This window comes from Gambusia affinis, linkage group LG22 (assembly GCF_019740435.1).
Source record: "Gambusia affinis linkage group LG22, SWU_Gaff_1.0, whole genome shotgun sequence".
In the NCBI taxonomy this organism is placed as follows: Eukaryota; Metazoa; Chordata; class Actinopteri; order Cyprinodontiformes; family Poeciliidae; genus Gambusia; species Gambusia affinis.
Window position 1 is genome coordinate 11,399,817 of NC_057889.1, and position 67,948 is coordinate 11,467,764.

Consider the following 67,948-nt stretch of genomic DNA (forward strand, 5'->3'; position numbering starts at 1 on the left):
AGCAAATTTCTAAAATCAAAGTTGTATTATTTTTTTTGGTTGAGAGATTATGCTAATTTAACTATAGTAGAATTTATTTAAAGACTTTTTCACACAGCTCTAGCTCTAAACCAGTGAGGCGGAGGCTGTTTAACTTCAGTAAACATAGAGCAGATTGGTTCTGATTAGCAGAAACAGATGGCTGAAGTCAGTGGGTAGTTTTGCATACTGATTGACTTAGTGCATTGTTTTTGGATTTTTTTCATAAACATAAAAGAAAGAATCAAACGGATATATTTCAAAATAAGTCTTGACCCTACATGCAAAATGAAAAAAAAAAACACATTTAAACATAGCAAAGACATCTGCACCAAAATATGCTTCCTTTGGGTCCTTTCTATCATTGCTCTCCATGTATTAACTTCCACCTCTAAATGTGTTGTGTGTAGTTTTTTTTTTTGAGTTTTTTTTTCAGGAAGGAAACATCTGCTGATGTGTCTTTTCCCACTAGAAGCTATGTTTACTTTCATGTGAAGTTTCTTCTCTCTAATATGGAAAAGTACTCTCAGCAGGCTCACAACATGCATTAAAGGGAGGGAACAGGACAACTCTTCCCTACAAATTTAAAACCTGCTGCCATGCTGGACAGCTGCTCACCTTCAGAGCCAAACAATCAGCTGCAGCTATTGTGAAAAATACGAGGTAAGCCCCCCTCGCAGGCTATTTTCCCTCCCTGATAACGTCAGGCCGTTTTCCTTCCTGCTAACAGCAACAACAATGTTTCCCTGAAGCGTTGCTCGTAACTAATCACACATCTGATCTGTAAATACTTTACCTGCCCTTTCTGGGTCGGGAAGGAGATTTGGTCACAACGTAAAAAAGGAAAACATGAGAAGAGTTTCACACTTCAGCGTCGACAGTGACAAAATGCAAACACACATGCTTTAAGAGCCAAAGTCATTTAGTTTATCATCAAGATGTGTTTTAACACTTCAATAAGAACATGAATGAATAAGTCAGCAATAGGTGATTATTTTATTTTATGTTTTTACAAACAGTAAACTTCCTCAACCTGTGAAGAGGCTTTTAAATTAATTTCCTCATCATTGATTTTGCCTCAGAAAAAGCTTGTTTCACCCCACAAGCTATCTCTGGGATTAAGGTTCCGGGACTGGGCTGGCAGCTTCATTATGTTAATCTTGTCGGTCTGAATCCAAGATGCTGCTCGCTCACTGGTGCGATGGTACTTCCTCTTCTGGATAAAGCAAAATTACCTCTTCAAGTATTGTGATATATTAAAAGGGAATCCTGATGGGAATTTAAAAAAATTCTGTGGTATTTCTATTAAAGCTAGTTAATTAGGTCCCTTTTGCACTGTGTAGTTTTTTTAACAACTGGACTTTGCCAAGGCTCCTTACTGATGATATTTGCTTTATTAAGTTGTTTTCTAATCGTTACAGTATTCACTTATTAAGAACTGACTTTCTTTGGTCCCCCTAAAGCAGATACTTCTGGTTATTCTTTAACTGAATTAGTTTTCTGTTTTCTTCCTCATCTTCCTTGTTTTAGTTTCTGTTTGAAGGCATTTTGAACATTTTTAACTGTGAATGGTTTTCTGCATTTCCCAATATTTTTAGCTCTCTCTGATCAACATCACAAGTACCCTGTTGTTCAGAACAATTTTACAAACAGGATTCACTCAGAATACACAATTACTAATATTTACTGTACAAAACTGGTTGCATTTATCCTTTAATAAAGGATCCAAGTTAAAACTGTTGGGTATATTGGTTCTTTTAATTGAAATTCTTCCTTACATCGGAAGCATTTGATCACCTGGTCAATATTCTTAATCGCTGCAAGGTGCCTCGTGAATTTAACACTTACTCATCAGCTACCAAATATCTTTGCGCTGAATATCAAAACACAGAGTCCTACCAATTTGTCTCTACACCTCCTCCTCGTCTGCAGAGGTACATTTGTGTGTGAGCTGAAGCTCGCTGCAACAGAGGAGCTTCCGCACATATTGTCACAGTGATTCCCTGGAGCTTCGGTGTAATTGGTGTGAAAATTTGGTAAGAAATGTGTGTTGTGTGATATGTCAGTACCCAGTAGCATTAATCTTCTTTTGGCCCCTTTAGAGGCTGAATAAACTAAGGTCAGTGTCTTTAATTAGGGTCCTTTTTGGGATGATAAGGACAAACCGCCCACCATTCGATTCTTCAACCTAAACGTGAGAATTAGAAGTCACGGTCCCACCCAGAAAACTCCTCTTCTGCCACCGAGTGGTCCAGAGGAAATTTATCAAAGTTGATGTAGCAGGGACCCTGAAAAAGAAGAAAGATTTTTTTTTTGAATTAACAATCACATATGAGTCTTGGCCAATTTGGAAAAAAAAATATTTTGTTTAACCTGCACAATCCTTATGAATGGCGAAACATTTGTTTTGAAATCCAGAATGTATTGAAAATAAATTAAAGGCTCACAATGACTCATTTTGTAATTAAAAAAATCTGAAAATCCAGTTCCAGGTAGGCTCAGCTTTCAGATCACATCACAACCGTCAAATAGTTTTAATACTTGAGACTCCCTTAAAAATCACTTATAACTTCATATTTTACTAGTTCAAACACCAAATGCATCTAAAGATGCATTAGTATAGACAGTGGAAACTGTCTTAGTACTACTGCAGAAGTCAACATCCAATCCAGTCAGCGCACCTGGATTGGCTGCAGATATTGTGTCAAGTAGCATTGTGCCTAAACATTTCAGCTTCCCACGCTGCATTTTCTATTGGCCAATTTAAATGTGGTCTATGGAAGAAATCAGCTAACAGGCAGATTTTCTGTGAACACTTTCCACAGATAAATCTGCAAATAGCTCATCCTTGAATGCTGAACATTGCTTAATCTCATGCAAAGCTATGCACTGATGAAGTCACCCTTTCAGGCAGAATGCTTGGAGTGGGCTCTCCAACATGAGAGCCTGGCCTCCTTTCTCATCAGGTCAGCTAATAATTATTTGACCACTGAGATGGGCAGGTGAACATTGTGGAGAAAGAGAAAACAACACTGTTACATCCCTGCTGTGTTCAATGTTTTTCTGAAACCAGGATTTTGATCAGGGAATGAGAGGTGAACCAGAAAACGAGTACGATGTAGTTTTGATTCAATTTTGGTCCAAACTACTGAATAGAAGCAGATATTAATGTATATATCTCTGTTTTATGTGTTGAAGTATTAAAGGAACTTTTTCAAAAATTTGCAGTATTGTGTGTACTTCTGGTTTAATTTTAATACAAGCGACTGGATGTTCCAATAAATAATAAATTGTTTATCTCTGCAACTTTCACTACGAGCAGCAGCTCACTGAATTTGAGGGTACTCTGCAATATCTTACCCTTCCCATTCAGAATAACAACTTCAGTGGAAATCTTTGTTTAATTTCCAGCTGAGAAACTAGAACTGGAATGTGTGAGTACAAAGAGAATCCACTCTTACTCTGTCCTGATGCAAAAGCAGACAGAGCCATTTTACACCTTTTATCACAACAGACATGCAATTTACAAAGCTGTGGTGCATCAGGAGCAAAAAAATAAGCTTCACAGGATTTGATATTTCACAACATAAGCCTCAGATCTTCAGAGCCATGTGAAAACATTTTCAGATATATCAGCAAATGTGGCAAGATAAGAAACAGTGTGACAGCAGCCTCAGGCTACTCTACACTGCGTACACTACGTTTTGCCTCAAATATATATATTTTTTTCTGACAAGGTATATTTTAAGCCTTTTCTTATTATCTTAATGTTGCCAGAGGTCCAACTTTTGTAAGCTGAAACCTTTACGGTACCAATTGGTGGATTACATTTCTTTGATATCTTTTCACCCTTCTCATTACATTTTACATGTAATAAAAGGTTTCAGTCCAACATTAAAGTTGCTTTGTCCAAAACTGCTGGAAACATAGTGAGGCTCCAAGTCACCATCACTAACACAATATAATTAAAAATGACAGCAAATAATTTCTAGTTAACTGAAATAAATCTACTATCTTATATATTTCAATTGTCTATGAAATACCTTCTGTTTCATATAAACATAAAAAAAGCCTTTTATGATGTTTTCGCTTGCCTTGCGGATGAGTCGTATGGTTGGAGCGTCCAGCTGACCCATACGCAGCTTGTGCCAGTTCATGCTGCTGTACCACCTTAAAAAAAGACAAATTAGAGAAATATTTGATTTGATTCATTGTGAGAATTAATTTAAATTGATGATACCCTGACTCTCATATGGTCATGGCATAAAGAAAGAAGCATGTTTGTCTGTGTTTGCTCATAAATTATGCAGTTATGCAAATTCGTATATCCTAATGCAATTTTGTAATATATGCCAACGTTTTTAACACATTATATGGGTTGACTAAGTGTAAATGCAGCCACTGCTCTATGAATAGTGATGCGAACCCAGACCTGGCATTTACAAGCACATTTTGTTTTCCAGAACAAAAGCTCCATAAAGCTCTACTCAGTGTCTAATGCACAGAGTAGGCTGTAGGGGATGACACATGAACACATGAAGGATTTTTAGACTCTGCCTCATGAGGACGACGTGTTGCCATGGTTACCTGTGATGCCGGACGTCTTTGATTCCATTCTTGGTATTTCCTAACCTCTGACCTGGCCGAGGCCTACGAAGAGCGTACAAAGAGACAGTCAATCAAAAAACTGCATGAGCTCATACAGCACCAAACAGAACACAACTAAATGCATCTTTACAATCGTTCTCTTGATTTTGTTCAATTCAGCTCCGTTATTGTGAAATAATAACTTTAAATTTTCCTAATTTAAAGAACCACCTTGCTTTGCCATTACGTAGTTATTTTTCTGCTTACCTGCACAGTTTGCTGATGATTGACTTTGCTGCCTCACTCAGGTAAAGTGGAAACTTGAGTTCTCCATCCAAAATTTTGGAATAAATCTTCTGAGGCTCCGAGCTTGAAAATGGAGGACTGGAGGTTTAAAGGCAGAACAGAGAGTTTAATGTTTAATTCAAACACTCAAATCAACGCACAAGATGGCATCAATCCTATGTTTCTGCTGCCATCTGCTGGTAAATATTTCTGTTTATGAAAGTGTCAGAAAATAATTTTGGTATGAAAACAAACTGGGCATTTTTTTCTTTCCACACCTTCTTCAAATAAACTCTCTGTAGCTATATATAATTCCCATTCAGGAGGATCAAACATGTAAAAGTCACATGAGACAAAAATTGACCTTCATGGTTTACAGCAATTATCTGCAATGGCTCTTAATAACTTGGTAAAAATGATAAAATACCTAATAGTTTTAAATATAGATAACACATGATGGTTTTAGCAATTTTTTCAGTTTTTTCCATGGAATAATTGCAATGAAGTTCCACAATGACACTAGAAGCACTTATCTGGCATGTTTTTTTAAATTACTGGTACTTTTTTTTAGAAACCATGTCATTGGATTTCATTGTTTCTTTTTTTGTTTTTTGACATAATTTTCCTCAAAAATCAACATCTCACAGAAGAAATATATCCATCATCTTTTTCCAAAAGTTTTCCTTTTTTTTATTTCAAAACTCAAAATTAGAAATAAAATGGGGGTTCTTTAAAAATGACTAAGCATATCCTATAGTTATCAAAAATCACAATGGTTATTTGGATTATAAAGGTTGCAGAATCCAGATCTATACATGTAATGAGCTTCTTCCCATAATGAAACATGGTAGAGGCAGTATCTTGCTCAGAGAATGTTTTTTTGGTCAGAGTTAAAAGGGAACAGCATTACTAGAAGAAAACTTGCTATAGATTGCAAAAGACTTGACGTCGAGACCGAGGTTCTCCTTCCAGCAAGACAATGAAAACGAATCTAAATATACAGTCAGAAGAACGATGGAATAGTTAGATTAAATGCATACCACATGTTTTAGTCTTTTTTGTACACAATTCTTAAAATCTTGTATCGTTTTCATTCAAATGTGCAATTATGCTCTAATCTTTCTTGCTAAGTTTCTTCATCAAAATACCCAGTGGCTGTAATGTTAAACAATGGAAAAAAAGTTGAAGAGGTATGAATACTTTTTCAATCTGAGAGAAGTAGTGGGACATAATTTGCTCTGAGGCATGGACCCCGTCAAATGTAGTTAGTTACCTTCCCACCAAAAGTTCAAAGATCAGAATGCCAAGTGACCAAAAGTCAACTGCAAAGTCATGACCCTGGTTCTTGATAATCTCTGGAGCCATGTACTCAGGCGTGCCCACAAAGGAGTAGGTTTTCTCACCACGCACCAGTTCCTTCGCAAAACCAAAGTCAACCTGAGAAACAAAATCCAGAGTCAGCAGAATCTCCTCTAAAGCAAACCGTGGAAGAAATTTAAAGAGTTTAATGAGCACTCAAGGTCCAAGGACCCACCAGTTTGATATAGCCTTTCATGTCCAGCATCAGGTTTTCAGGCTTAAGGTCTCTGTACATGATGCTCTTCTTGTGGAGGTAAGCGTAGGCCTCCACCACGCAGGCAGTGCAAAACACAGCAACGTGTTCATCAAATCGCCCCCTGTCATTACAGAAATGAAAAAGATTTTAAAAAGAACTGCACTTCAGTAACCTTGGTGGCAGTCGTAATATTCTTTCCTTCACAAGTTTTAACCTAAGTTGTTTACTGCTCTCTTTTATTGAAAAACCGTTGGCTACAAACAAGTAAACAAAATGGGTTTCATACTTTTAGTATGTTATTTTTGCGTGTCTGTTTTTGATTGATGTCATAAACATACAATTAATCCTAATTAAACTCAATTAAATTGTTAGAGATCCTGAAGAAAATCTTACATAAACATCGTTCTTTCAGTTCTGTCTTATCAGATTTATCAGATGTTATTCATTCATTCACTGTGCTGCTTTTTTATTTCACCAGGTTTTCATTTTGCTTACACTTCTTTGAGCTTGGTCCAGATCTCGCCACCACCACAGAACTCCATCACCATGTAGATGTACCTTGTATCTTTAAATGCGGCATGAAGTCTACAAACGGCAGAGAGAGAAATTATTTGTGTTCGGTTTTGTGGTTGTACAATGTCAACAAAAAAAAAATTGGAGACAGCATATTGGATGACACTTACTTCACAATGAAGTCACACTGGATCGCTTTCAGGATCTTCTTCTCAAACAACATGTGTTCCTCCTGTCTCTTGGAAACAATTTGCTTCTTGCTGACTCGCTTCATGGCGTAGTATTTCCCATGAGTCACTGTGGTCATCTGAGCTCAACAAAAAGACGACATAATTTTTTAGCAAACTTGAAGCCACTAGAACTCATCATTTCCATCATGATGCCACTTCTGTAAAAGTTGGTTCATGCACACATCCATAAGATGAATTGGCAACACCTACCAGCTGCACACGACCAAATCCTCCAACTCCAAGTGTGACAGGATCTCCTTGATAGCGTCCCTCCTGATATAAAACAGGAACCAGATCCTTAAACTTCAGACTGGAGCTCGGACTAAAACAGAAAGAAACATATTTTCCACTTTTTGTAAGTAATTTATAGCATTTATGTTTGCTTCCAACATAAATTTTGGAGAGTGAAGTCAAGCCAAGAGAGTGAAGTCTGTATTTGTTTTTTACAGATATAATCAGGAATTATGCAATCAAAGAATTAAACCTAATCAAATATTTCATGAACAACTCACGTGAAAGTAATTAAGGTGACCACCACCATATTATCGAGTACAACAGTCCGTTACCACAGAGACGAAGCATAGACTTAGTGGAATCACGTTATGGCTGACAAAGAGTCACACGAACGTCTTTGTCAACCTTTTCTCCTGCTTGTATATCGAGAGATTTGACCTCTCATATATAGTTTTAAAAATTAAATCTATATGACAGTGAAGAAAAAAACTTGTGTTGCATTAGAAAGAATAGAATAGAATATGGACAGAATATATATTTTTGAAGAACGAACAAAATTTTAAATGTATGAAAAGAATAGGTAAAACAAAAAAACATTCCTTTTGATCAAAAAAGAACTAATGAGTTACATTATGCCTCGTGTGATGTCATCACTCTTGTTTTGGAGTGTGGATTTTGTCTCAACTAAATATTTACAAAATAAATCTACAAAACAATAAATCTGACCATGATGTGTTATTCTAACTGTGATAAGCTATATTTGAAATTATCTTGAGTGAATTTACAGAAAGGCTTGCCAAAGAGCTTTAATTTAATGCAAAAAAAAATAGATTATTCTGAGTTTCTGAACTTTGGTTTTGACATCATTAAAGTCTCTTTAAAACATGGTAAAGATGTTAACAGAGCTGTTTATTTACTAGATGATACATATGGGCTTCTACGTGTTCTTCCAGCCTGCAGACACCAAAATCTTTGAGGCGTTAGTTTTCTTTCACTGTAACTCACCCTGGCTTTTCTGGACCTTGCGCCTCTTGCATCACTTTGGAGCTAAAAGCAAAAAATAAATAGATAAATAAAACAAGACGGAAAAGGAGCAATAAAGAAGCTGGGAAAATATTTCCACAGTACACTGTTGGGATCTCAGTGGAAAATAGTCACTTACTCGTCAAACAGCTCGAGGTGCTCTCCTGGGATTGTCTCCTCAAAAACCCTGGGAAAAAAACAGTATAGTCATGTCAACAAGTGGCAAATCACTCTCTAAAAATAAATGATGCCAAGGTAACAGAAACAAAGAGGAAATGCCCGTCCAAAGCGTGACTGACTCACTCCTTGTCAATAGAGAAGCATGTAACAGGGCCATCAGCAGTGCAGGTAGCAGTTCTCAAAATCTCTCTGTGAAAACAGAAACAAACAAGCATTTAAAAGTCTATCCATTATCAATATAATTTCTGAATAAGTTTTCAAAAAGTCAAACAACAAATACCAAAAAAACTATTTTGTCATCCAAACAAAATCCTTTTGGGGGCAAAATAAAAATCTGATGGCTCATTTTAGATAAGTGATGGCAGTAATATTCCTTCCATGTGGCTAAAACAATACAATTATTATTAATGGTGGATTATTTACGTCATGCAACATGCATTCAACATCAGAGTTAAATGCATTTTAACTGTGTGTCTCAGTCTCCAAAATGCAAAACAAACTCTGCAGATTTTGACAGAAAAATGGTAAATAGGGCAGCATTCAAGGCAGATACACATCTTCACATCTCTTTCCAAGGTAAAGTACATTTCCTCAGGCAGTTGCTGCATTTGTATGCTTACCGTATGAGGGCCTGCTCCCCGAAGTGCTCCCCTTTCCCCATCCTGCGAATCTGCTTCTGGAGTCCATTCACATTCTTGCTCACCAGGACCTGTGAAGGCAACACAACTAAGAGCAATGGAGAAACATTTATGTGTCGGTTTACACACATATCGTAACATTAAATTACCTCTCCTTTGAGAATTATGTAGAAAGTGTTTCCTTCTGTTCCTTCTTGAACTATAATCTCTTTGTCCTGAAACTTAACCTGTAAAAAAAAGAATAAAAGATTTATGTAACAATTATTGTATGATCAGTTGTTTTGACTAATAATATAAAGTAAATATCAAACATCAGATCACTGTGAGTTTAAGAAATGTTGTTCAATAAAGTTCATGTTTGTCGGAAGAGGTTAATCTCATAAAGTTACGCACCTCCTCCATGGAGTCGATAATTTTGGACAACTGCGCGTCATTCAGATCCTTGAGAGTACGAGACCTGTGGCATGTTTTTAAAATAGTAGAATCACTGCTAATTCTGTTTCTAAACTAAAAAAATAAAAAATAGGACCACCTCAGAACAATTCAACAGATCACACATCAGCTGCAGGACAATGAAACTCACGTCTTGAGGAAACCCATGAGCTGCTCCCGTTTCTTCTTGGACTTGTTAGTTATAATCGTTCTGTACGTCTGTCGCTCCATGCACCACAGATGCACATGTGTCTTAGCTGATTAATGATGTGTACACAAAACAAGGTCAAAACTTCTAAAAATGAATAATCAAAACACAGTTTTTTTTAGGTGTTTCTCTCAATACATAATTTTTTTTCTCTTCTCTCCTAGTTGGTCGGTAGAAGCTTCCAGCGCTGCATGGTTAAGGCAATTTCTTTGAAGGGTTTGTTGCTATGGGACATTTAATCTAAATTTGAGGAAAAACAAAGCGACACCTTCCAGTGAATAGCTGTTAACAAGCTGTTTGGTACAAAGAAATAATTCTGTTCATCAAACCGAATCAAGCAGTCGCATGTTGTTCTGGTTCTGAGGCTTGGAGTTCGTCCAAGATTACTTTCTCCTCTCAGATTACAATTAGAGATCAAGAACAAAATCAGGCCATTAAATCACTTTGTTGTTTTGGTTGTTTCTTTTGATGAATTAATCATTAATGAATTGATTTTAGTTTGACAAGTAATATATTTAGGGCTTGATTCTATTAAGAATGAGCTTGCAAAGGCTTCCTGTTCTTTAAATAAAATGTTTATTACATACGTTTTGCTCTCAATGAATTAAAAATGCTAAGATAAACTCCAAAGATATTTGATTGGAGATTTCAGGAGTTTATCATTATAAATTAATATATAAATTTTGAGATTGTGAGACTGTTTGGTTAATAACTTTAATATAAATTAAACATACATAAAGGTGCCAAAACCAGAGGCATGTAAACATTTCCTTCTTCTTCATATTTCATTCAATGTCATTTGATTTTGACCAAAATGTATGAAAAATTCTACAATCCAAACACATCCTTCAAAACTGTTTACATTTATTATCATATTATGATGGAGTTATTGAAGCCATTTGTCCATCGCATTAAAATCTACAAGAAAGATGCCAAACTGATTGATGTTCAGGGTAAACGTAAACCGCTACAATGCTGCATAAAATCACAAAATTAACAGTTTTTATGTGAGATTAGAGACAAATCATCACATACTAATGCATCAGTATATTGAAGAATCTGACCTTTGACTGTCGCTGTCCTTTTGCAGTTGTAGAGGATGGCTAACTCTCCGAAAATGTCTCCTTTTGTCAGAGTCCTCAGGTCCCGACCTGACTGAGTCACGATGAGTTCACCAGCTGAAAAGAGCAAATATCTCTGACATTGCTTTCTGGATAAGTTAAGAGGAATGTTCAGTTTTTAATTTCAAGTTTAACATTATCATGACACACAGAGAGAGGCTCACATCTGGACATTACCCCACCTGCCACTATGTACATGCTGTCTCCTTCTGATCCCTCCTTAATGACTTCTTCGCTAGGTTTGTAGTGCGATGACATTAAGAGATCCACCATCATGGTTATTTGCTCATCGTCCAGGCGGCTCAGGAAATCGTTCTTCTGGATGGCTTGAACAATAAGACTTGTCTCACTGCAGAAAACAAACAAAAAGTCACCTTGAATGTAAGATCACAGATCTCATTGAGCGATCCAGTCACCAAACATCCTGACACACTAGGCGTACTGGGGTCTGATAAATGCAAAAGAGGATTGGAATTTTTACCAAATCATTTACTTTCCCTTAGCATTACTTTATGCAGAAGTATTCATTATTTAAAAAAATGAAGAAGGGATAAAAAAAAAAAAAATGACCCAGTTTGACCCCAGGAGTCCTGGAGGGTTAGCGTTGTCGAAAGCACTGAGCAGGGTTATTCCTGACCTGGCAGTCTTCTTAACCATGTTGCGTGAAATTTCCAGTTTTTCTGGAATTGGTTCAGGGGCCATAACAGCGGCTCGACTCTTCCTGAATTCAGGCTCTGCTTCATTACCAGGCTGGGAGGGAAACTCTACGGAGGGGCAGACAGACAAAAACAAACAAAAGATCAGAGACCATCATCAAAAATCTCTTTAACCAACTGAGGAGGTGCATCAGGTGTGTCGGTGATACCCATGTGGGCCTCATACCAAGATCATGGTACTGGGTCTGCAGCTCCTGCAAAAGTTTTTCTTTGTCTTTCAGTCGTTGCTCTGTGAAATGGGAGTAAGGATGCTTGTTTACTGTACAACATAGTTATTTATTATTTTACTAGAGAGAGCACATCAATAGAAGAAAACAGTCAGACAAAAATACTTTCTATTTCAAGCAGCAGGAATAGCAGGAGTCATCCCTTAAGATCCCATTGGAGAAACCTTTCTACCTTCCTGTAGAAGGTGGCTGTGCTGCAGTGCTAATGCAAACTTCTACACAACTACCAACGTGTAAATGATATCTCAGCTTCGCTTTTTTACATTTTATTCTATACCAGTGTTAAATGTACAAGCAGCTCTAAAAATATACATTGCTTTTATGTACTGCTGCTTTCCATTAGTGCTGAAATGGGTCAGTAAGTTCATAGATCTGTGAGTTCAAATTATAACACATCAAAAATATGTAGGTACAATAATTAATCAAAGAATTTATAGGAATTTTTAATCCCACCCTACACAAAAACTCTACACAGTTTCTCAGTAAACATTATTTTAATATATATAAATATATATTATTATACATTGCAATATTCAACCACGTGCTCTGAAGCATGTTATAACAAAAGAAATACACTGTTTGCATGTACTGCTAGCAGTAGTTATATTATTCACTCAGCTTAGTGAAGATAACCAGAACAAAGCACTCATTCATAACAGGCCATTGTAATATTATACTATAATGCCAAATCCTGTTAATTACATTAGCAAAAAGGTATGAAGTTATTAACTTCGCAGCAGCAATTTTTCATATTGTACAAGTATGTGGAGACAGTGGGCAGGTTACTGCATCAACTCATTGACTTTACCACTTTGCATACGATTTAATTTAATTAAGTTCATACAGAATGCAGATTAACCAAGATGTGATATAGTGTTTGCTGTACTCACCCAGGTCCTTATTTTGCCTTTGCAGTTCCTGGTTGAGCCGACATTGTTTTTCCAGCTGCTGCTTCAGCTCTTCCAGCTGTTTCTCCATAGCTACAGAGAGAAGATAAGTCCTAATAATTAATGTAGCAAATTATCTGAAATAATGACAAAATACACATAAGTTGTCTTCTTATAGAAATACATAAGGTACAGTCCTATGAAAAAATAAAATTAGGATACCTCATTAAGTAACTAGTTCTTAATTGCTGTTGCTAATTACCATAAATCTGTGTCTAATTAAGGGCTTTTGGAAAGAGACTGATTTTCTCCCGTAAAGCACCAAAATTAACCTTGTTATGTCCATGTATCTGTGTATATGGTTTAATTTATTTTACTTGTGTGTAACCAAATCATTAGTTGTTGCAGATTTCTGCCCAGGCCCCTCTTGCAAATGAGATCCGGATCTCAAAGGAGTTTTACCCAGCAAAATAAAGGAAAGACAGAAAAAGAAAAAAATTAAATAAAAGTTGTAAAAAAATTAAGTTACACTTCAGCAGTCTCTTTCTGATTGAGAAAACTGCACATATACATGACCAGTGCCAAGAGCCTGCGATATATCCCACTTTCTGCCTTCTTTTAGCATCTTGCATGCTGCTTTCAGGGTTAACTCGCTTGGACACTAACACCTCAGCATTTTGGTAAGTTTTTTTGAATTTCTGTCTTGTGGACTATTTTCTTTCTGAAAGTCTTACGCACATCTTCCAAACGTGCCGTGGTGCTGACACTTACTTTAGGGAGCTCAACAAACTTAGTGTCTGAGATTTTAAACTTAAAATGCTGAGTAATAATGAGTACATATATAATATGTCCGATTGTAATTTCAGTCATTTTGGGAGGAGTAATTTATTCGCCATCAGAAAGAACCATTTTTCTTTTTTATTGTACTTTTATAGTGACTGAAATTTTCAGAAGTGAAAAATCTTAGATTAAATTGCAGACTGCCAAAGAGTGTCCTAAAAGTATATAAGGGGGGGAGAGGTGTTTGGACTGTCAATGTCCTGGATATTTTCAACAAATCACCAGCGCTGCCTGTGAAACAACATGAGGTCTGCTGAATAATGCAAGCTACTGCTGGACAGTCAACAGGGTGCATCCTGTTGGCTTTTACTGGAGATCCTTTGGAGTTCTTATCAGTGACCAGTGTTGGGTAGTAACGGATTACATGTAACGACGTTACGTAATTTAATTACAAAAAAAGAGTAACTGTAATTCGTTACAGTTACAATGAGAAAATATGTAATCCAGTTTAGGGTGACCAGACGTCCTCTTTTTCCCGGACATGTCCTACTTTTCAGACCTAAAAAAATGTCCGGGGGGAATTTAAAAATCGTCCGGGATTTTGGTCAACTGCCTCAAAACACATTACATAGCTTACAGTGCATTGTGATTACATTGCCACTCCGTTCCACTACTCCATTCCAGGTTTCTTTGTATGGCAAAGAAATCGGTAGCACATGTGTGTCCGCCGATACTCCCCCCCCCACCCCACCCCACCCCCACAGAAAAAAGGCATACCAACGCAATGTATATTTTACACCCGGCTAGCGGAGCTGCTGCTTACCTTACAGGCAGTAAACACACTGTAAGGAATACAGCAGCTCGCGCGCAAAAATCCCCTGCACTACGGTGTCCCGGCAGGACAAACATCTCGGAATTGTGGTAATACCAGCAATTACAGAAAACAATAGTACCCTCTTCTGTAACATTTATGCTCTGCTTTACATTTACATCTGTGAATATGAAAATGTTTTACGAATATTTGATGCATGACAAATGTTGGAATCTATTCTTTCCCATGAGACATTGTATGCAATGTAGGGTGACCAGACGTCCTCTTTTTCCCGGACATGTCCTAATTTTCAGACCTAAAAAAATGTCCGGGGGGAATTTAAAAATCGTCCGGGATTTGGTCAACTGCCTCAAAACACATTGCATAGCTTACAGTGCATTGTGATTACATTGCCACTCCGTTCCGCTACTCCATTCCAGGTTTCTTTGTATGGCAAAGAAATCGGTAGCATTTCTACCCCCCCTCCAGCACATGTGTGTCCGCCGATTCTACCCCCCCAGCACGTGTGTCCGCCGATTCTAGTGATCTTTTAAGGTTCCCACTCAGTTCTCAAAAATTAAATGTTGAACATGGGTCAATACTCATTGAAATCTCAAAGTAATCAAAAGTAATCAAAAGTAATTAGTTACATTACTTTTTAAAAGTAATCGAAAAAGTTACACTACGATTACATTTTAAACAAGGTAACTTGTAACTGTAACTGATTACATTTTTAAAGTAACTTACCCAACACTGACAGTGACAAACACTGCAAAGAAGTAGAGAGAAGTAGAGAACTTGCATTGTGGGTAACTATGAGTTTATCATTACTTTTTTAATTTCATGCTGGTGCAGAAATATGGCACTGTAAAGGGCTGCCTATAAAAGTTATTATTTATGTTTAAGTGAAACTAGCCATCTAGCTCCTCTGCTTTTTCTTTCCTCCAACAGAAATCAGCTGTTTACACAAGCTCTGGAAATGTGGTTCCTTCCCAGATATTAGAAGGATGATTATGTCACTATTAACAGGAACTCCATGGGATATTGTTTCAAACAATAGGTGATTGGTTCCCTGACCAATAAACTGAAGATGGGACTCTGTAAAAACCAACATGTTTGCTCTTGCTCACGGCGCACTTCACGTGACCCCGAAGATATTGCTGCCTCACCCTGAACATTGGACGGCTCTGAGATTAGACGAGGAGTCAAAGCAAATCATAAAGCTGTAGGGCAGCAGAGCAGCACACTTTGAGGGGAGGTCTCTCGGAAGATGGCGAGAAGTTAGATAACTCATAAAAATCACACGTTTTAAGCTTCGACTCAGTGACAGAGGAAGCACAGCTACATAAACCTGCTGGTGCAGAGCCAACAGACGTGTGTAAAAACAAAACTGTCCCTACTTCCTGCAAATTACAAGGATTTGCCTTTAAGCATACGGCACAAGCACACAAGAGAGCTGTGCACAAACACATTTTGTGAGCTTTCTAGGAACTTAATGCTATAAAGAAGTACAGCCAAGGGACAGATTGAGGCGATAACCTTCAGTTCACACATTAAATGAAAACCACCAGCCAGGTGTAATCGAGACAGACTCTATAAATTTTTGCAGTTTGTGCATTCACAGATTTATTTTTTATTTATTCTTGTTTTTGTTTTTGTTTTTTTTTAGACTCACCATATGATGGCAATATAAGCAATCTTAATGTAGGAAGTGATCTGTGCTGGAAATGATACTTGGAGGTGTTGGGATGGAAAATGCATTCTTTAGCTGTGCAGCAGGAAGATGATGCCAGCTATCATTATACTGATCCAACCATTGCACTGTACACTTCCTGCTGCTTTATCAATAATTCATGGGAATGTGTAACTACAGCTGGATTCTCAGAAGGCACACTGAAATAGTCGGTTATAATTAACATCCCTTCTATATAAGGTCTATATTAGACCTTATATAGAAGGTTTGATTGCAGTGAATAGAAACTGGAATAAAAATAATTAATTTTTAACATCTAAATATTCAGATGTTTCCAGATTGTACACAACTAAAAGAAGTCATGAAGAACTGCAGCATGGTCAAACAGACAGACTTACCTGCAGGAGGTGTAGATCAGTACTGAAGCTGAGCACCTGTCCAGCCTATTCAGGCCGCATGGATCAAAGGAGCCAAACGATCAACTTGGCCTGCGCCCAGAATAACCGCTTCAGCTGTGGAGAAGTTTCAGCTTCTGAACCTGCTTGACTCCTAGACGGTCTACAGTCTGCAGCCCCTCTGGCATTCCACCTATTCCTTCTTTTATTTTTTATTTTTCTACCCTTGCACACTTTTTCGAGCCCTCATTGCAAAGTCTGTGTTTCACTCCACTCCAGCTTTCTCTCATTCTTTCCCCCTTTCCTTCTCTTTCCATATCTGTCAATCTCAGCAGCTATAGTGTTGAATCATTAACCCGTAACCTGAGGCTCCGCCCATCACACCAGGCAGGTACAGCAGGGAGGAGAAAGATGGTCTGGAGAGAAAGTTGAAGATAAAAAGTAAATAAAAAATCATGCTGATGAGTGATTGAACTGAGGTTCAATCATTCAAAAAAATGAGGTCAAATCATATCTAAAGTATAAAAAAAACCTGATTTATATGACATTAATTGACAAAATGTTATTTTGTTAGTGCACTTTATAAAGAATTGAAACATGAGAACCATAGGGAATGACAAAAGAGGATGGGTAGGTGAATAGAAATCAATTTTATGTATTTTTATTATAGAAAAAGCTTTCTTTTACTTACTGTAACCATTGCTTTATATCGTTAAAATGAGAATATGAAAATGTTCTGCTATGAATATGAAAATGCATGACACATGCAACATATTTGCATAAATTTCTCTCGGTTCATCTAACCTAGGAAGAGATTAGAAAAACCTCTTACTATATTAGATGGGTTAGGAATAACCAAATTATTTGTATTTGCAAAATGGCAGAATGACAAGGGAGATTTTTTTTATTATTATCATTATTTAAAAGTTTATATATATATATATATATTTCATTAGTAGTTGGTAGAATTTCCTTGGGTCCATTTTTTTCCCCTTTCGCTTCAGACTTTACTGCTGAGCACAACCAACAACTTCCTGGATGGGTTTGCAATGCAACTGACTGAGCTATAACTGGAGTCTCTGTCTTATTGGCAATTTCAAGAAAACAATTGCTAGAAAGTCAGTCACTAATCCTGGGTAAAGGCAGACAGGTTGTATAGCTGGCGGAGCTACACATGTACAACTGAATGTCTTCTGCAAAGATATAGGACTTGTCTAAGAAGGGTTAAATAATTCAAATTAATGTAAGGATATTCAAAAATAAAACAATAGATTCAGAACTGAAACTTGTGGAGTCCCACAAAGATGTAGAGACAGTGTCAAAGAAGATATTTTTTATCCTTACTGAGACTGTCTTAATGGACAAAATATAATATTATGTTGCTACCCCATACTTACGTGGTCTCAGTTTCAGATGGCTTTTTTTCTCCATTTTGACCAAACAGTTCAATTTCAGTTTCCTAAAACAAAATTTGTCTTTAAAAGTTAATCTGTTTGTCCATGAGTGACTTTGCAAAGTTTCATTTGTTTTTATATGATGTTTCTGGGATCAGAAACAGACTTCTCTCAGTCTATGTCTGTACTCATTTCAGTATGTATTACTTAACCTATTAGAAGCTTACAAAGCCAGAACATAACCATCTGTATTTTACGAAATTGTTTAAAGACCTTCAGTGTATAAACCTATTAGACTTTAAGGTAAGAAAGAAAATGTCCTTTTTTTCTTCTAACATTTAGCAAGCAGAAATAATTTTGGTAATCCTAATCTAAAACAGGATGTTTTTATGCTAAACAGTGAAAAAATAACTCATGATGTCCTTTAATGTAGTCTATAGAAATATCAGTTTTTCACTTTGTTCATGGAAACTTTTGAAAACAACCACTCCTTTCTCAGTATTCTCATATTAAGTTATTTTTCCTCCTTACACCCACACAGTAGGAGCAGTGGATGGTATTTGGAGGTGAGGGCAATCAGTTCAACTCTCAGATTCCAATCTACAGGAGTTAGAAAGTGGTTGTTTGTTTCTATTTTTTCCACAAAGTAAATGCTACTGCAGACCTCATTTTGTTTCCAGACCACAACTGAATCTAAACGAGGGTTTGGAGTGGGTAGGATTGTGACAGAGGGCGTGGGGCTTTATTGTTCCTGGTTAATTATTGATGTGTTTCGGGTTAATCAGCTACTTTAATGACTCTACCGCACCGAGATTAAAGGCCTGGGATCTAATCGGTGAAACCGGAGGTGGCTCGCTGTCAGGATCGCCGTGTGTTGTGACATTTCTACATAAAGATGAACCTCGTGATATGTGTTAATTAAAACCATCTTAATTATTTGTTGATGCAGATCTTAGTCACTTAACTTTTAATGGAGAAAAATGTTTGATGCCATTTAGTGCCTTAAACCTTTTGCACATTTTGACAGGTTACAACCACAGATAGTCCATCTAAAACCTGATCATCATTTCTGTGTTTCTACATTTATTGAGATACTTATTTATTATTATTTTATTCGACTATTTGACTTGCATTTGAGAGTTGCTATTTATTTTATTTTGTTTTGCTTTCTTCGTGCTCAATGACAATAAAAGGAATTTTGATTCTGAAAGTGAATTGACTGTTATTGGGATTTGAAGAGTAGTACTTAATTATGAAGTGGACAAAAATGCTACATTGCTTTCGAATATCTTTGTACAAATAAGATGTGAAAATGTGAGCTGTGACTACATGAAAAATTGAAGAGGCATGAAGACTGTTGCAAGGCAACCAATGTAAATTAACCAGATAAAATGTAAATTCTTTAGATGCCATTCTTTATTTGTTTCCATAAGATTCAGTACATAACATAGAGCAAATTATTTACATATTTGTGCACTTACATGTATGTGTCTTATGAATAACAATAAAAGGTATGATTGTGTTTATAGCTCTGACAAGTGAAACAAGGGCAACAATGTCATTCAAAAACATAAAAACCTATTTTAAACATACAATGAAATGTCAAGGTCCACGACATTTCATTGTCGTGGACCTTGACAATTAACAATTTTAGCTGCAATAATTTATTCATGGCCATAAATGATGCATGAAATCACTTCTCACTAAGAGTCACCTAAAATATAAAATAATGGAGGCATCTGTGATGAATCTAACTTCATTTCCACCTGGATTTTTATCACATTAAAGTAGGGTCCATTCATCATAAGTGCTACAGTAGATACAATCGTGAAACATGTCTGTGCTGCCACAAGAAATAAATTCGAAACAAGATCTCTCAAAATGCCGTCAGGAACAAGCAGATTTACACAGACCAAAATCTTTCTCATTCATCTGTCGCTTTTTCATTGTTGACCGATGTGCAATCGGTCGACAAATGGCAAATCGTAGCAAAATAAAACTTTTTAATACTTCACATTCTTCCTGACAGAATATGCGAACATTTTAAGTGCACAGAAAGATCAAGTGTGTATCTTATATAATTTTTACTCATTTAAGTTTTTATGTGCTCTGAACTGCAAACAAGCAAACAGTACATAATTTAAGCTATTTAAAATACCTTGATGAGGAAGCAATGCATCAGTCTTAAAATTCTTTATATTAATGCCAGAAAGTAATGAAAGTAGAGCAGTTCCATCTTAAACATTCTTTTTTTCTATGCAATTTGTTTAAAAAGGCTTTTTTTTTTTTTTTTTTTTGGCACACATTACTTTGTTCTGCGTCCTGGGTGGATTTTGGTGAAAGGGAAACAGGAAGCAATTAACATTCCAAAAATCATTAAAAAGTCATTTAGAAATATTTCTTTCACTTGTGCAAAAGCTTTTCACATGCTTCAGGACTTCATACCTAAACACTTGAAAAGTGGCTTTCCCTGCAAAGAATTTTAAATTAGTTTGTTTTGCTCCCGTCTGAGGTAGATCAGCAGGGCTGCGATGATGTCGAAACGTTTGGGTGGACGGCCAAAAGCATGCAAGGAAAAAATAACCACACAAAAACAATACTTTTCAGTGACTTTTTTTCCCCTCTATTCAAGATCAAGCTTCACTGACTGACATCGCTGATTGGGTTTTCTCCAACGTCACCATGTTGTTATTTGGACTCATCTTTTGCCATGCCGCAGGCTCTCTTGATGTCCTTCGGGTGTTCAAAGACTGCCTGGACAAACTGACCGAACAGGCGCTCCATGTAGCTCTCCCCGAGAGGAAACAGACCCTCCAAGAAGGCAATATGTCCGCCGTGAGTCGTCAGTAGCAGGGCAACGTTTGGCAGCGTCTGGACTATGGAGACCGGGAACGCTGCAAAAGCCACAGAGACATTCAAATAGGTAAGAGACATTGGTATGTTGCAAAGTTAGTAGGTCTGTGAGGATCTGACCTTCCTGTCATCTACTTACTACTCTGTGGAGAGAAAGGGTCGTCAGCAGCATTGAGACACAGGATGGGCACGGCAGTTTGGGGGAGCTTCTTGGCTGGGCTGGCATCATGGTAGTAATCGACACACGACTTGTAGCCGAACACATGTGAAGTGAAACGCTCGTCGAACTCCCGGATCGTTCGTGCCTGGAACAGAGAAAAGAATTAGACGACAGAGGACAGGAAAATAAATGCTCAATTCATGCTTTTATTTGCATTCCTCTCTTATTTCCATTTCATACCTGTAAACACATCATTTCATAGCAATCTACTTAAATCATGGCAAATCAGTTTTTTTCTGTTATGGAGATAAAGTGTCATAAAGATGTTCAAATCTCAGGTATATCCTGAATCAGCTGCATAGCACTCTAGACCCTTTTACTTTGGTTCTGGTTCTTTGCACCAACAGACTCAAAAAGATAGATAAGAGCCCCTTTTCAAACCAAAATAACTGAGTGACCCCAGGTCATAAATATAAGACATTAGAGTCAACAGACTGCAAGTAAATATAGAAAATAACTTAAAAATGTTTCTTGTCAAAGCTGGTACAAAACCTTTCACGCAGAAAGTCGGCCCCATTTGCTCTTCATCTCTAATTCATTCACAAATTAACTTCTTTCATTTGTTAAAGAAGTGTAGGTTAAAAACCTACACTGGCAAAATCCTCCATACAGTGGTGTATGGAGGATTAACACCACTGTAGCGGTTTAATCCGGTTGTGAACGATTAAGATGGACAAGTTGTGATTGCAATTGCCCCCCATTGACCACTAGAGGTCGGACTAGAGAACAATGTCGCGGTATGAGCTTCTTTGTCAGATCTTCATTACTTAACACTGAAGCCACTTAGTCTCATCTGATCAAAACCCTTACCAGACTCCTCTCTTATGTAAAATGAACACAAAGTTCTTGCCTGGTCTTGTTTTTGACAATTGCTTTTAAATTATTGCACTCAGAGTGACTGAAATAAGCTTATTAGAAATTCTGATCAAGTTAAAAAGTTTTGTACTATTTAAAAACATTTCAGTTATATTTGTTCATTATCAAATTCAAAGAGTTTTTCTTTATGTGTAGATTTGATTTTCTCAACAAGGCAAATCAAAGAGCCGTACCTTCAGGACATAGTCGACATCCACCACTTTCTCCAGAATCTTCCTGTGCCTGTACAAAATAAGGCAACATTTAGTTTTCTAATAAAATCTCACTCTACACACTTAACTGAGGTTAACTTGAATGTACAACAAATTGTGCAACCTGGTGACTTTTTGGCGCAGGCCATCAGTGAGGTGTTTGTTGAAGAGAAGCCAGTTGAGAGGCTCCTCCATCGAGTCGGACGACTTCAGTGCATCCCAGGCGACGGAGATGGTGATGCCTGCCACCATTCCCGACTCTGTGCGCTTGCGGGCCAGATAGTTCAACAATATCATTCTGCAGAGAAGAAGAGCCGGAAAATAATTAGGATTAGGTCAAAGAGATGCACTGAGCTAGTCATCAACCACTCACCCTCCAAGAGACACACCAGCACCCAGAACTGGAGCCTGAGGGTACAGGCCTTTCACATGCTTCACAACTTGCTCCAAATCTGAAGTGTTAGCAGCGCAGTAGGTGACTGGGGTCTGAAAGAGGCCCGGATTCAAAGGAGAAGTGTTGGATTCACAGCTAAAAGGAGGGCCTTTATTCATCGTTATCATCATTACTGGCAACTCCTACACTGCAGTTGCTCTAGAAACACCCAGAGATGGTCATTCAACATTACTAAAACCAGTGTGCTTATAACAAACATCTAAATCCGCAAAATGGTATCTTTTATTTTTTTATATTTAACTCACTAAAATGGGTAGGTATTGACAAAAAAAGAAAACATAATGTACAATTCACTAAATCATTCTTGAAATTAATTATATTTTCTAACCAAGAGAGTGAACTTTTGAAAAGGAAGATAAATACATATTGTTTTAGAAAAAAATATATTTATGGCACATATTACAATTTAAAAAATATCTTCTGAATAAAAACATTTTATGCAAGTAGAACTACTTCAGATCAATCACATTTAAGAGCTACAAAAATGGTTAAATCTGCAGTACTGATCTCTAAAACAGTGTCTCTTTGAGGTTCATATTACATACCAACAACTCTTCCCCTCCAACTCCTCTGTTGTTGAAGACCACACATCTGGAAAAAGAAGAGAAGAGACTACTTTTCAAAATTACATTCCATTAAAATAAGGCAAACATCTTGATTTTTCCGAAGTCACAAAATGGCTACACACAAGTTGGAACAATGATTAAAAAGAGACGGCTCAGATTTAAACATGTGGTCAAAGAGACTTGAGGAAACGCATGTTTAACTTTCTTTATTTAGATGTGGTATGAAAACAACCTAATGCCCGCTGTTGAATATGTCAACTCTTTGAAAGATCAAAACGTTTCAAATAAAAATCTGGTGGACTCAAGATTGTTTTCTCATTCTTTTGAGTACGGTAAATGGATTCACATAAATATTGGCTTTTTTCTGAGTAAGATTATGCTACTAAGCAGCTAATTGAAAGCTTTTAGCGCATCTTTTTCAGCTGCACCAAAGAGTGTATGGTGTATCTATCCCTAATTCTTCTTTTTTATAAACAGCAGAAGCAAAGCTGACCTGTAACCCCGTCTTGTTGCCTGGCTAACAGCATGAAGCACGTAGGGCTGCTGGCTGTTCCCAGTCAATCCTGGGAGGATGAGCACAGTAGGTCGCGCGCTAGATTCAGGGTAGGTCGCACTGGTATGATTGTCAACCCAGTCCAAGGAGATCTGACCACCATCTGGTGTACGAATCAACTCACTGAAAAGAAATGAAAGCAAAATAAATTATCAAAAGCAAAAAAAAGGAAATCACATAAATAAAAGGCTTCCTCTTACTTGCGATAAGAGACATGGGGTCTGGATTTAAGAAGCGCACAGACCAGGGTCTGCACCCGTCCTCCCCAGCACCAGGGAGTGGGACAGAAGCGCTCAGCTACCACAGGACAGTGCTTTTTGAGGAATACACTAAAAGCTTCACTACATATCAAGGCAGGAGTCTGAAAAGAAAGATAATAAATAATCTCTGAAATAAACAGAAAAGGTGTTGACATTAAAATCAAATAGGATTGTATGCAGCCATCAAGCATTATTTAGCCGTAGCATATAGGGTCTTAGTGTTGATCAAATGTAAGTAGTTGTAAAAGTAATCTGCACTTCTTAATTTTGAAATATACCAGACTAAAGAATTGCATAACTGAGTTTTTCATTATTTATGGAAAACACTATTAAAACAGCATCCTGTAAAGTGTGCATATTTATACTACATGAGCTCCATAAAAAATAATTTTTAATTTTTTTAAAAAATAAGCAAATAATACATAACAAAGCAAAGTGTATTTAGTGGTGTCATAAATTAATAATATTCATTATTTTGAAGAATGAATTGATAAAATAAATTAAAGCATGTTAGCCGAGGTAAAAAAAAAAAAAAAAACTGAATACAGTTTTGTATTCAGATTGTATTCAGATTCAAATGCAGTTTGAATAAAGCCTATTTAACACTGCAATAATGAAAGGGCATTTAAAAGAAAACGAACGAATTGAAAGAAAACAATTTTTAAAAAATAGCAATGGATAAACTCACATTTTTAGGGAAAACACCGAAATGAATAAATAAAAATAGAATAAGTAATAAACCGTATATAATGCAGTTAATGTCACCTACGCCAGCGCTGTGACTGACCTCACACTTGCGGCCCCACAGATAGTATAGAGCAGCGGTCACTGAGCAGATGAACACCGTGTACGGCCTGGAAACAGACTCCCAGTATGTTCTCCACGGCTCCACACTGGATAAATACATGCCAGTGACCTATGGCTATCCTCCAGCACAAACCTAAACCCGCAGTGCCGACAGCGCTCGACACAACAAAGACCTGACAGAAAATGATTAAAGTAACCTCGGGGAACCTGCCTTCATCCCCACCAGCTACCGATCAAAGGTCTCGATTTTCCTCAACCCCGGCAAGTCCCATCAGTTGCGACAGCGGCGAAGTCCACCAGCGGCCTTTATTGACCGGTATGTTGTCCGGGAAATGCCGCTTCCTGACTGTCAGGCAATTACCGAAGATTGTGTTTGAGTTTGAACCAACCAGAGTCTGCCTCTGACGGCGAGACGTTTAGATCCCGCCTTCTGGTCTTCTTCTATCGGCATCAAACTCAAAAGGTGCTTCAGCGCCACCTCCAGCGGTGTGGCGCTTTGCTGTAAGTGCAGCTTCAGAGGCTGTGAAAGATTATCTATCGTAGCTAGATCGCTTAACTACTTAAAAACGTTTAAATTCCATTTCTTTTTCTTCTTCTTTATTTTAAGCCAAGTAAAGTGGCTAAAATTAAACTAATAACATCTCAGTATTGGCAAAATGTTCCAACATTCACTGGGTAACTTGATCTGACTTTGACTTGAGTTTTTCAGTTTCTAAAAACTCAAAATCAAAGTGTAGGTAATATTTATGTTAATAAATATTATTATTATATAATATAATATATATATATATATATATAAACATCTCAACATCTCTGAACTGTTGAGATGTTTATATACCTTTGTCTCGTAAATATATATTATATTATATATATATAATATAATATATGCAAAATATTTATGCTAATATTTTTTTGGCAACGAATGATATGGCTTTACTTTATCTTACAAACACAGACAATTGAATGAATGGGACCATATGTGCACCCTTATTTTTGCTGTTCCACATACGTCTGAACTGTTGAGATGTTTAAATCCAACCCATTACCTTTGTCTCGTAAATACTGATTCCTTGGAGTTTGTCTTTTTCTGCCAATATACTGCAATTGAAAATCGTTACCCTTCCAGGGAGTAAAATAAGTTATTCCTCCTTTGAAATGCTCATAAAAAAAACTATATAGGCACCCTTCTGTCAAAATTTAATCTGGGGATGACTGATGAGTGATCAATGACCCTAATTAATTGCTTTGAATTTCCAGTCACATGAATTCCCCCCTCCCCCAATCCTGTCACATGATGCCCCTTCCCCCCAGGATGTTTCATGACCTCAGCATGCTTACATGGATTTAAGAAAACTTACATGATCTTACCACAAAGAAGATTTGAGTAAAGAGCTCTAATGTTTTTCAAAATCAATGTGCATAATCGTTTAATACACAGCCTCCTGCTATTTTGAAGAATTGATTTCCTGAAGACTTTATATTTCAGTTGGCCAGTGGGGGGAGATTGAACCCATGACCATGGCATTATAAGTACCCTACTCTCACTAGCTGTGCTAACCAGCCACACATAATTTTGAGTTTTTATCAATGTAGGAAAAACGTACATGATCTGGACAAAAGCAGTAAAATTCAAAATAAAAATGATTAACAGTTTAATTTAAAGCCTCCTGCTATTTTGAAGTGTTGACCTTATGAAACATTGGCCAGTGTGGGGATTGAACCCATGACCTTGGCATTCTTAACAAGAGGCTCTGACCAGTTGAGCTAACCAGCCATACATAATGTTGATTTTTCATTGATATAAGAACCACTGAAATGATCTTACCACAATGAAGATTTGAGTAAAGAGATAATATTCTAATCTTTTTCAAAATCAATGTGCATAATGGTTTAATATACAGCCTCATGCTAATTTGAAGAGATGAATTTATTAAGACATTATATTTCTGTTGGCTAGTTGAACCCATGATCTTAGCTTTATAAGTACCCTTCTCTGACAAGCAGAGCTAACCAGCAACACATAATGGTGAGTTTTAATCAATGTTAGAATAACTTACATGATCTTTACAAAAAGCAGTGAAATTCTAAAGTTTTTCCAAAATCAACATGAATTAAGGTTTAATTTAAAGCCTCCTGCTATTTTGAAGATTTGACTTTATGAAACACATTATGTTTTCATTGGCCAATGTGGGGCTTGAACCCATGACCTAGGCTTTATGAGTTTCACTCTCCAACCAACTGAGCTAACCAGCCACACATAATCTTGTGTCTTCATCAATATAAGAAAAACACACAATCTTACTACAATGAAGATTTGAAGAAATGCTGTTATGTTTTTCAAAATCAACATGCTTAAAGGTGTATTTTCCAGCAATATTTTATTTTGAAGTGTTGATTTTATTTTCCAGCCATTTTTATTTTGAAGTGTTGATTTTAATTTCCACCCTTTTTTATTTTGAAGTATTTTGCCAGCATATTTTGCTGGCAAGGGGGTTGGCAGTCAAATACACAAGACTGGGAATTTTATGGAACAACCTTCACCAATAACCTCATTTCTTTTAACATGTTTTTTTTTTTGTGTATAAGCAAATAATTTATATGAAAATAAATGAATGAATATATGGTCATATTTACTTTGATATTAGATTTATTTAATGTTAAAACAAACCTTATAGAAGTACATGCAAATACTTTTTGTTACAAACATGTGTAAAAGCAACTTTAAAAATAAGCTTCTAACTCACATTTCACTGTAGAAACAGAAACAAAACAATTCCTTAAATTAAATTCAGATTCTCATTAATCAGGAATTGCTGCTTCAGGCTCTACCATAAAATAATCATCTGCCATGAAATCCATTCTTTATGATAATTTGAACATAAGTTTACATGTCATGTACTTGCTGGTCTTTGACCTTACAAAGAAGCTCGAAACATATTTTTTAAATCATCTATTTGAGGGGGATTCCTGCGACTACTTCAGACTCAATACCACATTCATCATTTCCACGTCTTATTTTGAAGAAACCTGTATGCGGAAAGCAACATGCAGACATTATTTCCAATTCTTACTGTAGTAGAATGCTATGAAATTTGAATTTCTGTTGTAGAATATGAATAAAAAAAACGTTACATATTCACTTTTACCTTTGTCTCCCCAGTCATTGTTCCAGGAGTTTGCAGCCAGCCAGTAGGGGGTGCCATTCTCCTCCCCCCAGCCTAGGATCTTTATGGCATGACCTCCCAGCATTTCTCCAGTCACATGCTGATACACGCCTGTTACAACAAGAAAGAGTTCCTTAACTTTCATGCTCAAGGAAGAGCATAAATACTCTTCTAAGTGTCAATTCGAAGAAGACAGAAATATTTGGAAAATCAGTTGTGACTCAGTGGTTTAGATTAATATAACAAGCAGGATCAGACTGAACAGGACTTCAGCAGATAACTGGTCTGCTTATCTGTCTCTGTATCCACAGCCTGAGCAAAGAAATGTGGTGAATTCACCTTGCTATGTTGTTAAGACACTTAGGAAAGAAGAAGACAAATACTTAAATAAAAAAAGCTATAGTGTTAATCATAAAATGAAGTTAAACACCTCAAAAATCAAATTAAAGGAAAAAATGTGAACAGTTTTGTTTGTAGAGTGGAGATAGTGAACAGCTGGGACAGCGAATGCCTCACCAGATTTGTACTGCAGGAAATCCTCATAGACACTAAAAGCTGCCTCCACAGGCCCGTTCTTATACAGCTCTGTCATGATCTGCTGCTGCTCTGAAGGGATGCTGTACGAGCGCAGGCCTAAAGGGGTGCAGACAAAGCTTAGAATCCAACACAAGATAAACCAAAGCCAGCAAAACTGTTTTTAAAATGCCTCTACCAAAGTGTTTGTCCTTTGGGTAAGACAGAGTATATCCATCCGTGCATTGCTGCACACATTTAGGGGTTTCTTTTTCGCCTTGGCACGGAGGACGAGTTCCATTTACGTGATGTTCACAGGGGGCAATGGTGTAGGGTCTGCAACCTGTAACACGCACAAGGCTGCTAAGTTTTTTGGCTCTCAAAAGATGCAGTTTGAGTGTGGGATGTACTCACCAACTTTGGAGTCATACAGGCCTCCTGTCACAAGGCCAGCCTTTGTCCAGAACTCCCAAGCAGCTGAGGGATAACCACCAAAACACCTGCAAGCAAACAAACCCACAATATATGTTACTTTAAAAAGTCTTCCAAAAGGGCGCAAGAATGCAAGAATAAGAAGGAAACACAAAAAATGGTTTGAATGTATTATCTTTTCTCCTTGATCTGGATTAAGCTACCAAACTGTTTACAATGCAACTGAGCAATCTTCTCCAAAAAACCCTTCACCATTAAAAATGTCAATCAAGTCTCAAAATGCCAAGTACTGATATCATTTGGAGGTTATTTTTTCAGTCTTTGGAACAAACATGCAAAGGCAAAAATTTGCACTTACAATTAACAATTCAAACATTACATTTTAAGAAAGATTTTGCTTGCTTTTTTGCTGTTTTCATTTGAAAAATTGAGCCACTGTTGTCATTTCTCAAGCATAGTTATCTTCGGAGATTTACGAATCTAGAAGTGCCCTTTTATGTGGAGAAATTTCTTTGTGCTTTTGCTCACCCCATTCCACAATCATCACAGCAGGTGAGCAGATCTTCAGCAGAGATCTCCAAAGTGACCTTTCCACCACTTTGGATACACAGACGGTCAGATATTGCTTCCACTGCCCCAAAAGCCTGTAGAAAAAAAAGATAAGTAACAAAATGTTGTGAAATAAAATAAATTTTTTGTTAAGTATTTGTAGGGGTGTTTTTTTACCCAGCAGGATCCACAGGAGCCCTGGTCTCTGATCTGATTGAGGGTGGGACAGTTGGGCCACTGCTGGCGTGGGTCAAAGCTGTCTGGAAGGTTTATACCTTCAATGTTGTGAACCCTAAACGAAAGAGGAGATAGTCTGTAACACCCTGCAGATGATAAACTTGTTGATTATTACCTGCTTTGTCATGTTAGAGTTTGAACACTCACATCTCACACCCTGAAATATGAAACACTGTTGAAACTTACACTTCTGGCAGTTTGGGTCCGTTGAGGATGGTGCCACAAAGCCCTCTCACATAGCTGATGTCAACATTCTGGAAGTTGTGGCCGGCCTAAACAAGAGTGAAGTAATACAGCTGTATTATTACCACAGTCTGTGGCCGTGACACTTTCATCTTGGAGAAAAAAACGAAAACTGAGTAGTCTCACTGTCCAGGTGGTGTTGGCTTTGTTAATAAGGTGGATCAGTTCTGAGGAGAAGGGAGAGGGATTAGGTCGAGCCCAGGCAACGGACCCCGTCACCGCGATACAGAGCAGGAAGAAAGGATGCATCCTGAATAACAGATGACATTATTAGTAAATGGGAGAAACATTATTAAAACACCTGAAATCATAAGAACTGTGATAATTGTAGCTGTAATTACACAGTTTACTGTTCCACGTGATGCTAGCTGTTGTGCTTATTTTCTCTGATTAAAACCAGAAACATTTAGTTCATTTTGTATATGACACCATTTCAAAGAAATAATTGGATAATTTTCCCAACTTCGAATTCTTAAATTCTGAGATAAACCAGTGCTATAAGTATTAATATAAATAAAAATTATTTCAATATTTTATCTAGTACAATTCTAGTTACAAGGGCAAAAAAAAAGACATCTTAAATCAATGTCTTCCTACCTGTGTTGCCGTTTCAAAGTTGAAAGCTTCTCTTCACTGCTATCAAAGTCTTTTATATGAGATGCAAAGTCATAGAATCACATGTTCATGCAATAAATGTACCATAACTGTTTGTCTCATGTGACCAGAAAAACTCCAAAGGTTTACTGTTGCTCTAGGAATTAGAATACAGGTGGGAATAAAAACAGAAATATGCAAACCCATGCAAGTCCCTCTTTATTTTGGTAAACAGAAGAGTAATTCACAGGGAACTCTATGGATCTAGGTCTTCTCCTTTAAAATTTATACCTCTGAAAGATGTTGATTTACTTATACAAAAAAAGCAAATCTAAATAAACCTCATAAAACAACAAAAACATACAATAATTTGCCACAGCTTGCCTGATAGTGGCCATGAGATTGAATGACGATCACCTGCCTTCCATAAATCTGAAGCAGCTTCGAATGCTTAACTTTTGCTTTACAATTATCGTTATGTCAGTTTAAAGTCACCCATGACTTACGTTTAGCATTATATTAACAAGGTGTCAGGCGCCTAAAAAATAGTTGTAAACTTGATTTATTATATTCCTTGCTGCTGTGAAAAATGTTTTGCTGTTACAGATTTCTTGCTGTGGTGTCTGGTAATAAGTTTTAAATTGTAAAAAAAAAAAAAAAAAAAAAAAAAAAAAAAAGCAAGGATCTGCTTAGCTGAAATTTCTGCATACTGGAGGATTTTAAAGCATGAATAGCCTGTTTAAAGTAATACCACATGTCAGATTTAAGCTCAGACTTGGACTAGGCCACTCCAACATCTTACTTTTTGAGTCATTGAGATACTAAAGGTCACTGTCCTCCTATAAATGGAGGACAGTGTGCTTTAGCTTGAAGTTGCCCGCTATTTTTTATTTTTCAGGTTCCATTTGCCTCATAAGACTATGAAAATGTTTGTAAGTACTTGGATTATTCAGACTTTTTTTTTTTTTTTAGCAAATATGAGATAGGCCTTTGTGTTAATTTTGATCAGCCATAATTTAAATGTTGGGACTGTCTCAAGAAAACATAAAACAGGAACAGTGACCTGAACTTTGGGAAAGGAAGTGTGTAATATGTCACCCTTGCTACAGTTGCTACTCTGACGGTGAAACAGAGTAGCAACTGAAAACATTATTGGCTCAAGTTTGCATAAATTTGACTACTTCTTCATCCATTCAAAAAAATTGCTACCACATGCATTATTTATTTGTAGGTTCATTTTAAAAAGGTTCTCCATCTTTGACTCAAATAAAATGAAACAGAAGTGCAAGCTTACTCTGATTTCACACAGATTGCACCCTTTAGATTCTTTATTTCTTCAAATATTTTATTTTTATATTTGTATCATGTTCAAATAAATTTCATTTCATTTCATTTCAAAATATGTACAAATGAAAATGACATTACATAGCAATGTTTGTAGTCCTCCTTTGGTTCTGTACAAGGTCACTCTGTGCTAGCCTTTCTACTCACCAAAGCTGTTAAGGACACTTTGCCAACAAATTCCTCTTGTTCAAAATCTATTTTACTTTATTCCATTTCTTTTAGTTCATGAGTGATAAAATTAGCAGAAAGATCTTTCCCATATATTGCTGAATAAATTCAAAACTGAATGAAACACGAAATGTTCTAAATCGGTTATAGGAATATGTCCATGTGATCCAACAGTGCAAATGCTGATGTACTTTCAAGAGTTTCTCACAGTGAGGATTCAACAAGAACACAAAAAGCTAAAATTTCAGAAAACAAAAATCAGTGAAACTTCACAAAGGTTGATAGTTGTTGTCTAAAATCCAAAAATTGTCCTTTTGCGGTAAACACAAAATGGATGAGAACGCAGAATTTTTTTTTTTTAGATCAGGCTGCAAAAAGAATCCCAAAGTTCAATAAGCCTGTGGTTCTTTAATAGCCAGTGTGGGACTCCAATGTGGGAAGACATTCCTTAGATTTCCCAAGGAAGAGAAGGACTAGATGTCCAGGAAAAGACAGGGGTTGTCTAATCAGGAAGAGAGTCACTGCATGTCACCTGTGCCCTGCGCCTGGGCAGCTGTCGTACTGAGATACTGCCAACTCAGCGCGGCCAGCAGCATGGCAGCCGACAGGTACATAGGAGACAGGTGGTGGTTCCTGCAGCTGAGGTCAGGTTGAGGAAGGGCAGACTTCTCCTGGATTACAGCCAGGATGTGAAGCGTCTTGTCCCGCGTCGGATCGGTGAGGGAGACCTTCTGTAAAATCTGCCAAAAGAGAGAGGAATTTGGGTCAACAGGTTCATGAGGCAGAAGCCGGCAGAGAAAAGACTGAGAGAACCTACAAACCTCTTGACTGTACTGGGCGATGATGGTCTGCACAGCTCTCATGTTGGTGGCTTCCATCATTAGGGTGACAGCCTGTCCCTTTCTGATCTTCACCACACCCTGAAACACCATCGGGTTGTTGTAGCATGTTGAGAGGGTAGCTATTGCCATCACCTGGTTGACAGAGGGATTACATCTTTTCAGCCGACAAAATCAAAATTATCATCTAAAAAGATGTTTTAATGCAAGCGAAAAATACTTTTAACATACATATACAGAAAAAAAACAGTATGTATTTGGGTGTCTGATTTCACTACTACTGTGAAACCAATGAGAAAAACATCAATAACTCTTTGTATTTGATTCTGGGATTTTCCTAGCGCTAAAATAGCCATAAATAAGGAGGGCAGATGTAATTAAACACTGTTGCAGACAAGAAGTCTGTAAATTATTTAAAAAGTGAATATTTTTTATGAAGAAATATGAGAAATATATTTCCAGATATATATTTCTGGAAATATATATCTAGAAATATATAACAGTTTCCAGATGTCGCAGAAATCAGCATAAAGTGTCAGTCCCAGTGAACTCCCCACTACATTGACAACTACTTTATAATGCAGTAGCCATATTACTATAAACCAGTGATAGTGCTTACTACTGGTTTTAATTCATACCAACTATTTTGACAGTTCAATTCCAAATCTACAAACACAGTTTTTGTTGTCAAACCTTTCCTTTAGTTTAAAGTAACTTTAATGAGAATATATGCTGCACAGAGAGTGAAACACCTGGACATTAAGTGAAATCATCACATTATTTGAGTAGAAGACCAAATGGTCTTTACTTGTGGAATGGCGCAGAAATTGAAGACGCTTTGGTTGCGCAGCCGAGACAGGTAGGCGATGACGTCGGGGACGTGACGCAGAGCGTCGGTGACCAGCAGGTTAAGGCAGGACAGAGCCGACTCCAGCTTCTCGGGCTGGGCTAGATCCTCCAGACGACTCGCAAACTGGCTCCACGCCTGCACAGCGACACAAAAGAGATGTCATTTACAACATTTCCTGCGCTCAACGTGTCCCTTGGTAAAAACTGAAAAGATCCACAGCTCAGGTAGGAGTATCTGGAATGAAGTCATATCAAGTCCTGTTTGCAGCTTGTTACAAGCCAGGTATGAAAAACACCAAAATATGTACAACATGGTGCTCTGGTTAGATGACTGACTTTTTTTTTTTTTTTTTTTAAACCTACATGCAAATTGCAAAGTGTAACAGTGGGCAAAAATTAATCATATATATGTATAACGATTCTTATAAACGCTTTATTTCAATTCAGTGGGAATCTTTTGTAAATGACTCTCATTTCTGAAGCCACTAAAACTGCCACAACTGCAAGGCTAATAAACTCAATCTAACTTGACGTTTTTGTTGTTGTTGATACCTCTTTTGGCCAGAAGGCCCGTCCCTCCTGAGTATCTTCCAGATAGTCTCGGATGATGTTTGTTTTCTGCAGGAATAGGCCCATTGAGTTTGCCAGCTCCGTGTCCCGTCCCACTTCTGGATCCTCCAGCTGGGAGGCAGAGAAGAGCCGCGACAGACCGATGCCGACGAGACCGGCAACGTAGTGGCAATACTGCACAGATCAAAAGACACACAACAAGGTTGTTATCACTATAACAAGGTACTAATAATACCATTGTGGCTAATAGGTCACCTTACGTTGCCCCTGGATTAGTCGTTAGTTCTCAGATTATTACACATTTACAATATAGTGACAAACACTTAATAAATCTATTGTAACTATTTTCCTAGAATGGAAAAAAAATGTGTGTGGAATTCAAAACATGCAAGATTAAAGATTAGGCAATGATCAGCTGCCAGCACAAACAGTCTATTACAATCATTGAGTAGAACCTTTATAATAAAATCAAACATGCGTAGGAATCCATTCAAAGTCATTTATTTTGCTGTTTTGCTTCTAACATAACTGTGGCACATGGATAACTCTTACCAGGTCCCACTCTTTCATGGATCCCACCTTCTTCTCCAGAAATTCTGCCATCCCGACACCCATCCGGTGGCAGATATCAGAGATGACGTCTCTGTATTCCTGCGCAAGGTTTCTAAATTCCAGTGATATCTGGGTTCAAACAATCACAGTTACTCTTAATAAACTGCATTAATGTAAATGTACATCAACTCATGTAGAAATCCCTCTGCAGTGGTTTTAATGGCTTTCTTTGTGCATGTATGGGTGCCGCTGACCGTAGGGAAATCCTCCAGAACTTGACGGTCCTTCTCATGGCTCTCAGTGAAGCACCACTCCTCCTGGTACAGGTACGTGTGGAAATTGTTAAGCATGGGCGCCTTCTTCTCCAAAGGGATGGTCATGTCGTCCTCAACTGTGTCCAGTGCACGAAGCACCAGGTAGAAGATGCAAACCGCATGTCTGGATCAAAATCAATGAAAAACTTGCAAGATTACTACAAATGTGAATGTGTTCTATTGGAATTTTATTTGACAGACCAAAACAATCATTGATAAACTGTTTGTTAGTTTTGACAAGAAACAAACAGACTAGTTAGACATTTTCCTTCAATATTTACATAATTTCCAAACTATTTAAATAAATGATCAAACCAGTCCTTGAGAAAGTTATATTGGGTAATCCTGAACTGATGTTTTGCTGCAGCCAAATAGGATTTTACAAAGCAATGTGCAAAGTACACTCTAATGACTGGTATTTAGGATAGCAAATAACTGAAGAAGTTATTGATTTATTGGGGCTGTTGACGGTTTTATAAAAGTTAAACTGACGCAACGCGTCCCTCAGGAGGAGCTGACAAACACAACATTGCTTTTGCAGACATACAAAGGAGCTGCATATGTCTCCACATGCCTGAAGTTTTATACTGAAGGACTCAATATGGCTGAAATACACGCAAATCTACCTCCGCGTTTCTTTACGTTATTTTAAGGGAAGATTCAAGCTGCAGCCATCATGCCATGGAACATTTTGCAGACACACCTCTCCTCACCTGCAGCCAGCTCAGCTCTGACTCACCTCAGCTCTCCGTCCAGCGCCTGAATCACGGCCGCAAAGCTCCTGCTGGTCTGATTCAGATATACGTAGCAGGTCCGCAGACTGTCGCTCATGGACTCCTGGCAGGAGAGACAAAGAAATGCTGTTTGTCGGTAGAAACCCGCGGTTTTGAGGGCACTACTGGGTCTGGTTGCCTCCTGCAGGCCCCTGTCCCCGCGCCTCCTCCAGCCCTGCAGGACCGACCGAGGGGGAGAGGAGCCGCAGCCTCGCGGCGCCACCGAGAGGGAGCGCTTCAACACGGACAGAGAGGCCGGACATTTGCAGCAGGCTCCGGCCATGCGAAAACCCTGACGGGAAGAGCCCGAGCCTGCAGTTAGGAGACGACACGGTCCATGTGGAGGACACGCTGCTTCGGGGAGTAACAAACTCCGAGTCCATGTAGAGGACAAGCTAGCGGAGAGAGGGGTCGAAGCGCGTTGTAAAATCTTTTGGAGGGCGTGAGGTCGCACCGCAGGTCTATAAGCAAGCCTATAGCAGCATTAGCAGAGCGGACCTGACGCAGAGCGTTTGTAGATCTGTTGTTATGATCAGACACACGTCCCCACCCCCTCAACCCACAACACGAGCAGCTGCAACGTTGTTTCCTAATCCAGCTTCATGAAATATTACCATTTAGATCAATTTAGATCCAACGCTAGTCAAAACAATATATAGGATGCACTGCTGCAGGGTTGTAGTATATGTTTTTTAATCGATTTAAAGCAAATATAGGCTTAAAATAAACATTGTCCAACCAACTGGTATTTTCGCAAATAAAATGTGGGAAAGCGATGCTTAGTTTTAGCGCTGTTGCTATGACTGAAAGAACGTGTGCATTGTTGCAGTACACAATGCACTGCAAAACGAGTGTTTATTTCTGCAAAACGAATCGTGACAAACAGATCAAAAAGCAGAAGTAAGAGGGACAGTGTTTTGCTGACACCTAGTGGAAGACCGTGGGAACTACATCCGTTTGTATTTTCTTGAAAAGCAGTGCAGTAAATAAGGTAAAATAGGCTTAAATGAAACACAGGGCACTAAAGAAAAAGTTCTCGTGTTGTATTTTCAGGTGCAACTCAATAAATTCTTTGAGGTTTTAAGTAAGCCAGGATGTGTAGGCAGGTGCTAATTATTTTTTTTTTTTCAAATTATTTCAGCATCTTCATAAAGCTTACCAGCTGAGCAAAGCAATAAGAGCCCTAAAGTTTCATGGTAAGCAGCTGACTTTTATTGTTAGCCTAAAATAGACGGTCACCCTTTCAAACAGACAAATTTATGCTATGTTTAGATAAATGTCAACCAAAGTTCCTCACATTTTCAAGGCCTTAACAGTGGAATGCAGTGGCGTACCTTTCCGTGATCACTGTTCCACATTTATCTTTGGTATTGTTAATAAAGGGAGTCAGAGTGGCTTTTTGCTCTAGCTTGAAATAAAGGCCACCCAATCAGTGCGGGTTGGGTGGGTTAAGATTAAATCGGATCACTACATTTGCCAGGATACATTTAGAAGGATGCAGCACTTTTTGGAGCAACAGTCTCTGCATTGCAGTGACATCTATTGTGTGCTGAAATGTCAGCAACAAAAATTGGAGTCTGTTTTAAGACATTTTTGCAGGCTGATTTTCTTTTCAGGTCACATTGGTATTTAAACTGTGAGATTATCATCTCCCTTTAGTGGTGAACCCTCCAAGCTCATTATGCAATTTAAATCCTACGTCAGTGGTCACCTCTGCCTGGTAAGAGCACAGATCTGATTTGACAAAGTCCTATTAGTTGCTTGCTTCCACTCTCGACGGCGCAATTAACAGCACTGCAAAGCAGCAGGCCTACATTCTAACAGGCCTGTATGTTCATTTTATTATGATTTGCATATTTTTTTGTAGCTGTTCTGAAAAGCAGAACATGACGTGCTGCATAATTCCCATGATATATCCAGCCTCTTCATAGTGCAGCGTCTGTCTCAGTACTGAGCTTGCTGAACGTATTTTACTCACATAATCCAACTTTGGCATGACAGCTCTGCATCCTCCCATCTTAAACTTAAACAGATTAAATATCTCCTCCGGATGTCCCAGTGATTTCAGGATGTCCATGTTGCCTCAGGTTGTCCCGGTCTTACTCTGGCAGACTGATGTGCAGTACTGAACAGATGCTCTCCATCGGCGCTTTCCTCGCTGAGATGCAGCTGTCCAAAGACCACCATTAGATGAATGATGTTTTCTGTCTCAAGCGCGTCATATGGACTGACGCTTACGATTGGCTGGCTCGTCATGGGTATACAGCGAAAGGTCCAATGAGCGACCAGAGCGTCTGGCGTGATGCCCCGCCTCAATGAAGTGTCATCTGAGCGCACCTTTTGATTGGCCCGTTGGTCATCCGAAAGAAAAACCATACCTGCGCAATAATATTTAAATCGACGGAACTAGGCCTGTATGGCAGGGCATTAAAACATATATTTAAACCACACTGTGGCATAGACACTTTGTATCTTTGCAACGTTATAGTAGCAGCAGCATAACTCTGGAAACACTTAAGCGTATGTAATACTAACACTATCAACATTATTTATTTTATTTAGTGTGCTCCTTTCTGGATAGTCAAAAAATATTGAGTCTGGATCCCTTCAGTGTCCTATTTTCTGTAAAAAAGCAGAGGTTAGGGATATTTTGGCTGTTGACTTTGTTGAATTAATGGGAAAGTATTTGGTTTGGGCAACTCTTTTATTGACTAATGAATTAATTAATAGATTCAGATCCTCCCAAGAAAGAATATTTGCAGGAAGCAATTGTTTGCCCAATTTAATGTATCTAAAGAAAACACTAAAAGTTTTCAGATGTAATTTTTCATCTTAAAATGCTATGTTGGGTTTATATTACAGATATCCATAATTCCATCTTTTCGAGTTAAAAATAAATTATTCCACATACCACAAATTCAAATATCTCTAACTTTCCCACATTACATTATTTCTGCTAACCATTTGTTTTTTCTTCACAGTTCCAGATATCGACAAGAAAATTGCTTTTCTCCAGACTTAAGACTCTGGAAATGAATATTGTTGAATACACATGAACATATTTAATAGATGTTGTTTGTGGCTAGAAATGATGTCAATTTGATCAGTTAAGGTTTTATTATTATTATTATTATTATTATTATTATTATTATTATTATTATTATTATTATTATTATTATTATTATTATTATTATTATTATTATTATTATTATTATTATTATTATTATATACATTTTAAAAGTACTTCATTAGTTTTACTGCTTGCAATGATTCAGGAATCCACATGTGTTGAAAACAACTTGCTGTGTGGTATCAAAATGTGGAAAAATGAGATTTAAGTAAATTTGGCAAAAGAGCCGGCTTGGGTGTTTCCCAAATTCATTACCTTCTGAGTGTTTATTTTCAGCTATCTCTGGGGTTTACAGAAAATGGTCTACAAGAGAGAAAATATACAGTGAGCAGCTGTTGTTTGAAACAATAAGTCAGTAGTCAGATGAGAATGGACTAATCATTTTGATATGACACAAAAGCAACAGCAGTTTAAATAACCACTTGTTAAGGTCAATGTGGGTATTATTTACCAACGCAGAATAAACAACTCATCAAACCCTGAAGCAGAAGATCACACCAGGTGTCACTCCTGTTAGGTAAGAACAGCAAACTGAAGGGACAATTTACACAAGCTCAACATTTGATGACAAAGTGAGAAGAAACTTTGGGGATTTGATGGGTATCAATTTCAAATGACACGGTCAGATTTGGGATCTATGTAAGAATATAAATCCATCCTGCAGGCAGTTTGTAGGGAATTAGCTCTGCTATAGAGCAGACACTCCTATATAGGTTAATAATGTAGGAACAACCAGATGTTTTGGGCAACGTTTTGACTGTGCCAAAAAAAAAAAAAAAAAAAAAAAAAAAAAACCTAACAGAATGTATCTAATTGAGTGAGTGGTAAATATGTATTTATTGTAGAAGTCCTGTCTTGCTATTATGTTATAAATTAGTTTGCCCGGTCATTGATACTAATTGTTATTTCAAAAGTGTCCACACACTGATAAACTGTGAAATATGGAGAAAAATTCAACCAAATTTAAACATGAGTAAATGCATTATTTGCTTTTAAAAATTTGGCATAAAGGGCTGAAAAATAATATTCTGCTTTCTAAATAAATGCTAATATTCAGGTAGAGTCTTGCCTCTAACTGTGGACTGAAGCTTGTTGACACCGAGATAAGCTGAGCTCCCTGATTATCACGTAGCACATAAACAAGCCACTGGATTACAGACAGCTCTGATGTCCAAACATGTAGGGGCCAGACATTCGAAATCAGTTGTTTGCTTCCCATTGTTTTGACTTCCTCCTTTACATGCTCTCTTACACAATGCCTGCATAAACCAGCACAAACACAGAGTAGGTATACAATGTTGCTAAACTGTACATGAAAATATGAAACACACAAACATAAGAGAAAGGACAACAACTGTTATCTTTAACACAGTTTGACCTAAATTTCAAAAATGAATAAATAAATTAAATGAGAGGGTTTAAAAAAAACAATCCTAATGCACATACACACATGATGGTACATGTAAATATGTTTCCATTAAAATAACGCCACAACCTGCAGTGTATGGTTATTCAGAAAAATGCTGCTGGCTGCATTACATTCAGACGACTCAATTCCACAGAACGTCACTCAGTGCCTTTTTAGGAGTTGGGATGATAATCACACCCATTCAGAAGTCTATGATTCTGTATTGGAGTAATTGGTTTACTTGGCAATCATGGATGATTAGTTCAGTGTAAATTCAACAAGCCCAAACCTGCCTGATCAGAGAAAGAGTCTGCCAATAGAAGTGAGCGACAAGTTGTGTCCTGGTTCTGAAAGACTCTGGTAGGCAGGATATGGGGGAAAGCAGGACATGACAACTGATACAAATACAAGCAATAAAATTCATTCATGATTAATATCTATCACAGTATGAATATTGAACTGAACAAGGTTGCTGTTAATCAGAAGGTTAGACAAAATGGTCCTCTTCTCCCTTACCTAGTTTGATCAAATGCAATACATGAAAAAGAACATTCACAACATATATAACCTTATCCACTTACTTAATGGTACACTTTGCAAGTACCTGTTAACTTCCCTTTTCCTTCAAAACTGCCTTAGTTTTTTTTTTATTATTTCAACAAAATGTCATAAATATCCCTCCATGTTTTATTCCATATTGAGTTCCATTAGTGCCAAAAATAAGTTTATGTCTGTAAGTAGTGTACGTAGCGCTCTTGTACAAAGCATCATGTCTAAGTGTATGTAAAGTGTATATGTATTGTGTCTATTAACTGTGTTGCATCTATATGCCACACTTAATGTAGTATTCTGACCTACAGCAATTCAAGATAAAGACTCATGCTCTAGACATTCTATATTTTCCATGTCAGGGTTTAAGTTCAAGACCAATAAAATCCTTTCAAAACAAAATCCAGAAATAAAACTATTACTGAATGTATTTATGTATGCGGAACACTTGTGAATTCTGCAAACTATTACTGAGAGTAATTATTTTATGTATGCGGAACACTTGTGAATACTTCAAATTTATCTTTATACGTTTCAGTTTCCCAGAAGTGTGATATTTATAGCAAATGGGAGCTCATCCAGATAGACTGCTGCATAGAAACAATGCTTTATTCATATTAAAGGATCAAAAGTGTGTCAAAAACATATACCTCATGACGTGGTGGATCTTATGTTGGAAAAAAAGCTATTAAATACTTTAAAGTACTTTTTTGTCTGTCTGTTTGTTTGTTTGTTAAATGTTAATGGGGCCTTTGATTTGGCGTAAAAATTCCCAACAGATCAGAATAACAGTCTAAGTAATCCACTCATGCAAAGAATTCAAATACAATTATTCTACACTTGAAGTTATGGATTTGGTTGCAAATAATTAACGAAGTAATTGCCATCTTTTATTATTTCCACTCTTGACCTAAGCACCCTAGCACATCTAGTTGTTTTGTCCTATTTGCTTTTAAAATAAAAATAGTCCATATTTTTAAAATGTAATGAGTAACAGTGGTTTTATTGTAATAATATATTTATTTATTACAGATCCTTATTTTTAAACTATATATATGTATAAACTACCAGTCAGGTCTAATGCATTACCACTTAACACTGAAACATATTACAGATGTGATTACCAAAGTTAAACACAATCCGTCACATGATCTTTATAATTAATTGTAGGCTCTATAAATTGCTGCAAAGCAAATTGTGTGATTGCTGGTTTCAAGTCATTTTCGCCACATCTAGATGTGTAAGTGCATCAACTTAATTGGTGGATTTTTGCATTTGTGTAAACAAGCATTTGAAGAGGTGCATCTAATAATGTCTTTGCACAAAATGAAATGACCGTAGGCAGCAGCAGTCTGTTTCTGAAGTTGTGTACAGGCTTAGACATATTCCTAAAATGAAAATTATACCTTTGTGCCCACAGGGTCCCGGGTTACCTGCATACCTTTAGCTTTACATTTCAGACAGTTCTGAGGGAGAAGTCTTTGTGAGTGCTTGTGCTTCATTCACATTATTTGTATTGTAAAAAAAATTACAATAAAAAGAAAGAAACCAAAATCAAAACTAACCATATAACTGGGGTCCTTAATTGTGTATTTTATCTACACATTACAAATTCATGGATACCTATCTCCACCACCAGCCTGAGAAAAGTGGTAGTGTAGTGATAAGAAATATCTCATCATTATGTATTGAACAATTTGGTTAACTAGCACTAATTAACAAAAGAATGCCACCTGGAAGTAATTTACAAGACAATTTGTTAACAAAATCAGAATTTGGATTCAATTCAAAACTGTGAAATTCAATTCCAATACAATCTAATGATGTAATCATATCAAATACAGTCTGAACCCATCCTAAATATAATATTGCATAGTCAAATTAATTTAATTGTATCATTTGAAGCCGAGGGGTAAAAAGTTGCTTATGAAAGGAAGGCGATGTAACTGATTTGAATCGTTGACAATGCAGCAATTCTTCCTCTTGAGCAAAGAAGCGACAAAGCACTTAGCCAGGAATACTTTCTATGTTAAGAAAAAATAAAGAGACTACACAGAGTCAATGCTTCTGACCAGAAAAGATACACAGAAAAACACAGAAGCATTGACCCGGAAGGAATTTCTGCAGTAAAGAAAAAAACGACAGTTCATGTAAGCAAAACATTTCTATCATAAACACATAAGGATAAATCACTTCTCACCTCTGGCCATTCATAAGTCAACAAGTGAAAATGCCAGCACCCAACACAGTTGTTGGTTTACATAAATTAAGTCAGCATTCAAGGTTGAGACGATGTGGGGCAGTGATGCCAGACCTTTGCATAAAGTCTGGCATTTTTACATACAAGCAACTTCTTTTGCAAACGGCAAACAAGATTTAAAACATCTGGGAACATCGACCTTAACACATTTATCTGATTAACGTCAACGTACCAGTCTTTTCATCTTTCTTACATAATAATCTTTCAGCATTAACAATAGGAAAGAGGTTGATAGCTCCCTTTCTTACTCTTGTCATTATTTCTGAATCTTTTTTTATGCTTTTAAATACTGTGCAAACTGTACATTATCACTATGTTATCCCTCGATCCAAACAGGTTTAAGTCAGCTGATGCAGTGCTGTGAATACTTGGCGTGGTGAGTCAGAAGTAGTCTGATCTCAAACTCTTTCGCCATATTGGACCTTTCAAAAAACACACGGAGATGACAAAAAGATGCCTTAGTCTTGTCTTTGGTGAAAGTTTTATTAATGGCAGCAAAGGTTGCATCAACAGCTTTGTATAGGAACTGCCAAGTCAAAACTAATTTCAACAGTAAAAAACAATAGCTTACACGTGGTAAATGGCAGTCCAGAAAAATACACAGATAAATTCAAAAGCAATGAGCTGGCATTTTACGAGAAAGAAAACAGCGAGAGTACAAATATGGAAGCGAAAGCTCTTCCACTGACTTTGTCATGAAAGAAACTATGTCAAACATAAACTCATTCAGCCAATCATTTTTTTAACAGAAAGACATGACACAGTGTTAAGGTAAAGTTGCACCGATAACTGCAAAGCATTCACAATGACAACTAGAGAAAGGAAAGCCTGCAGAGTGAAGAAAAAAATGCATAAGTCCTGCTGCAGCCAAAGCTCAATGCATACTTATAAAAGAAGTGTCAGCAGCACCGAGAAAGTAATTAAGCTGTCTTTCAAACCTTTTGCTGAGGGAGATCAATCGTGCCTTTTTTGTTTTATGACTTTGTGTATAATGAAAACAAAATGGATTTCAGTGTTCAAGACTGCTATAGATCACAGTATGTTTTTTTTTTTTCCACAATAAGACATCAACTTACAGCCAGATCTTGCCTAACATGTTTCTCAGCATATTTTTGTTTATACAGCAGAACCTCTTTGTACTGTTCAGTCTGTACATGTTTTGTTCCATTTTAATGAGACAAGATGGCAAATGGAAAGTAAGTAGTGTTAACTAAAGTCTACTGTCTTTGGCACCTTTTGTTTCTGCCCCTATTCCCCTGAGGAGATATTATTTTTATTTTAGGAAAAATAATTTTGTGGTTTTACTTTCAGGACAAAATTTTTTCTTAAATTATTTTACAGCAAACAAAACTCACAATCGAATTTCTTTAAACCGTCCCACTGGATAGTCTTCGTATGCAGCATTTACCTCAAGGGCTCAAAGCTGAATCGCAGCCAACCTCCATCATGAACATCCATTCATCATTGTGACATGTCACGGTTTATCTTCTCTTTACATTTTTTTTTCTTTCATGAGGAATGAATAAAAAAAACAAGTTTCTGTCCCCATGAAAGAAACATGTGGTTTTGATTTGCTCTTTCTGCACAGCATTGTGAACTATTCACCTCACTCCATAAAAACAGGGCCGCCACACACAGATGATAAAAGTGTGGTGGAGACACGCTCACAGAGTGACTATAGAAACAGTTTCCAGAAGGTTTTTGTAGGGCTGTGAGTGTTCATAAGAGGTGGAGCTTTGGGCTGGCAGAAGTAAAGTAATTGGCATAGTTGTCACTTCATTTAGCAGAAGACCTGGAAGCGACTCAGCGTTTGCAAGCAGCAACAGAACCTGAGAGTAATACTTCAGTAGATGAAGAGCAGCATGGACATCCCCATGTGAGTAACCTAAATATCTGAGTTTAGTAAAACAATAGATCTGTCTTTGTAATATTTATGCTGAAAAAGCCCTTAACTCTGCTAATCTTCGCTTTCACCTGTGTCCTCTTGTCAGCCCACAGCCTCGTTGCCATAATTTAAGACTTTCTGAACATATTCTTCTCGCCGGCTCTGTTCATCAAAATTATATGTGTGTGTTTTCATCCGGTTTAGTCGTAAGCGGCATCTGATACTTGGATGTGATGATCAACTTCCACTCCGTAGGAGAAAATGCTTGATGGACTGGTCGGACTCAGCTGCACATTCAGACAGACTGATGTGAGTACACTCTAATCTGAATGTGCGGTGAAAAACTATTTTCATTGTGTGTTTGTTGGTCGGCGTGGTGTGTTTTTGTCAGAAAAACAATTGCAGAAATATTGTAACGTTTTCATTCCTGTTGATTTAGGGAAAGAATTGGAGCATTCCTTGACACATGAAGATAATGTGTATAAACAAAGAAACAGTTTTATTTCTTTGAAGTTATTTAAAATTGCTATGCTTAAGGCTGCATTCTGTTTTTTTTAATGTACTTCTGTTTTAAATAAGCAAAGCTTAGCCTAAATGATTTAACTTGAGACTTACTTATTGACCAAACCAGTATACAACTGTCTTCGCCCTCACCTTTAAATAAATATCCCGACACCATTTTGCTGACTTCATTTAGGCAGATGTTTTCACTTACGTCTGCTGCTCTAAGAGAGGAAGCGAGCTAATGAATTTTCTAAGATGTGGCCAACGAGGAACATGGTTTCCTGTAAAATTACTTTTACCCCATGATTTTTTTTTCACCTTTCGTCATTTTACAATCATAAAAGTTGTAAGTCACTCACTTAAGACTTTAATGGAGGTCTTAAGACTTTAATGGAGGTCTTAAGTGAGTGACCAAGCTATGGGGGATGGAGAACATTTGTAGATTTCAGTTTTTAAAGTTTTAACACAGGTTCTCGACTGGGTTTCAGTCTGAGCTTGTCTTAACTAATCTGACATGTGAATATGCTTTGATTTAAAGATGTGGGCTTTCAAACCCCGGGAGCCATTTGCAAGGAATCTTATGAGTTTATGGTAATTTTTCTTTTCTGATCCCATGTACAAAAAGTGGGCGCTAGTATTTGTTTGCATTTTTTAAGAAACATTTTGATGCATTTGTATACTGAGGTCAGCTGCAAGGTTTCTTGAAACTTTTTGTGTAATTATGCATCATAAACACGCATGTAAAATCCAGTAGGCATAATACAAACTATCAACTAACTAATCATTTAGTGATTAAATAAAAAACAAAAAAGAGAAACTGATATTTACATATAAAACACAAATAATAATGAAAGGCATTTATTAAATAAATTATGCGATTTCCAAATTTAGCATGAAAGTTGTGGGACTGAATAAAATATTTGAAAATCAGAATCAATTAATTTATTATGTATTCCAAGTACATTTTTGTACAATTCAAAAGAAACTGTACACTTTTCTGAAATACAGTCACTCTGCCATGTTTTGTTTGTGGCTGACTGTAGAACAGCAGAAGTGTGGAAGTGATGATGAAAATATTTAATGAAGCGATGAGAAACAAAAAAACAAACGTACAAAATCTACCGGAGGCTCAGGTAGAAAATAAATCATAAATCTGAAGATATAACCGGGTGACTCGAGGGGCAAAGAGCCGAACAGGAAGTAACTGGAGGAACAAACACATCGTGACTGAGAAAGAGGTAAATAAGTACTGCGAGGTAGAGTGTTTGAGCGAAGAGCTGAGCTGTTTGACTAGTAGGGTGCAGGTGTGAGGAGAGAGACCAGACAGCAGAAAGAGGAGAGCAAGAAAGAAACATGGCACAAGTGGTGAGGGAGAGTACACTGGGGAACAGGAAATAAATTTAACACTAAAGAATAACTATGGTATACTGAATAAACAAACTAGAGGGACTAAGAATAACTAGAACAAATAAACATGACTAGAAAGACTAATAAGGACTGAACTAAAGAGCCAAAACAAGATTAGACTAAGGAACACAGAATGATGAAATAAATCAAATTCCAAAACAATTGAATAAACCGGGATCCTGACATCCAAATCAATTCAACAAAGTATTTTAATTTGCAATCCTTTTATTTTAAGGAGGGTAACAGTAATGCAATCTGCCCAAATTCTAATTAGCTTCAATTATCAGTACTTCCTGGTTTTTTTATTGCAGCAAACTATCTCTATAGTGAGAGTGTCTTCAGGCATTTAATGCATTCAGTTGTTTGATAAATCCTGTTGACTGTGATCCCTGCACAGTTTTAAGTGGTTGATCTTCAATCTTTTAGCCATGTTAGCGTGAACTCCAAGTCTTTTCAAAATTTTTGAAGACAGTGAAAGACGTGTGGATTATGTAGCGCTAAAGTAATAAGTAATGCGATCACTCATAGGTGATGAGTGATTGATGTAACTACGCCCACATATTTTCAGCAGCAGGCAGGGTGTGCCTTCTCGTCATGCAGTAAAACAACCTGCACATTAATTACAAATGCATGAAAACGAAAGATAACAGAAAAATTGAAAAACTGATTAAACCGGTAATTTCGGATGTAGTAGCAGGTCCTCCTTTTCTAATATAGCCCTTATTAACTAACTATTTGGCTCATAACAAAAACTCCCACTGGTTTTCGTGATGAAGTTTGTTCCATAATTTTCTCTATTGTACCTCGGTTCCCTTTATAGGTTTGTTTATGCTGAAATTAATTTGCACACAGTTGGACCGTGTTTTCCTTATTAGAAGACAGTTGGATGAGTTGGATTTTATTTTTGATTTATTTGGATAAAGGGGACCAAGTACATGTGAATGCCTACCACGCATTTTAGATCTTGTACAATCATCTGTAATCTGAAATTTAGTTTTCTTCTGAGGTTAGCGATGTTTAATTGGCAACTTAGGTGACACAAAATGCTTTGATGCCAGTAAAAAACAGATTGCACCCAAAGAAGGAACACTCTCACAAACTCAGCAAGATAAATATGCTGATAAATAAGCTTCAGGCCAACTGACAACATGGTTGCATAAATTACTATTTTGTTTTTCAGGACTAGCAGTACTTCCACTTGGTTGTTCGACGCCTGTGTGAACAGGTGGAAGATCAATTGCAAGAACACACTGGAGCTATTGGAGCTGACGAGTCTCTGGGCCGACACAGAAAGTTCTGTGCAGAAAGTTTTAGAGTGTCTCAAAACCAGACGGGGCGACGTCTTCCTAGACCACATGGTGAACAGCAAGTTTATAGCCTTTCACAAAGACATCACGGATGAATATGGCAGGGAAGACAAGCAGCACTCGTGGGCGGTCATCGAAAAACAAGAAGAGGTCATTATGTATGGGCCTTATTATCCTAACTACAGCAGCGGAGAACACAGTGAGGACATCATCATCACACAAACTCAAGAGCTTCTGGAGGCAGAGGACTTCCCTCAAGGCTGGACAGTGTATATTTTCACCATGAACAGTCCTTGTTTGGCAAGAAATTCGGACCCATGCATGCTAAACCTCGTTCATAGGGCCCGAGACTGGTGGGGCATGTTTGCTGTAAAGACTTATATTGGCTATGTGAGAAGTTGGGGCTTTAAAGGAAACAAAGAAAATGTCTTTAAGGAAGTCAATTACAGACAAGTGGAAATTATAACTCAAAGTGTGGACTATGGGAGCTACGTTGAATTAGTTGATAAGATCGATGATCTCAGTCCTTTGTGTGAAACTGTGTTTATTGTTGCTAAGGACTTTCTGAAAGGTGAGAAGCTCAACATTCCTTTGATAACCACAGAAGAAAAACAAGAACAAAAGAGTTACTTCAAAAATATGAATGGTATACTTGAGTCCAAACAGGAAGAGGAGAAAAAGCTGCTTACAAAGGAGCTGAATGCACTTGTGGAAGCAGCAGAGCCCTTGCTTTTAGGTGAAAATCAAGGCTTAGAGGACCATTTGGAGAAAGGAAAGATGTTTTCACTCAGTTACACTTTCAGCTCAGAGGTATGTGAAGACCTCCAGGCAGAAATGAGAGTCAGGTTTCAACAGTGCTGGAGGGAGACAGTACAGGACAGGTGTGCTGAGTTTGTCAGGGAAAAGCTGACTGATGAGTTTAATCAACTCACTGTTCGGCTTTTTGCTGAGGACATTCACAGGCTTACGCAAGCATATTTGCAAATCGGAAAATTGAAGTTTTAAAATTCTTAGGAAAACTGAAGGTTTGGAAAGATTATGGGAATAGCAGTGATGGGAATCCTTGCCATGCATTGAAAACTATCAAAAATCTCACCCGTCACTTAGATTACGACAAAATGCTTTCTCTTTATTACATTTGCTTACAATATATCACAAATAACAAAGTACATGATTATAGTGGAGTGATGTTTTTACAGAAGCTTGTACATTACTCATTCTTGTAATTACAAATGGTAGTATGCCACATTTACACTGGTTACCTCTCGCTAGCAGCAGATTAGAAAACATTGCAAATATTCTGTACAGTTTATCCATTAATAACCATAATATATAGGACGTGAATTTTAATGTAGATTCCAGCAAAAATTTCAAAGGCCCCCTTGTGCTTCAGGCTAGAAGATGCAGATCCGATCCTAAGCCAGCAGAGGGAGCTATGTGCCTGCTGCCACACTCTCATTCAGAATAATCAGCATTTACGCTGGTTAGGTAGTTTGTCTTTATGACTTTTTCAGACGTGACGTGCAATTAAGGAATTACAGCCAATGAGCCACGACGGAGTAAAACTGTAGATCACTAAACTGTAGATCACTTTCGCTGAGGTAATACTTACGGTGAGGAGTGACGGATGAGACAGACTAGGAGGAATTTACAGGAATAGTTTGTACTCATTTATTTTTGCCTCTGTTGTTTTGCGCAGAGTTTTGCTGAGTGTTTCACAATTTCTAACTAACTTTTTTTTTCCTTTTAAAAGACGCTTAGGTGTTCTTGGATGCTGTGCATCTTAAAGGATTTTTGCTGTTACTTCTTTACTTATAAACAATTGTTATGACGCACAACCGCAGCAACCGTTTTCCTGATAGATGAGCCAGGGTTCCTCCTCTCTTGAAAAGACTTAAAAACTGTGAAGTTTGCTTTTATAATTTCCAAGGTCTGGCTGTGAAATCAAATAGAGTACCTCTGAACTTCATTTTAACATTTTATCCATGGCTGAACGCACACTTTTTCAAACATTTAAAGACATATTGTACAACGTTTTTGGATTCAAAACAGCTTGTGGTTTAATAAAATTGTCATTGTGGGTCTGAAGGAATATTCGTATTCTTATCCAAGAGTCCTTACAAATCCAAGAATGATTTACTTTACTCCAGATGTGAGTGAAGCTGTGAAACATCACTTCTCCATACTCTGAAAAACGTTGACTTTAACATCTTTTTTGTTTTACTTATAAAATCTAAAGAAAATATTACCTTTAGAGACAAATGCCAAATGTTTTTGCTTTCATGTTCTTCCCCAATGTAAGCTAAACTTGGGTTTTTGTCCTGCCTTTTTTGTCAGTGTGCCTGTTATTTAAAACTCTTCTGTACATGTAGGCAAGGTTAAGCTGAAAGCAATTTTCTTGTAGCCATCCTCTGACTCACTTTTTTTTTTTTTATTGACTGCACATAGGTCCTTAAATCGAGTTTCTGTTACCTTAATGAAAGATGGATTTATTTTACACATCATTTGCAGGAATCCAAGAAAATATTACGGTTGCTGCCCTTTTTATCAGTTAAAACAATTTCAGACCATCTCTATGATTGTTGAGGTTAATGATCTGTCCAAATACTTATTTTTCCTTTTCTCAGAATATAAAATCTTAAATGTTTTCACATCTTCTGCTGCTAATACAACATTATACTAATTTATCATTAGCACAGTCTCCCAATTGGATCATTTGAAAGTTTGCCAGGAATTAAATATTTTTCTTCCACTATTTTTCTGTAAACTGACGCTGATAACACTTGGTGTAGCACCTCTGTGGTGTAACCTTTGTCACAAAGTTGTCCACTTATGTTCTGTTTTTGTGTTGTGGATGTCCATAACATCCAGAGAAAAATGTCCAAAGCTATGAAGGCAATACTTACACTTATGTCTCTCATGTTTCTCATAAGTGTCATGTACTGTTTCAGTATCTTTTAGGCAGTTTGTGCTTCCATACTGGCTTTGTAAGAAAACGTTTGAGTTCGAAAAAAGTTCCTTTATAATCCCAGTTTAATTGTACTTTGTCCCAAGTCGGTGTCTTCTCATCATGTCTTGGTGTGCAGTCATGACACTGATGCCACCGATTGGAGAAAACGGTGCAGCTAGCAGTTGCTGGAGAGTTTTGTTAGGATGCTGTACGTAGGTAGTTTTTTGAGATGCAGAGCTGTAGGCCTCCTAAGCCATGATTAGGTTGTTCCAAGGCTCTGTTTTGGAGCTGGAGGACCCACCGTGTCCACCTGGAGACATCTTCAGAGGAATAGCGCCTCCCTGAGCTGCCATGTAGGCGGGTAGGGCTGAAATCTGAGGAGAAACGTACAAATGGTGAGAAACATGTGATAGACTGAGAATCATATCAGAATCTGCTTGGCAGTGTTGCCTCTGACTGGCCAAAAGCTATAGTCATGCAGTTGTCAAAGTGGCTTACTTGTGTGTGCAGGCCGTGGTGTGTGTATAAGTTGTGATTTTCTGGCTCTGTCTTTATCTGGCGAGGCTCCACTGCAGTGCTGGAGGTGGATGTTGTGGAGGAAGAGGATGAGGAGGAGGAGCGGGGAGTGCTGCTTGGAGTAACTGGAGCCCCCTCAGTGCCTGGAGGTTCGACAGAGTACAGCAGAACAGTGAATGTGATTCATATCTACGACTGTTTACTCTTGAGTTTCTCACTTTGTGAAATCAAACCAGACTAAAATGTTCCGGTTTTAGATCAATGAGGACGATCTAAACAGTGATTTCTGTTAGCTAAATGTAATAAGAATTATATATTTTTAGAGAACTATTTAGATATTTCTTCCAGTTAGAAATTGTTGAGATTACTGTGCCTTTAAATAAGCCCAGGTAATAATGTGATGTCTTCACAAGCTTCTGATAGGTTCATTCACAACATTTATAGGAGTGGCATTTTGTATTTTCCAGGCACACAGTGACATTTTATAGCACAATCAGGTTTCAGTTGTTATAAAAATGCTTTATATATATATCAAACATAACAAATAAAATTGGACTTTGCAATTTGATACCTTGAAATTTGCCTCTTGTCTCGGTAAGAAGCTACCTTTAGCACATCATCACAACAGGGCTACTCCAACCAACATTTATAACCATTCTTAGGAGATGGACTGAATTGAACTGAACTGAAAAGTATTTTTGTATGATGAGTTCAGCAGAAATGCAGTTCCACCAGGTATTTGCTGGCTAGTTTGGAGGACTCTCCCAGATCTGCTGGCTTCACCATTTCCTCCAGTCGGTGGCGTCAGTGTTATAACTGCACATCAAGACACTGCGAGAAGAGAACAGCTTGGGACAATGTACAGAAAAAGTCTGGTAATCCTAATTGACCTAAAACATGAACATTTAGTCTGGTTCAAATTTAGAAAAATGCTTGTGTGTCTTTTTACACGGGCTTAGTTAACATCTGGTGTAACTGTATAACCTTGAAAAAGTATTGTGATCTTAGACAGAATATAGCAGCTCGTTAGTTTATTTTTGGTGAAGTCTCATATCAGTCCTTGTACGTTTGAAGCTGACCTGTTTGGGACTTGTTTAGGTTCTTAGGTTTGCGTTTGCGGGTCTGGATCCCCTCTTTCTTCATAGCGAGAGGCCGGGGGACCTGAAGAGATGAGAAGAGACGGAATGAATTTATCTAAGCAGAGCATTCTTACAAATCCTTAAAATAATTAGCAGATTTTACATACGGTGTCTGGCAATGGTATTCTTACCCAATGAACCAACATTTTGTCACTTTACTTCACAAACGTCAGTTATTTTGGAGAGATTTTATGTGACTAAGCAACAGAAAGTCAACCCTCTTGAGTAAAGAACCATCTTTCATTGTGGACACAAATGTGTATTCATAACATCCAGATTTTGACGGGTCTGTCTTAACCAGCTTTCCACCATTGCACATCAAAACAGTAAAATATTGCAAAGAAGTTCAAGCTCAGAAAAAACTAAGGACCAGTATCCCCAGAGAATGATCTGACCCCACCATGTTTCACCATGGGAATGGTTATGATTAGGGTAATGGGAAGTGTTAGTTCGCCATCACTCACAGTGTTTTTAACCTTAAGGCCAAAAAACTGATAAGAACTCTTCTTCCGTATGTTTGTTTTTCTACTTAATAGTTAGTTGGCTTGTAGACATAGTTGGCTGCAAAAGAATTTAATATCAGGGTAAACAGGGTTGAAAACAAACCAGAAGTATTATGGGTGAAACAGTTTGAAAAGCATTTTCCATCCACTTAAAAATTATGCACTGCTTTCTGTTAGTATGTCCTATAAAATCCGAACAAATACCTTTCAGTTTAGGTTGTAAAGTGACAAAGTGTGAAAAAGCATGGCAATGGAAGGCATTATGTTTTTTGCTTTTTTCCATTATTATTATCGATGTGCTCCTCTTACCCCGTGGAGTTTCATGTAGAGCCCACAGGCGTTGCAGACGGGTTCTCCCTCTGCGTTTCGTCGCCACAGGGTGGTGGTGGTGGTGTGACAGTTTGTGCAGGACAGGCCCACCCTCCTTGAGGCAGACTGCAACAGGCAAAACGCGTCACTCATCAAACAAAGATACTGAGGGAAAATGAGCGAGAAGATGAAGAGGGAGAACATTTATTCTGTGATCACCCACCAGCCGTCTTTGGGGTTTAATGAGCGGCCTGTTGATGCCGTTCATCTTGTGGTACAAGCCGCATGCGTTGCACAAGTAGTGGCCGGTGCCATCGCGCCTCCAGAGGGGCGTTGACATTGCACCGCAGTTCACACATTCTCGTCCCTCAGCAAAGTCATCAAACAAATCTGAAGGGATGTTAAAAAGACAATGCGAGTCAGAAAGGTCATTTTCTTTGGAGGGGAAATGGAGGTATTGCAGTGGCACACATAAACCAGTAGGAGGCCTCTCTATGCCCCCCACATAACAGCAGCCTGGATGGAATCCCTCCTTATCACTGCTCCCCTTAAGATAAAAACCTGGCTGGAAATAGAGATGGTATATAGAGCTCCATCAAATTCAAACGTCCATCACATCTCCTTCTCCCTGGGCCTCTCAGATAGCCAAACATCTGATAAATGTAATCTCCAGCCTCTCATTTGCCAAATAACAGAGTGTCTCCCAGGAACCACTTAGCCATTTAGAAAAAGGAGATATCAATTTACAGAATGGAGGAGACAGCTTGGATTTTCTCTGCTCGCACCATCTTCATACCACCAGCAAGAACACTTTGATGTGTTGTAGAAATTAGTAAGACAGTGAATTTTAAACCACATTTAAACCACTACATAAAGACTTTTTAACTGCACACTTCAAGGTGCATTATTGCCCCTCTTTCAGATGGAATAAATCAGGCCTGTATCTATCCCTCCCTCCTCTGGCTGTGCAGCAGAGCTTGTACGAGGGGCCTCCTCAAGGCTGAGAGCCAAAGCATAGCCGGCAGGGCGAGTTAACCTTGGGCTATAGGCAGCACATGTAGCCAACACAACACTGCGAAAACAGAACAATGCACAGCAGAAATCCTCTATCTGAATGGATGCCTTTTTGCATTTGATAGCGTACGTGTCAGAGAGCGTCTTTATCAGGTCGCAGCTTAAAAACATCCACACAAACACTTCAGGAGGCCAAAGGTGAAAGTGGAAATAAACAGCTACACAGTGTTACAGAGTAGAAGTTACTGCCATGCAGACAAATTACTGAGTTACATAAAAAGTTTTGAACATCTCATTTTGATGAATCTTAGATTGGAAATGAATGACGGTAATTATAAATTGGATGATTGGATGCACATTTTAGGAAGAAAAACACCTCAAATATTTTACTGGGTATATGCAGCCAACATTTTTTACATTTTTGGTTAATATTTAAACATCATAATCAACTGTGTTATGTTGAATTATACATCAAGGAGAGTTAAATTTAGTACCAAGAAGCTTCTCCTTCAATTTTAAAACATCGTTTTACAATTTTTTAAAGTGATATGATATTTTCAAGAAAGAATAAAAACAACTCTGAAAAACCAGAATGGGCGATTTCTTATCCTGTGCTTCAGCAATTAAAAATATACAGTAAAACATACATTATTTTTCAATATTACAACCCGAGTTTTTAGGTGTTACGCAGAGTAAATATTTCTAACACTGTTTACGCATTAACTCAATACTAATACTACCTACTACTAATAATAAGTAATATTGCAATTAATAAATTTTTGGTTAATGCATAATAGAAAGACGTTGTTAGTCTTATCTTTCTATTATTTTACTTTCATATAAATTTATATAATTGGTCATAGTCAATATATGAAGATTGCTTATTATAATTCATGTATTGTGTAATTTGATTTGCTTTATTTGACTTTCCTTTTAACTTGGATGAAATAAAAAAGAAACAACTAATAACAACCCCACATGTTTTTCTCCTATTGTTTCTTTTTAGATATGTTTTAAGAATAATATAGAGCACATATTACAGCTATATTGTATCTTTTTACACTCTCAACTAAATCTCATTTGAGGATGACATAACTTTGATATTAAAATTAGTTTTATACATACATATATATATATATATATATATATATATATATATATATATATATATATATATATATATATATATATATATATATATATATATATATATATATATATATATATATATATATATATATATATATAAGGTCCTAAATAATATCTGTGTTATGCGTTTCTGAAACAAAAACACATTGTTTCATTTTAGGAAAAATATATAAAGATTCCTTTTATAAATAATTATTTACTGCTTTTAGTATGAAAGGTGCTTTATCAATAAAGTTGATTGACTGATTGGTTGATTAATCCTTGCTTTTACATCAAATTATATACTTAATTTCAATATTTCAAGGATCAGAGAAATAACAAACATATTTTGTTCCATGCAAAGGTCACTGAATTCATCTACTTCCATGTTTACTCAGCAGATAGACTTTTTTTCCTCCTTTTTCTCCCCTGAACAACAATAGGAAACATTCAGAACCTTCCCACTGAATGCTTCTCAATCAGACTGAGATTTGATGTCATTTGTTGTGACTGAAGCCATTAGTGTGTGCCGGGGGAAAGCAACAGCTGCAAAGATAAACAAGATTGTCACTTTTTTTAACGAGTGTGACTGTAATGAGATGAACGGTTCAGAGTGGATCAATGTAGTTATCTCTCACACTGTTACCTAGCTGATCTTTTACTCTTTAAGCTCACGGCAGGGTGGCCTTGTAAGATGGAACCTTAAATAATCCCAGCTCACTTGCTTAAACGCTAACAGACAGAATAGAGCAAATACAATCCAGAAAGGAATGACGGGATGAAGAGCTGCAGTGGATTAGAATATTAGCAGATGCTTAAAGCGTTACTCAATGCCGTCAAAGAGGTTTGAGTTATTCAACTCTGGAACTGAAGCAATACAGCAGTAAAACAAATAAATGGGAATAATTTGCCCCTTTATAACCCAACGGCGGGGGGGGGAGGCGGAGAAACGAAGTGTAAAGAAGATTAGATATTAAAAACTGACAACACCAATCTTGAACTTTCTGTCGTATACTCCACAATCCCACATAGCGCAAAATAGGATTTTTTTTTTTTTATTTTGAACATTCTCAAAGTTTAACATAAAGGTTTAAATAAAATTATTAGTTGTATTTTCATGTCTATTCTCTTCACTTTCTAATCGACCTGATGTGATCTGAAACGTCACATTAAATAAATTCCACAAACCCTAAACTCCATGAGCAGCGACTGTCAGCCTCGTTCAATGTTGCTTTTTAAAAAGATTCAGAGTATTATATCTATTAAGTTTAATAAACTATTCAGGTGCACGCCTTTGCTCTGAAAATAAAAGTTTAATATTCAGAGCTATTTTTAATATCATGTCTAGTATTTTTAATGCGTGAAAAAAAACTCATCTGCACTACAAATATATTTAAATCACAGATTAAAATGTTCATTTTGCTGCACAATCTTTTTATTTTGTCCTCATTTTAATTGCAAGTTTCTTTGCTCAATTGATTTTTTCCAACTCTTTTTTTGTATCAATTACAGCGACCATCATCTGTTGTTTTACATTTTGTATTAATCAGTCAGCCATTTTTCCTTTCTGAAAAAAAAACATTTCTGCACAAAAGTCAACTATCCAAACAGATTTTAATTTCTAAATGTTTTTTTTCCACTTTGTTTTGTTTTAAATACTGTTATTTAACTAATTTCTATGAAAGGTTCATATTTATATGTGGAAATAAAATACATTTTTAACGAAACTTATAGATTTAAAATTATTTTTAACCATAAATTATATTTTGTTTTTATATTGATAGTATTTCCTATGAGACACAAATGTACAAAATACATTTTAATTTAAACTTTATTATTTTGGGGGAAAGGAGGGATTGTTTGTTTGTTGATTTTTTTTCCCCCCACATTAAAAACGCCTAAAAAGCATCAGCATTCAGAATATGTCCATACAATTTACTATTATTTAAATATATTGTTGTGCTATTTTTCTGGTGCTCACCTATGTTTGGGTGTCGTGTCGTGCCAGGAGAAGCGCCGGTCTGCAGACCGTGCAGCACCGGACTGTCGAAGGGGGACGCCGGCCACGTTCCTCCGACGTTAGGGCTCATGTAGGCCGAATAGGGACTGGGGTACGAGCCGCCAAGGCCCCGCGGACCATAGTGGTCCCTTCCGTTGGCAGAGATGTTCAGCGGGCTGGTGTAAGAGACCGCCTCCCTGGCCGAGGCCACACCGGACGACAACGGCGGACTGGTGGAGAAGGAGAAGCGCGGAGACACCGGGGAGTGGTTGTAGGAAGGCACCGGGTCTGCACCCGGCTGCGCCCAGACGGAGTGGCTCGAAACCGGGTTGCCCTGCTGCGAGGCGCCGGGCGTCTGGAGGTACTGCAGCGCGGGGATCATCGGGGTGACGACCCGGGTGGTGGGCACGTAAACCGGAGAGGTGGCCGCCGAGGCGTTGTGGAGAAAGCCGGCCTCATAGGAAGAGGATCCGTGGTTGGTAGTCATAATGCCCTGGTACATATCCCCAGGAGCTGGTCATCCGCGGAGGTAAATCTGGAGAAACCTGCAAATCACCGCAATGCGCGTTATCTTGCTTATTAACGCCCCTGTTGTGGTTCAGATCTGATCTGCTGACGTCCAGCGAAGTGACCACTTTATTGAGAAAATTAAAATCGGTCTGAAAGCAGGAAGACGATAGGCTGCATGAGAGAGGAGGAGGTGGAGGAAGAGACTATCCAACTAAATCAAGATCCAGCTGTTATCTGCTCTCTCTCTCTCGCTCTCTCTCTCGCTCTCTCTCTCTCTCTCTCTCTCTCTCTCTCGCTCAAACACTCACTTTAATCCAAATTATGCTCATTCATGCCACATTTTTTTTCTCTTAGTATTACGCGGAAATGATTTCCCTCTATTTATTTATTTATTTATTTATTTATTTATTTATTTATTTATTTATTTATTTATTTGTTACGTTATTCGTGTTTAAGGTTTTGTTAAGACACGAGGGTCTTCTTAAACTTCCAATATCCCTTCTTAATATATAACAGCCTTTGAGTTTCTATTGTCAAGGGTTTTGACAACAATACTTACAAAAAAAATTATAATAATAATAATTAAGGAATTTAGAAAACGAAGTACAGTATTTTTTCTTAGACGTTTGTGAGAATTTGTATCAAATAGCAGGTTGCCCTACAAATGTTTAAGTTTGTAAAAAAAAAAAAAAAAAGTGATTTCATGCATATTTACTGCCTCATCTTCGCTTGTCTCTCCCTTGAGGTGGACTGAGTATTTGTTTATTTATTTATTTAGTCGTTCTCTGTCTGATTAGTATTTTTGCATATTTGTAACTTAAAAAATGTTAATATTTTGAGCAAAAAGTAATGGAATATTTTCTTTAGGGATTAGAAAAAGATTAACAAATGCTTTTGTTTTTAACCTATGACCAACATGTTTTAATCTCACTTGTGACCGAAATACCAGTAAAGTTTGGATTTTCTGCGCTCTTGCCCGGATGTTTTTTTGATCAGCACTCAGATCGGCAGATTTTTGTGTTTGTTGTGTAAATAGATAATACAACATGATATGATGGGGACGGGGGTAATTACGTCTTTCTTCGATTTTCTAAATTCTGAAACTGATCTAAATCTTTCGTTCGTTCGTTACAGTCGCATTTGACATTGAGCTCATCTTCTTGTCCAAAACATTGACATATTTTGGACTACCTTTCATAAGTTATTCAAGTTTGTAATGTTGTACGTTGAAATGTGTAACACGTCATTATAGTTAAACGTCATAAAGTGTTAAAAATAGGAGTAATTCCGTAATCGCATGTCTTCAAAATTATTATTCACTCAAAGACTAAAATTCCAAAGCCAATGACTGTTATATTAGTATTTTACATTTAGCAAAATAAACAAACATTATCAGTAATCAAGTCGATTTAAACCTTTAATTTTGCTTGGAAATGACAAATTTTGAGAGAGACCACGCATGATTCTCTCTCTCTTCATGTCACTGTGAAGAATGGCGCTGTTGTAGTCGGAAGTGTCCGGCGGCAGCGGCGGCAGCGGCGGCTGCCCTTATGAGGACAGATTTATACCTGTCATCGACACCAGAAAACGTAAACACACGGGGCCATTTCATTGTGCGGCCACTTCCCGCTGACAGCTTCATGCTGAATTATGGAACCACTGCGGAGGCCCGAAGAGTCCTGCATGGTGTTTCCAATACAGTGTGGGTCGGACTCAATGGAATAACGCCAGAATACAGGGGGAGGGACACCAATTAATGCTCCGCGTCGTTGAAAAACACTTACGATTGTTTAAAGCGTGGTGAAAGCATTGCAGTAAAAGTAAAAGTCCTGCTTTCATTAAAGGATAGGCCTAATTATTAAAATTTTAGAATAAACAAAGTTGCTGTGAATAAAGTTGAAGAATCTATCTATCTATCTATCTATCTATCTATCTATCTATCTATCTATCTATCTATCTATCTATCTATCTATCTATCTATCTATCTATCTATCTATCTATCTATCTATCTATCTATCTATCTATCTATCTATCTATCTATCTATCTATCATCTAAACGATGAATATTAATCCATATGTATTTCAGTATTGATTCAATCAATCCACCCTTTCCTATAGGAGCAAAAGGCGAACAGGGCAATATTGCCTCCATGGAAATGGGGAACTGCCATCAATGTGTAACTGCGGGCTGATAACACAAGCACCAATTGCTGACTAATAATATCAAGGTGTGGCTCCGTGTGGCCTCAGACGGCACAAAGTGGCATCAAAGTCACGTTTATTCGTGATTTTATGGCCCCAATCCTGTACAGAGATTTGCTCACATTCGAGGGAGAGCTAAAGATTTGTAGTTTATATATATATATATATATATATATATATATATATATATATATATATATATATATATATATATATATATATATATATATATATATACAAGGCAAACAAATATATATATATATTATATATATATATATATATATCTGTGCTGTGCTGGGTGGATTGTTACTGTCCGGACTGTTGGAGTGCAGGGTGAAAGGTTCACAAAAACAGTCTGAAATCAAGCATCCTCTCTCCCCTGTTGTTATACTGTAAAATGTGTTTTTTGGTTTGTGTGCCGCTGCACATGCCAGACTGCAGTGCTGACAGTGACAGAGGCCAGAGCTTATTGGAAATGTGTGCGTGTTCATGTGTGTGTTTCAAACAATGATTCAGTGCTCAGTGTGTGTTTTCTGTCAGTGTGTATGAATGAGGAGGTGTCGGGTGAGGGACTAGATAGAGATGCTGGTATGTGCGGCACACTGTTGCTGTGAGGAAGGTGTGTGTGTATGCATGTATGTGTGTGTTTGAGCCAGGCACCAGGAAAACTGTCCCCGTCCTGGCTGGGGCAAAGACTCAATCACTCGGGGTCGGTGACTTACTTTGGCCCTTCTTCCTTACACACAGACGCTCACCATCACACACACACACACACTCTCAAGGAGAAAGAAGCCTGTAGACTCCTGGCTCCAGGAAGAACACTTCAAATGGAAAAGCAGGAAAACCCAGGAAGAGAAACGATATGAGGCCAGTGAAACACACACACACACATTCACACAGACGTCACTCCGTTGTATTCGAGGTGTTCCTCACTGGCATTTTCCTTTGCAAAGTAAGCAGAAAATCTGAGTTCTTTCAGCTAAAGGCCTTTCATCTTCCCTACGTCTGTTCCTGCTGATGTCACCTGTTTGTCTTGTTACAGCAGATCAGGCTGATGTTCCCTCATGTGACTAAAGAGTGAAAATCAATTCAAACACAGCTCAGAAGTCTGCATTTACCTGACGAGTTATGCTCAGTTTCACAGCTTTGTTGCTCAGAATACTCTTTCGAGTTTGACTGTTTGCAAGTGTAGGACTATGTCTAAAAGTTCATACTAAATTGGTAGCTTGTTTATATAACATCGACTCACAAATAATCTTATCAGGAGGCATTTTACAAGGCAAACAAATCCAGTTTATACACAGAAAAATATAGTCAATCCAATGAGACAGATTTAATGTCAGCTGCATACGTTCCAGTTGTGGTCATAAAGCAATACATTCAATTTCCAAGTATATAGTGGAAACAGCCAGAGCACATCACAGTGTTACCTTTCCCACAATGGAAGGAGAAGGATTTGGAGAGTGAAAGAGTATGCATGTATGGTCTTCCTTAACAAGATTGTCCTATGTTCCCATTTCTACTTTTGATTTTATTTTCTTTGAGATATGTAGTGCCGTCTTTTCCTTTCTGTATCACAATACAATGATCTGTCAACAAATTACAGTAAAAGAGTAAGTATAATTTTGTTTGTTTTGCTGTTTGTACGAATTGCTCTGAGAAATACACTTTCTGTTTTGCAAATGAAAAGGATGATTTGAGAAAAGCAGCGAAGTGACTGAGAAAAACAAACCATCAGCAGAACCTGGCTTGGTGTTAGCAACCAAGACACAAAAAATTTACTAAAGTGTGAATATATTTGTTAGTTATCATAGCCTATTTAAAGTCAAGAGCTCAATCCAACTGTGTATGAAACTATCGATAGCTTTGCATGGACCTCTGTTCAGTAACGCATATGGTGTTATTCATCTTTCTTCTTTAAACAAAGACGATTTGTACTCCATCTTCATGTGACACGAAATCAAGGCTTTTTGATTTCACGTTATTCATTTTGAACTTTTTTATATTTATTTTTGATAAGGTTGTTGGGTCTGGATTTGAGTGTTATTTTAAAGGATTTTGTGGATTAGGGCGTGTTTGTGTAGGTAAGGTTAAACAGAGTCACACAGACACTGGTTTTCTTAGAGAGAGACTTGGACATCAGCAAGACTATCATCTCTTTTTCATACACACACATACACACACACACACACACACCCACCCACCCACATACATTATTAACCAGAGGTGTATTTTTGAACAAATTATTAACTCCTCCGGTAAAGGATCTCTCAAGTGAGAGGCTGAAGAACTAATTTGGACTCTATTTACACAATTTCTAGAACAAAACAAATACAAATACATTAAGCAGCATTTATCTACAGATGATAAAAATCAAATAATCAAAATCATTTTTGTTTTCATCAAGCAAAAGTTATCAACAAAAGATTGATTTCTAGGTAAGGAGAAAGTTAGAGCACCCTTCAGTGGCTAGTGGTACCAAGGCCAGATACGGGTCATTCAGATTGGTTTGGGATCGTTGTCATCTGTGAGATGTTTGAGGGGTTTCTGGTTTCAGGTGGCCCTACTTCATCAACATTTGGGCTTTGACTGGGCCCAGGACTTCCCATTTCTCAATTCTCAGCTGAAATTTGATCGGCATACAGGTATGTTTACTGTCATTGTCCATGTCTTTTTTTTATTTATTTTTTTTTACAGATGGTATAGCATTTTCCTGCTACAGCAAGCATTCCCAAACCCTTGTCTATGTTTGCCGGTTTTCTCTTTGCACATCTCCCATGAAAGCCAAGCTTCTCTGGTCTCATCTTGATTGCACAGGTATGGACTTTCATATCAACAACAAAAAGGACCTGCTGTATTGCGACATTTTAAGCTTTTTGGAGACTTCTTTCAGCAACTTATGCTCTGATTTTAGGGGTTTAATTTTTTTTTTTGATGTCCTGCATTGGAAGACTATTTTTCAGGCAGTGATATGGCTGAGTTCAAATTCTTTAGAGACCTCTTTAAATGTGTACCAGATTTATATGCCACCACAGTCTTCTTTCTGAAGGTCCCAGACAGCTATTTTGTTCTCTCTTTCGTTTCAACATTAAGGAGCAGACCAATCTTGCCCTGATTAAGATTTATTCAGGATACTACTCTTTGAAATCGCTGAATAACTGGGTTTTAATCATGTGCTAATTTGATCCATCAGTGTGTGATTTTAACAAAAGAATAAATATAGGGGTGTCCAAGTTCATTGCTACCAAATAATAGGTTGATTTTTATTACCAAAAAATGTTTGCCTTTCCATCAGCTTTTATGATCTCCAATGTTACAATTGATAATTTGTTTTCATTATTTCCAACTACGACAGAAAAACTAAACAAAAACAAATTTTGTTTTTTTAGATCCCAGATATGAAAAGTACTCTGAAAGTTTTGTGAATGAGTCTCTACTATGTGCTTCAACAGTATCATAAGTGCCAGTTTTAAATCTCATGCCCCGTGACACTAAGTGCATGAGTGCAAGCAATAGCAAGAGTATATTTAGCAGTGCGGACCAAGGGATCCCGGGACCTCTCCCTGTGATAAGCTGTGACCAAAGTCCGCTGGCTAGAGAAGGCCGAAAGAGCAAATAGGGAACGCACACACACATACGGAGTGTTTAATAAACGCATACATGGGACTTAGCTGCAGTGTGATGTGGCAGGCAAAGGTAAGGCTGCTTGTTTGTACACGAGGGGCAAATTAGGGGCAAGATCCAGGTTAGGTAAAGGTGAAGTGATGTCATCAAAACAATGGGTTCTGGAGGTGATGAGGAGTTCAGGCAGAGTTCATGCAAAGGTGGTCCGAGAAGCTTCTGGGGGACATCAAGGAGATGCTCCGAAAGGTGGAGATGGTCAAAAACCTGTCTCGTTCTGTCAGTCAAAAAGCAGGAAAAAACAAAAACACTTTGAGGAAGCAGAAGGAGAAAAGGTGCCGCAACTGCACCCAACTGCACCAAGTCTGATAACAGCAGGAATCTTTTTGTTTGGACAGAGAGAGGAGGGATGATGTGTGAGAGGAGTTTAATAAATTGAGTAAGAAAAAAAAAGAAAAAAAGAAGAAGTTGAAGGTGAATCAAGAAACAGAGCAACTCTGAGAAGAAGGATGCCACCAGACAGGAGGAGCAGTGGAAAACAAAAGAGGCTCCACACTCTCCTCTGTCTTATCTGTCTGAGGGTCTTATCCACTGTTGGCTCTGTTAGTGTAACCCCTCTCCCTCCCTTCCAGCACGGCCGCTCTCCTTCCACCTCATCCCTCCATCTCCATGTCCCCCCTTCAGCCCCATCCAACCAGCCCTCCACTGCTTGCTGTGGACCCCCGTTATCAGGCCAGGGCTGACGTCAGGGGGGGCCGGAGACAGAGGCTGATAGCGTGGCAGAGGCTGCCTCCGCAAAGGCTGTGGGAACCACCGGCCCAGCCCAGTTCGACCCAGTGGCCCTGCACGTCCACCACCAGAACAGACGGAGGCAAGCAATAACAGCAAATCCATGACAGCATACACTCCATGTCAATTTATGGTTTCTTTGTTGTTGTTTTTACTGTCGCACTAAAATAGAAAGCCAAAATATCAATTGTTTGCAGCGCTAGCAGCACAGTTCATGTTTTACATTTTGGAAATCGCTGCAAAAATAAGACAAAACAAAAACTTTCATCAAAACTCAGAGTTTAATATTAAATACAACAAATGCTTTCATCAGCATTTTTCTTAAAGTAACCAACTGGATTTGCTATCTTCTACTATTTTTGTCACAATAATTTGCTTTCAATAATAGCTACAAGTTTGAGAACTCTAATGAATTTGAAAAAAATAACTGTGAAACTTTGTGTCATTTTGATAATACCGGAGAATCAATTCTTCATTCATTTAAGGTGAAACTGTGTTTTTATCACTTACGAATCATTTGTCATATTTATTTGGCATCCATTGTGAAGATGCTTAAAAGCCCTATAATATAATATAATATGATTATGTCATCCATTACTGCAGAGGCATAAGTTGTTTTTTATTGTTTTTTCTTTTTTCTTTTCTTTTTTTTTTTCTTTTCTTTTTTTTTACAAAATGAACGCTGGAGCAAATGTTAATCCCCTTTTTTACAAGCTCTTTTTTGTGCAGAAAATGTAGTCTTCTTTTCAATCTCTCATGAGGTTGGAGCCCAAACTCTCTAGATCAAATGGGAAAAGGTTGATCGATGCTGATTTGCTCCAGCAAATTGTTGGATCAAATTCCCACTGACAGATGACGACTCCTAATGACTTTCTCCCTAACAAGTTTCCCAGACCCATTGGAAAAGAATCAGGCCCAAAGCATCACAGATCCTCTATCATACTTAACAGTAGTCATGATTTTTCATATGTCCACTCTTTTCTTAAGGTCAGACCCACCTCAGTCTTAGTCTTATCTGTCCAAAGCAGACAGTTCCTGTTAAAGTCAAAGAAGAGTTTAGCAAACTGCTTCCAAACAACAGGTTGAGAACATGATATTTTTGTTACCATCTTTCCTATATTAACAAGATAAATCTGGGTCCTTGTCCAGATTTATATGTCACAGTTCCTGTTGTTTTAGAATTTTCAGTTATTGCTCTGTGATGCTAAATTGATCACCAAACTATTTTTTGTGTTGTCATTTTAGGACTTATTAAGATCAACACTAATATGCTTTACTCAAATGGGATGTTTTCCTCTCTTTCCAACTTAGAAGCGTGGGTTTTTGCATCTATATTTATTTACCTGGGAAACAGTGGGTCATTTATTACTCATTCAAAGTTTACTGATACTGATCAACAGTAAACATTAAGCGTAAATTCTAAAATACTTTGATTATATTTATTTTAATGGGATGGTTAGTAGTACCCACAGTGCCTCTGATGATTTGTAACTTCGTCAAGTGTGGCTTTAAGTGATCCTGCCTATGGAATATTGAATAAAGGTTAAGTAAAAAAACAATAAAATGATATGTGAACATATTTTTTTTTTACTTTTTTTATTTGTTTACATTTAGGCTTTTTCGTTGCTCATTTTTACTACAATAACCCAACAAACGTGTTTGTGTTGGTCCAGGAAAACCCAACATATTTGAACCTCACGGAATAAAAACAAGAAATACATTTCTTCAGACTGTTTTAAGATCACTATTAACCCCAAATAGTTGACTTGGTATTGTCATGGCAGAAAGCTGGAGAGAAGTAAAGTGAAAGAACATGAGTTTGTTGGTGCAGGTCAACAGGTGCAAGTTGTGAAGTGTGGGGAGTGAATGCAACATGGATGGCTGCAACAGATGAAGTTTCACATCATTAAGTGCAGGTGCTGTACTCTCAAAACACACTCATGCACACCCAAAACACACTTATGCACACACACACACACACAAAGATATCTCATGTCATCTAAACCTTGTTAATTTTCGTACTTCGACATCAATAATCCCAACGAAAACGCTTAATGCGCCTTTGTTCCTCTGTCTAATTCTGGTTTGGCTCATTTACACTCCAGGGGAGCAAGGTGAACCATCAATCTGTCCTTTGCTCAAGCATATATTTCCACTCTTCTTAAGTGTGTCACAGATGTTTTCGGTGATGGATTTGTCGGATGGGGAGTGGAGACACGCTTATCAGTGTGTTGTCCTCGATAAGCGAAGGAGATTTGTAACCGTTGTAGTTGGTCAGTCTTGGGTTTGTGCATGTTTGTGTCTTACGTTGACCTCTTCCCCGTCAAGCTAGAAGGAGGAAGAAACAAGCGGCCTTGACAGAGAACAAGGAGGGGTGAGATCTTAAATAAGAATCTGTGAAAGAAGGAAGCCCTTGTTTCTGAGCTCGTTATGACTTCCAGTCTTGCTCTCATTTCTCTGAGTCACACTCCTTACACCAGATGTCTTGTTATACTTTCAGTGTACTGTGTTTTGTTTGGTTGGCATATGATAAACCATCACAAAGTACATGTGCAGGTTAAGGTTTTAGTGTTTGCTTTAGTTTGTTTGCAATTACAAAACTGAAAAGTTTGACATCCGTCTGTTATGTTTGCTCATTCTGATCTGCAAAATAGCCATAGGTCGGTCAAATTGGATGGAAAGCATCTGAACAGCAATTTTCAGGGTTTGTTACATAATCTCAGTAGGATTCAGGTCTGTTCTTTGACTTGGTTGTTCTAACAAATGAATATGCTTTGATTAAAATCTGTTCTTTGTAGCTGTTTTGTACGTCTGCCAGTATTTGGTCGTCCCACAGGAAAGCAAACCTCCACCCAAGTCTTAAGTATTATTCAGGACCTTACAGGTTTTTTTTACAAAACAATTCTGAACTTTGCATTATTTTTATGTTTGTCAATCCCGCAATACCTCTGTTAAATACATTAAAGTGCT

At 37.5% G+C, this 67,948-nt stretch overlaps 6 protein-coding genes across 9 annotated transcripts; 1 reads left to right on the forward strand and 5 right to left on the reverse strand.

The window, feature by feature from the left end:
• Positions 1-946: 946 nt before the first annotated feature.
• On the reverse strand, positions 947-16,820 carry prkg3 (protein kinase cGMP-dependent 3). Of its 2 annotated transcripts, none has more exons than XM_044106959.1 (22): positions 16,537-16,820; positions 12,858-12,947; positions 11,907-11,969; positions 11,662-11,788; positions 11,207-11,373; positions 10,968-11,081; positions 9,847-9,952; positions 9,657-9,720; positions 9,413-9,490; positions 9,246-9,334; positions 8,749-8,814; positions 8,585-8,632; positions 8,428-8,469; positions 7,399-7,510; positions 7,129-7,265; positions 6,941-7,030; positions 6,425-6,566; positions 6,164-6,327; positions 4,873-4,989; positions 4,606-4,668; positions 4,113-4,188; positions 947-2,306 (listed from the first exon to the last, which is right to left on the reverse strand). In XM_044106959.1, exons 2-22 carry the CDS (start codon positions 12,943-12,945, stop codon positions 2,220-2,222), a joined length of 2,040 nt encoding a protein of 679 aa, XP_043962894.1. In that variant the 5' UTR covers positions 12,946-12,947; positions 16,537-16,820; the 3' UTR covers positions 947-2,219. The 2 variants fall into 2 exon arrangements, with proteins under 2 accessions (XP_043962894.1, XP_043962895.1); XM_044106960.1 differs by having other exon boundaries at positions 12,858-12,967; positions 16,537-16,545.
• Positions 16,821-20,524: 3,704 nt separating this feature from the next.
• On the reverse strand, positions 20,525-25,154 carry LOC122825228 (phospholipase ABHD3-like). Of its 2 annotated transcripts, none has more exons than XM_044106463.1 (9): positions 24,688-25,154; positions 23,841-24,001; positions 23,581-23,763; positions 23,067-23,112; positions 22,441-22,553; positions 22,192-22,365; positions 22,050-22,098; positions 20,920-21,085; positions 20,525-20,821 (listed from the first exon to the last, which is right to left on the reverse strand). In XM_044106463.1, exons 1-9 carry the CDS (start codon positions 24,805-24,807, stop codon positions 20,616-20,618), a joined length of 1,218 nt encoding a protein of 405 aa, XP_043962398.1. In that variant the 5' UTR covers positions 24,808-25,154; the 3' UTR covers positions 20,525-20,615. The 2 variants fall into 2 exon arrangements, with proteins under 2 accessions (XP_043962398.1, XP_043962399.1); XM_044106464.1 differs by having other exon boundaries at positions 24,919-25,111.
• Positions 25,155-27,651: 2,497 nt separating this feature from the next.
• LOC122825042 (cathepsin B-like) lies at positions 27,652-30,471 on the reverse strand. The gene is made up of 10 exons (XM_044106092.1): positions 30,443-30,471; positions 29,972-30,095; positions 29,789-29,874; positions 29,543-29,657; positions 29,345-29,460; positions 28,799-28,884; positions 28,584-28,727; positions 28,388-28,504; positions 27,854-27,982; positions 27,652-27,734 (listed from the first exon to the last, which is right to left on the reverse strand). The coding sequence occupies exons 2-10, from the start codon at positions 30,092-30,094 to the stop codon at positions 27,658-27,660; spliced, it is 993 nt and encodes a 330-aa protein (XP_043962027.1). The 5' UTR covers position 30,095; positions 30,443-30,471; the 3' UTR covers positions 27,652-27,657.
• A 1,240-nt stretch (positions 30,472-31,711) lies between these two features.
• fdft1 (farnesyl-diphosphate farnesyltransferase 1) lies at positions 31,712-38,101 on the reverse strand. 2 transcript variants are annotated; one of them, XM_044106056.1, is made up of 8 exons: positions 37,827-38,101; positions 35,815-35,912; positions 35,016-35,199; positions 34,762-34,890; positions 34,192-34,383; positions 33,599-33,775; positions 32,773-32,925; positions 31,716-32,691 (listed from the first exon to the last, which is right to left on the reverse strand). In XM_044106056.1, exons 1-8 carry the CDS (start codon positions 37,923-37,925, stop codon positions 32,470-32,472), a joined length of 1,254 nt encoding a protein of 417 aa, XP_043961991.1. In that variant the 5' UTR covers positions 37,926-38,101; the 3' UTR covers positions 31,716-32,469. The 2 variants fall into 2 exon arrangements, with proteins under 2 accessions (XP_043961990.1, XP_043961991.1); XM_044106055.1 differs by lacking the exon at positions 37,827-38,101 and having other exon boundaries at positions 31,712-32,691; positions 35,815-36,680.
• A 6,702-nt stretch (positions 38,102-44,803) lies between these two features.
• LOC122825462 lies at positions 44,804-50,609 on the forward strand. Its single transcript, XM_044106887.1, has 3 exons — positions 44,804-45,071; positions 45,285-45,389; positions 48,172-50,609. Exons 1-3 carry the CDS (start codon positions 45,046-45,048, stop codon positions 49,301-49,303), a joined length of 1,263 nt encoding a protein of 420 aa, XP_043962822.1. The 5' UTR covers positions 44,804-45,045; the 3' UTR covers positions 49,304-50,609.
• On the reverse strand, positions 49,402-58,554 carry gata4 (GATA binding protein 4). Its single transcript, XM_044106888.1, has 6 exons — positions 57,839-58,554; positions 53,939-54,105; positions 53,716-53,841; positions 52,844-52,925; positions 51,747-51,907; positions 49,402-51,622 (listed from the first exon to the last, which is right to left on the reverse strand). Exons 1-6 carry the CDS (start codon positions 58,356-58,358, stop codon positions 51,497-51,499), a joined length of 1,182 nt encoding a protein of 393 aa, XP_043962823.1. The 5' UTR covers positions 58,359-58,554; the 3' UTR covers positions 49,402-51,496.
• Between the last annotated feature and the right edge of the window lie 9,394 nt (positions 58,555-67,948).

Coding starts and splice junctions, on each gene's coding strand:
- prkg3 (XM_044106959.1), bottom strand. CDS start 12,945: ATGGAGAAACAGCTGGAAGAGCTGAAGCAGCAGCTGGAAAAACAATGT. Junction 9,721..9,846: donor CTCATGGGTTTCCTCAAGAC/GTGAGTTTCATT, acceptor AACATGCCACAG/GTCTCGTACTCTCAAGGATC. Junction 8,470..8,584: donor CACCTCGAGCTGTTTGACGA/GTAAGTGACTAT, acceptor TTTTGCTTTTAG/CTCCAAAGTGATGCAAGAGG.
- LOC122825228 (XM_044106463.1), bottom strand. CDS start 24,807: ATGTATTTATCCAGTGTGGAGCCGTGGAGAACATACTGGGAGTCTGTT. Junction 24,002..24,687: donor TGTGGGGCCGCAAGTGTGAG/GTCAGTCACAGC, acceptor CTTTCTTTTCAG/ACTCCTGCCTTGATATGTAG. Junction 23,764..23,840: donor CCCCATGTCTCTTATCGCAA/GTAAGAGGAAGC, acceptor ATTTCTTTTCAG/TGAGTTGATTCGTACACCAG.
- LOC122825042 (XM_044106092.1), bottom strand. CDS start 30,094: ATGCATCCTTTCTTCCTGCTCTGTATCGCGGTGACGGGGTCCGTTGCC. Junction 28,728..28,798: donor CCTGTATGACTCCAAAGTTG/GTGAGTACATCC, acceptor TGCGTGTTACAG/GTTGCAGACCCTACACCATT. Junction 27,735..27,853: donor CAATGACTGGGGAGACAAAG/GTAAAAGTGAAT, acceptor TTCCGCATACAG/GTTTCTTCAAAATAAGACGT.
- fdft1 (XM_044106055.1), bottom strand. CDS start 36,131: ATGGCCGGAGCCTGCTGCAAATGTCCGGCCTCTCTGTCCGTGTTGAAG. Junction 35,200..35,814: donor GCGCTGGACGGAGAGCTGAG/GTGAGTCAGAGC, acceptor ATTTTGATCCAG/ACATGCGGTTTGCATCTTCT. Junction 34,384..34,761: donor CCATGAAAGAGTGGGACCTG/GTAAGAGTTATC, acceptor TGATCTGTGCAG/TATTGCCACTACGTTGCCGG.
- LOC122825462 (XM_044106887.1), top strand. CDS start 45,046: ATGAAGAGCAGCATGGACATCCCCAT. Junction 45,072..45,284: donor AGCAGCATGGACATCCCCAT/GTGAGTAACCTA, acceptor CATCCGGTTTAG/TCGTAAGCGGCATCTGATAC. Junction 45,390..48,171: donor GCACATTCAGACAGACTGAT/GTGAGTACACTC, acceptor TTTGTTTTTCAG/GACTAGCAGTACTTCCACTT.
- gata4 (XM_044106888.1), bottom strand. CDS start 58,358: ATGTACCAGGGCATTATGACTACCAACCACGGATCCTCTTCCTATGAG. Junction 52,926..53,715: donor TCTACATGAAACTCCACGGG/GTAAGAGGAGCA, acceptor TCATCTCTTCAG/GTCCCCCGGCCTCTCGCTAT. Junction 51,623..51,746: donor ACCACGGCCTGCACACACAA/GTAAGCCACTTT, acceptor GTTTCTCCTCAG/ATTTCAGCCCTACCCGCCTA.